Below are 72089 nucleotides of genomic sequence, written 5' to 3'. Positions count from 1 at the left end.
GGTTGATCTGGAGCCATGGTTCTGTCATCACCACCATTAGAGGATCCTTGTTGGTGAACTTCATCTTCTCCGGCCATCCTTGTTGGAGTTGTGTGGATTCCAGATCTCGTTGAGACCATTAACCAATCCGCCTCCCCAGCAGAGTCGCCAAAATGTAGGAGAGCGTTCAAGAAAGGAGTTGGAAAATTCGAAGATCTTCAAAGATCCTTGAAGAACAACTTCGAATTCTCTAGAAGAAATGTGAGAGGCTTAGATTCTTCAATGGTCTCAACTCAAGAACACAAGAGTAAAGGAGATGATGGAGATAAGAGATTGGGTGAAGAAGAAGGCAAAATGGCTAGAGAATAGAATAATGGCAAGGCTCTCCCATTGATCTCCCACTTTCACTCTCAAGGTTGATAATAGAGAAGGGAAATTAGTTCTTTCCCAAGAGTTAAAAATCTCCAAAATCCATCCCTTGTAAAGCTATGGGTGGGTGCTATTTATAGGCACCTCATGATGTAGGATGGAGCCCATGTGCAAGGCACATGGGGGATATTCTCTCTAACCACCTTGTCCGAGGAGGTGACCTCTCCGAGGAGGTGACTTCTCCGAGGATGAGAAAACCCCGAAGAGGAGATCAATCCCTCGGCGAACCCTTCTTCTTAGCCACACCTAACCAATGATCCCCAATCATCCCAAAGGGTCAGGGGTAGTCCCAGAGGACGTCCTACCGCAAAATATTGCCGAGTCTCATGGACCCCCCGGGGTCGTGCCACCTCGACCCGGGTATAGGCTAGTTTAACCGAAGAGTGAATTTGTCTCCACTCACCGTCCTCGGGATCGGGTCCTTTGTTCGAACTCCATTACGCCCATGGTTCTGGTGCGTAGATCCCGGAAAGCTCCGAGCCCGCAAGTGTTCTGGGACTCATTAACGGAGCGACTTCTAGATTGCGTCTGAATCCGTTCAAAGCCAAGTATTTCGGACCTCTAGGTTCGTGGATCCGAACCCTTTCGAGTCCGAATGCCTCGAATCTCTAGGCTTGCCTAATACCCTTTCGAGTCCGGGCCTGAGTAAGTCTCTAGGTTCGTGGATCCGAACCCTTTCGAGGCTTAGAGCGATTCAATCCGTTTGATGGCGATAAATCTGGGCCCACCGATTCTTGGACTTACGATAAATTCGGGCCCACTAATCTTGGGCTATTGGGCCTAAATAATTTAGTGGGCTCAAATTAGCCCCTCTTACAGTGCTAATTAAAAACAATCAACAACGGTGAGTAAAGTTTTAGATAAAAAATGATTGTGATAATTTCTAAAGGACAAAATTAACAATTCATAGTCTATTTTTTGCAACCCTAAATTTTCTCCACACCCAATTGTACCATATCACACCGTCTATCTTCAGAAAGAAAATTTGAGTATTGGTTTATATAATTAAGTTATTCAAATTTCAAAATTATCATTTTGTTTATCAATTTAAACTTTACTGTACAACAATCTCCAACTCAACCACATGAATTAAAATTAAAAAAATTAAAAATTAATGTTCTGTTTATTAGGATGAAAAATATTTTCTAATAGAAAAAGATTTTTTTATGTTTGGTTGTGGTTGTGGAGACAAAGGTAGAATGGAAGTGTGGGGTGGTGGCGGCAGTGATGGCGATAGAAATGGTAGATGTGGTGATGGTAGGGTGATGGTGGAGGTAATAGTGGTAATAGAAACGTGGTGCATAAAATTTTAGATCGAAGAGCATTTTTTGTCTTTTAAAAGCAGAAAACACATTTTGTCCGAATATGTTTATTTTTCGTTGACCATTAAAAATATGGAAAATAATATGCAAGTTTTACTTTTTAGACCCGATAATGCATCAAGAAAATAATTAATTACCAATTATCATCTTAACACATCACTAAATCTAGAAAATAGTCTATTTTTAACATACCAATTATCATCTTAACCATTAAAAAGATATTTTCTATCAATTTTCATTTTCCATTATATCAAACCTCAAAAAATATTTTCCCTTGTTCTCTTCCCTTTTGTCTTTTCCTTAAGCAAGATGGGTCCATGTGAGTCACGAAACACGTTCATGAGGAAGAAAAAGGAGATTTCAAATTATGTACAGCTTTTCTCATCATTCAATAATCAATCTGAGTAACGCGTACACACATCCCCAATTTTCAAACTCACTACTCACCTTTAATCATGAACTCAGTTCAGAGTTCAGAGCACCATATTATTTTCTCATCTTCCTCCTCCCTTCAAACCCAACCAACCAAAGGCGGCTACTCTGCAAAAAAACACATTTAAAAAAAAAAAATGGCTGAGAGTGCAGTGTTCCATCTACTAGCCAACTTCACACCCTTCCTCCAACAAGAGGCCAATTTGTTGACTGGAGTTCGAGAAGAGATACAATACATCAGAGATGAATTCGATCGCATGACAGCTTTCCTCAGAGTTGCCGATGCTATGGAAGAGAACAACCCCGAACTCAAAAGTATGGTTCAAGTAAGTCCAAGAAGCTGCGTACGACATTGGAGATGTTCTCGAGTTGTTCATGCTTCGCCTTGGACATCGTCATGGCACTGGATTTCGCAATTTTCTTCGTAAGGTTTCTTGCTTTATTAAGACTTTAAAAGCTCGTCACCAAATTGCTTCTGAAGTTCAAAGAATGTAGTCCAGAGTCATCGATATTTCGAAGGGACATCAGAGATACCATGAAAGATATGGTGTGTTAGAGCAAGGCTCAATCTCAAGGCCCACTGGTCTTAACACAACATGCCATGATTATCGTGGCGATGCCCTTCTACTCCATGAATCTGGGCTTGTGGGCATCGACAAGCCCAAATCACAACTAATTAGGTGGTTGGTGCATGAAGACCCCAGACTCAAGGTGTTTTCCGTATCAGGCATGGGCGGATTGGGCAAAACAACACTGGTTAAAAAGGTCTTTGATGATGCAGTTGTGAAGAATCATTTCCAGAGCCATGTTTGGATCACTGTTTCTGAATCCTTCAAGATTGAGGTGCTCCTAAAAGGCATCGTCGAACAACTAGTTGAAGAAATCAAGCAACCAATCCCACAAAGGATGGACAACATGGATACCAACAGCTTGAAAGGGATAATTAATGCTTTCCTGCAACAAAAGAGGTATGTGCTTGTTTTTGATGATGTATGGGATATTCATGCGTGGCAATCTTTTAGATGTGTTTCCCATTGGCAATTGTGGGAGTCGGGTAGTACAGAATATTATGGTGATGTCTATAATCTTCAGCCCTTGCCTCCCGAAGAATCCTGGACATTATTTTGCAGGAAAACATTTATGGAGAATTCTTGCCCTCCACACTTGGAAAGACTTTCAAAAGCCATCTTGAATAGATGTGAGGGATTGCCGCTTGCAGTTGTGGCAATTAGTGGTCTTTTATCAACAAAGGACAAGAGCAGTGTGGATGAGTGGGATAAGATCTACCACAGCCTTGGTGCAGAACTAGAAGGAAATGACAAATTTCAAAGCATGAAAAAAATATTGTCACTCAGTTACATTGATTTACCTTACCATCTAAAGTTTTGCTTTCTATATATAAGTGTTTTTCCAGAGGATTGTTTGATTGACCATGAGAGATTGATTCAGTTATGGGTAGCAGAAGGATTTGTAGAAATGAAAGCAGGACTGATGATAGAAGAAGTTGTTGACTGCTACCTCAATGAGCTAATCAATAGAAGCTTAATTCAAGTCGCAAAGAGGAGAGGAGATAGAAGGGTCAAAATGTATCGCATCCATGACCTTTGGCGTGGAATTATTTTTTCGAAGTCGGGAGATCAAAACATTGTGACAATAGTTGGTGAACGAAGAAGAGCGTGGCCTGAAAAGGTGCGGCGCTTATCAATCCACAATCATTTGGAAAATATACATCAAAGCAAGTGTTTCACTCGACTTCGTTCTTTACTCATGTTCAGTACAATAGATACAATGTCCAAGTTCCCCATGCTTGCATCGTCAAATGATGGTCTTCACATGCTAACCGTGCTAGACTCGAAAGGTGCCTTGTTGGAAACATTCCCAAATGAAGTTTCCAAACTAATTCAACTCATGTAACAACCCTCACTTCAACATAGTCATACTTGCATACATTTATGTATGATCTTGCTTTGTTATGTGCATTTACAAATCTTGTCTTGTTTTGCTCAAATGTTGCTTGCATGCTTTGTTCTTGCCTGGTGTGTTGCCGAGGTTATCTTGAGCCTAGACACCTTGGAACCTTTCCACACTTGGAACTATCTTGGAACCCCTTCGGTCGACCTCCATCTTCACCCTGGCATATTGGCCGAGATGTTACCGTCTAGGCCGAGGTGCGCGTCGCCTAGGCCGAGATGTGCATCATCTAGGCCGAGATGTTAATATCTAGGCGTTCTAGATCCTTGATCCTTGCATTAGTGATTTTGCTCCTGGAATGGTATGACATAGACCGAGGTGTGGCACATCTAGGCCAAGGTGTGGCACAGCTTAATCAAGTGTTGTCCTTCCAAGCCGATGTCCTTGCCCCTTGATTGCCGGAGTCTTGTTGATAGCCGATGTTGTTACTTGCCAGAGTGTTCTTGCTGTCTAGCTTGTTGAACACGCTTTGTCATGGTCTTGTCTTGTCAGTCAGTCACCTTTTTGGGTAGAGCCTATCAGCCGATGCCACGTGTCCCAGCAGAGGGATTAAGTCAGTGACTGTCGAGAGAAACATATCATTTTGTATCAAATCTTGCTTTTAGAGAGAGAAACTCTAGGAAGAAGGAGGAGAAGTTTTGAGTGAGAGAGTGAACTTCCAAGCTTGATCGTTGGAGCTTGAACCGTTAGATTCGAGTTTTGAGGTTAGAATCTTAATCTACTCTTGTTATTCTTATTGATCATCTAGCTGCATTGCACGATCGAACCTGTTCTGCACGTCATGCATTGATTTAAAGTTGGTTTTAGAAAGAGAAAATGGTTTTCATGTGTTCTTGAAGAAAAGCCTAGTTTGATCCGAAAGTTTGCATCTAGAACCATGTTTTTGTGTTTGTTCTCTCAAGATCTTTGAATATGGGTACCCAGGTCCATGATTTCGGATTCTTAGCATGAAATCTCAGATTTTGTAATAGCAAGTTATAATCTTTGCATTCATCTTCCTCATGTTCATGTTCGTCATGTTCGTCATCTTCGTCAAGAGAGGGAAACCCAGATTTTCCCGACTTCATTTCCTTGAATGTGGCCATCGAGGCCACACCTCGGCAAGGAGGTGTGGAGCCTTGGCCTAGACCTGGTAGTTACCCAGCATGTTTTCCAGAGATAAGAACCTGTGTTTTGATTTGATTTGACTTAGTTTTTTTTTGAAGAATGCCGAGGTCATTTGCATGCATGCAAGACTTGTTTTGAGAAGTGCATTCAATAGACTTTGCCATGTGTTTGTAGGACTTGGACTTGCCTTGACCCCGACGTTTGAAGAACTATGTGAGTGGTATTTTTAATAAAGCTATGTTATATGTTTTGATAAAGACTTTGCTTTGCTTTGTTTTGAAAGTATTTGTTAAGCATGAATGATTGTCCCTATTTTGTATATCAAATATTATCTGGCTTTGATGACCTCCTCGGAAAGTCCTTAGTGCCAAGGGACTATAATGCAACTGCACATCTTGTCTTGAAAGTCCTTAGTGCCAGGGGACTATAATGCAACTGCACATCTTGTTTTGAAAGTCCCTTGTGCTGGAGGACTCTAAACTTTCGCAGCACATCTTGTTTTGAAAGTCCCTTGTGCTAGAGGACTCTAAACTTTCGCAGTACTCTCGTGTTAAAGGGCTACGGGCCTTTGTAACATAGGTCCCTTGTGCTAGAGGACTCTAAACTTTTGTAGCACCCTTGTTTGAGATATCTCCCTTGCTTTGTCTTGTTTTGCCACTGACGGTTTACCGCGTGGATTTGTTGCCGAAATGTTATCATTTGTAATATGTTGATGCTAGTAAGCATCCCTTGGAGCTTTGAGGATTTGTCAGATGGACGAGGTCCATCCCTTGTTATATAAAGTTTTGACATGTATTGTTTTGAAAGGACTTCGGCTATTATTCATGCAAACCCTTCATTATTTGTACCATTCACTGAGTATCCAAGCTAACCCTCTCTATATATATGTAGGTGATGAGCAAGAAGGCGGTGACGCCTAGATGTGATTCGCGAGCTTGTTTTGGATTTTTGTCATGCCGGCTTGACTTGTAATTATGTCGGCAGTCTTGAAAATCATGCTTCTCGACTTGTAATATTTGTATTTCGTACACGTCGGCTTGAGAAGCCTTTTGATCAAGATGTGTGTTTTGTATATATGTTATGTCGGCAATCTGGCAGACTATGTTCCTTGACCTATAGTTCGTGCATTTTGTTTATGTCGGCTTGTGAAGCCCTTTGCTAGAATGTAATATGTATTTTTTGTACTTTATTTTATTTGTATTCAAGTTGTAAAGCTATGTAAAGATGTTTGCCATTTCATTTGAATTACGCACAACTCTCATGGACTATTCTGATTTGTACATATATTGTTTCCGCACTTGTAAGCCCCATATATTATACTCTGGTTGTGTGTGAATCTTGAAAGTTGGCCTTCGGTAATCTCGGATTACTGGTCATCACGGCACTAAACTACTAGGGGCGGTTTGGAGTCGTGACAACTCAGGTATTTAAGTTTGAGGGGGACCAATGTAAAAGTAATTCCGAAGTCGATTGGAAAGCTCCAAAACCTGGAAACATTGGACCTTAAAGATACGTATGTCACTGAGTTGCCTGATGATTTCCTGAAGCTCCAACGACTTCACCATATCTTGTTGTATCGATACCAACTAAGTCCTTATATTTCTTTTCAATGTCCTTATATTTTTTTTCAATGCCAATCCGGATTCAAAGCCCCAATGGAAATAGGAGCTCTGTCATCCTTACAAAAACTTCGTTGTATTGAAACAAACCATGGGAATAATGGTGGCATTTTCCTGGCAGAGATAGGGAAGTTGACTCAACTGAGGAGGTTACACATACAAAAGCTAAGAGGTGAAGATGGGAAGGGATTATGCTCGTCCCTTCAGAAGCTGAGTAACCTTCACTCATTGATTGTTCGTGCAACAGAGGAAGATGCGATCATTGATCTAGATTCTCTTTCTTCACCACCACAGCTTCTTCGAACACTCTTCCTAAAAGGAAGTTTACATAAGTTACCGCATTGGATACCTTCACTCCATAGCCTGGTAAGAGTAAGTTTAGCATGGAGTAAGTTAAGGGATGATCCACTAAAATCCCTTGAAGGTTTGCCCAATTTGGTTGAGGTTGAACTTCTTCAGACATATGAAGGGGAAGGATTGTGTTTCAAGGCTGGTGGATTTCAAAGGCTTGTGAGATTATACCTCAATAGATTAAAAGGATTGAGATGGGTGAGAGTGGAGGTTGGTTCGATGCCTCATCTTGAAGAGTTATATCTCCAGAATTGTGAACTGGTAGAGGACTTGCCCTCTGGCATTGAACATCTAACCAACCTTAAATTGCTAGAATTGGATGATATGTCTGATGAATTGATTTCAAGGCTGAACAGAGACTTAGAAGGTGGGAATTATTGGAAAATTGCACACATCCCAAAAGTTTGGATTGGAAATGGAATATGTGGTTATTGGAAAGGAAATTATCTATAGAGAGAGAGGAGAGAGCTCTAACCATATTGGATCGTCACCACAATTACAACGCTTATTATGCATTTATTTATTTTCATGTGCTCTTGGTACTTGATATGTTGTATTAATATTGGGATTGAAATTTTCTCCATTCTTTTTTTTTTTTTTCTCTCTTCCACTTTTGTTTTTTTAGTAGATCAAGAGCCTTTTATTTGACCTTCTACTTTTAATCCTAGGGAGTTGGTAACTTCACAAATTTTTGAATTGGGATTGTAAATCTTAGGGTTCGTTTGGTGCGATTTTTATGCTTTTATTTATTATTTTCATTTTTTGTTTTAGCTTTAAGAAATTTTGAAAATTAAAATAAAAAACATGTTTGGTAATTGTTTTCACTTTTTAAAAAAATGGTTACAATTTTATGAATTTGAGGAAACAACAAAAATGTGCTTTTACTTATTTTCAAAGTAAGTTTCTTTCCTTGTTGCCTCTCACACCCTTTTGTCATCTAGCCACCCTCTTTCAAAGTAAGTTTCTTTCCTTGTTGCCTCCCACACCCTTTTGTCATCTAGCCACCCTCTCTGCTCCGGCGACCACCTCCAACCACTCCTCCCTTTTGGTAACTAACCAAACTTGTCTCCTTGTTTCATTTTTCATTTTTTTTTTTTAAATGTTTGGAGAAGGGTTAGGCTTCTCTTAAATTCAAATTGGAACTTACGGGGCCTGTGGGATACAGTATGAGTCTTATTTCTATGATCTAAATTGTTTATTTTGTAGGGTCTTAATTGTATATCATCCACAGAAAAAATTAGGTCGATTTGATAATTGTATTCTATTCATCTTATCCCATTTGTCTCTATAAAAATGAACGACAAGTGTATTTTTAAAAATAGATCATCCATTTTTTTGGATGATATGTATGGTTTCCACAAAATGAACATTTTAGATTGATTCGTGGTAACACCATGGGCTCCTCAAGTTGTCTCAATTTCATATTTGAACTTGAAAGAAGTCCAACCCCTCAATTATATAGGGTCAAACTCCTTACTACATTATTATTGGTGAATTTGTATGTCTAAAATTGAACTTCTCTAATATTTCTTAACATAGTTTGGAGACTAAAAAAAACAAAGAGCATATTCTAAGAATCAAAATATAACAAAATGCATAGTTTGGGATCAATTGTATTCGATCATTTCATTTTTTAAGACTTAATGTGAAATTAAAAAATTACCCTGATTCTTGTTATTGATTTTACATGACACTTTGTCTCATAATAACCACTATTTTCTTTTTCTTTTTTTATTACAATTTTTCCCTAATCACAAAACATCTGAGCCTATTTTGTGAACCCACCCTTTCACTACCATCTCCACCGGCCACCACTACTACCACTACCAACGCCACCATCTACTACAATTGATGCCACCCCCCTAGCTTCTCTCTATCTTACCCCACCACTCTCCTCATCATCTTCGCCGTCGTCTTATTAAGGTTTAAAGTTGAGTGTATGTTTATTATTATGATAAGTGTAATAAATAAAATTGAATTTTTGTAGTGTGATTAGAAATTTTTGTTGGCAAACGCAAGAATTTGTGGAAACAAGTATATATGTCATATTACGTTTATATACGTATAAATATGTGCATCTATGTTTGTTTTTAGTGGTCCTGGAAAAAAAAAGGCCTGTTAATTTGAGTAGAATTGATAAAAAAAAATTAAGAAAAGAATGGAGGGAATTTTAATAACTTTTTACTCAAATTTAAGTTTAAGTATAGGGTTGGAGATGCCTAAGGCCATCTCCCTTGATTTGACTTGATAAAGCAATTACTTTAATGGAGGATAGGTCGGACTGATCCATGCATCTGACGAGTTTGCTGGCTTTCGTCTCCTTCAAGTGTGCCTACAAAAAGGTCCGAAGGGGAGATGCCGATGGTGGAATGGGTTCTCCCTGTGGACACTCCGATGATCAAGTTAGGTTTGGAGAAGATAAGATAGATAGACAAAGGAGAAGAGAGAGAGAGATAGATAGTTACTTGTTGTTAACCTTCTTCACCGGCTTCCTTATATCCCTTGCTCATCATTTCCTTATCCATTCCAAGCTGTCTTGTTGGCCGAAAGTCTATAACCTAGTTAACATCGTTCATGATGATTTTGCATACTAGGGCGTGAGGGGTCTTGCCGCATTTAATGCTATAGCGGCCTCATTGAATGGTTGATGTGTGGATGCAACAACTTTGCAGGATCTTTGTCTGCTTACGTGGCTAATTCCCTACCTGACAAGTGTTTGAATGCTATCGGTCCTGGCCCAGCATTGGCTTCTCAAAGTTACTGGGCTTTAATACTTGGGTCATGAGCTGGGCCCTAAGCCGTGGGCTAGGCCTTCTTGGGTGTCCATCAGTATCAATAGTCCCTCATTCCCAAGTGCAGCTTTAGTCCAACGAAAGGAATAAGAAAGAAGATAGTAGTCTCCCAAGACGCCAATCAGAGGACCAAAAGGGAAAGAGAGGAGGGATGATGGGCGTGACAGCTGACAACTGGAAGCGAGAGGGCGTGAATTAATGGCCGACTGAGGATGTGATCGACCAGGGTGGGGGTCGACCACTGAGGAAGGTGGCTGACCGACGAGGAAGGTGACCGACCAGTGTGGTGGCCGACCGCTGAGGAAGGTAGCCTACCGACGTAGTGGTCGACTGCTGAAGGGAGCGATCGTCGAAGGAGGTGACCGACTAATGTGGTGGCCGACCGACGAGGAGGGTGACCGACCAATGTGGTGGACGACTGCTGAAAAAGGTGGCCTATCGACGTAGAGACCGAACGCTGAAGGGAGCAACCGTTGAGGGAGGTGACCGACTGACGTGGTGACCAACAGCTGACAAAGGTGGCTGACCGACGAGGAGGCTGACCGACCGATGTAGTGGCCGACCGTTGAAGAAGGTAGCCCATCAATGTGGTGGCCGGCCGTTGAAGGGAGCGACCGTTGAAGGAGGTGACCAACCGACATGGTAGTCGACCATCGAAGGCATTTATGGTGCACGAGGCTCGAGGTACAGGAAAGCATGTGATGATGTGAAGTGAAATAGACGGAGGAGAGGAAAAAGAATTAGTGGGATGAAGGAGGGATCAATAAGTCACGCTAGAGCAGAGAGTTGATCAAGGCTTGGTTTTGTTCAGTCAGTTGATTGATACTGCTAGTGAGTTCTGCGAAACATGGAGGCTGGTTGTTGGGGTTGAAGGACTCAGCTTCAGGGTTACCAGCATTGTGTTGTGAAGCCATGGATCTCATTGTAACCATCCACCCTGGTGTAGAAAATAGGTGATATCGGAGCTTCCTCCAGTGACAATGAACACAATTGTCTACCAGAGATGCTTCCCACAGACGGAGCCAGCTGATAAAGCAGTTACTTTCATGGAGGATGGGTCAGACTGATCCACGCATCTGACAGGTTTGCTAGCTTTTGTCTCCTTCAAGTGTGCCTACAAAAAGGTCCAAAGGTGAGATGCCAATGGCGGAATGGGCTCTTCCCGTGGACGCTCTAACGATCAAGTTAGGTTTGGAAAAGATAAGATAGATAGACAAGGGAGGAGAGAGAGAGAGAGAGAGATAGATAGTTACTTGTCGTTAACCTTCTTTACCGGCTTCCATATAGCCCTTGCTCATCATTTCCTTGTCCATTCCAAGTTGTCTTGTTGCCCGAAAGTCTATAGCCTAGTTAACATCGTTCATGGTGATTCTGCATACTCTGGCGTGAGGGGTCTTATCGCATTTAATGCTATAGTGGCTTCATTAAATGACTGATGTGTAGGTGCAATAACTTTGCAGGATCTTTATCTGCTTACATAACTAATTCCCTGCCTGACAAATGTTTGAATGCTATTGGTCCTGGCCCAACATTGGCTTCTCAAAATTACTGGGCTTTAATACCGGGCCGTGAGCTGGGCCCTAAGCCGTGGGTTGGGCCTTCTTTGGTGCCCATCAGTATCATAACTAAAAAAAATAGTAAACCTTGTTTTGATATGCAATTGGAGGTGATGAAATGGAGGGATGATGTATTTTTCTTTGATACGAGCTTAAGTAGAGGAGTGAACTGGTTTATAGGCCCTTTTTTTTCATTTTTTATGAAATGGGTAATGATTACGGGCTTGAGATGCCCTAACATATCTGTGAATTCATATTTTTACATATTGGATGTCTTATTCTCAACTTGACATTTTAACAAACACCTCATACGCACACAATGAGATGAAGCATTCTTGCACTTAAAAGAGGGAAGGAAAGAGTGCTTGTTTGTCTGTGACTGTTCACAGAGAGAGAAGCCTAGAGGGGAAAATAGAACTATTCCAGCCAAGAAAATAACAATTACCTAATGCAGTGGCACAAGATTAAAGAATAAGAACAATTCACATCAGACTCAAAAGCGACAAATATAGGCCTCGTTTGGGAAGTGGCTATTTTAGAGGCTTTTTGATTTTTTGACTATTTTAGTAGGCTATTTTAGTTTTTGTGTTTGGGAAGATGAGATGAATTTTTAGTTGAGTTGTTGTATTGAAAAGTGTGTTGAAATGATGTTTGAATGTAAAATGACAAATTTGTCCCTAAAATTATAATTTTTTAAATTGATGTAAAGGGGCAAAATGGTAATTTAGCCGTTGATGTAACAAGTTGAGGCTGTGACAGTGTAGGCACAGCCTACACTGTCCGGCGCTGAGCCTATTTTTTTTTTTTTTTTTTTTTTGAAAAAATTTGATTTGGAGGCTTTTTGGCTAATAACTCAAACGAGGCTATAATAGCCTCAACCACCGTTCCCCAAATAGCGCCATAAGAAGAGGCCTAAACAGGCCATTATTATTCTTCTATATCTCTCTCCTAGCAAACACCCATTGCAATTATAATTCCCACATTGAAGAAGAATAGCATAAACCCAGTAAGTTAACTGAATGAGATAACAATTAACTAACTCCAAATCCAATTCATCCAGAATTAGAAGAAAAACAAGTAAATAAATAAAGATAGAGAACCTAAAACAGATAAGAGAGAAAATATCATTTCACCCCTCAAACGTTTACGCATTTTTGAATTTGACCCTCAAACTTTGATTAATATCAATTTTACATCCAAACTTTCGAAATTTTGATCAATTTGGCCCTTGCTATCACATTTCGTCTACTAGGAGTGCTTAATGGATATTCCAATTTGCCCAAACTGACCGAACCGAACTAATCTGCCGCATTTTTTACGGATGCATGATGACGAGCGGACGGCTGCGGATTGATTTTTTCCAATCCGCCTAGTTTTGGACGGATGGCAAATTTGAGGTTCTTTTAGCCTCAACCAAACTGCCAAACTGCGAGCACCCCTAATAATTTGTAAGACTTTGTGTTTTCAATTTGTTTAGATATTCTATTTGTGTTTTCAATTGAAAAAGAGTTTAGATATTTTGTTATATTTTCAATTTGTTTTCAATTTGGAAATCCTTTTATCAAATAACAAATGTTGAAATTTGGTATTTTTGTGTGAAAAATATAAGGCTTAATTTTGTCATTTTTTTAAAAAATCAAATTAAATATTTTTTGAATAAAAAAACAGTAATGAAATAGTTTTGATAATGTATGATTTTCTTATATGTATTTGTTATTGGTATTTGACAATTTACTTGATAATCTTTTGGTTATATTGAGTTGGATCGTTATCCAAAAAAAAATGTTGACAAGTTGTATTATGTTCAAAATTTGTAAAAGTTTAAACTACCAAACCGATTCGCATTCATCCGCTAATCCGCTCAACCCGCATTCGCCAATCCGGCAGACGGATGCGGATTAATTTTTTCCAATTTACCAATCCGGCAGACGGATGGCAGATTGGAGGTTTCCCAACCACAACTGAACGGCCAACACCCCTACTTTCTACAATTGGACGAAATGTGTTGACAGGGGGGGCAAATTGATTTTTAAGGTATAATTTGGGGCAAATTTATTTTTAATTTGGGAGGTAATTTAATTTTTAAGGTATAGTTTGAGGGGTAAAATGAAATTTCAAATGAACTTTGGTGTCACATTAGCACATTCCGTCCAATTGTAGATGAAATGTGACAGAAGGGACCAAATTAATCAAAATTTTGAAAGTTCTGGTGTAAAATTGATATTAATCGAAGTCTGGGGGGTCAAATTGAAAAACACATGAAAGTTTGGACGGTAAAATGATATTTTCTGTAAATAAGAACAACAAATAGAGAGAGAGAGAGAGAGAGAGAGAGAGAGAGAGAGAGAGAGGTGGGAGTTCTACAATCTGCCCTCGTTTGGCAATTGGACTTGTTTGGCTTTTTGGCTAAATTAGCCATTAAAAGACAAAATAAGCTAAAAAGTCAATAAAACAAAACGTCACATCCAAACTATAATTATTTTACTTTTTCTCTCAAAAAATTCAATTCAAACGAACTTTTTAGCCTGGACTAAAATAACTAAAAAGTTAAAAAGCCAACCCAACTTCCCAAACAAAGCCCAGGTTGGTTAAGATTTTTGTTTTCAATTTTGTTTTTATTTTATTTAAAAAAAAATGAAAACAAAGATTTATTCTATATAGTATTTTGGTTTTAAAAAAATATAATTAATTTCAAAATTTTTAAAAATGAAAAAAAAAAAATCAATTGTTTATAAAGTAAATCTTTACTCTCTTCTCTTTACCTTCAATCTTTACCCATCGGCCAATGTCAGAGTATTCTGTGTAATTTCTATTTATAATTTATGACGTAAAAATAATTTTCATAAGTTAAAAAAATCAATTATTTAGAAATTGGGGTAATACTGTTCTTGATTTTTGTTTTTTAATTATCAATTTTGAACTTAAGAAAAGTTAGGCTAAACAAGTCAAAGGTGTGGGGTAGTGCTAAATAAGTCACAATTTTATTTTATTTTTTATTATTATTTTTTTTTTTAACTTTAGGCTGTAGTAATCTTTTTCAAAGTTATATCAATCTTTTAATTTTTCGGTCCGTCTTAAGTAGAAGAATTTAAGATGTAAAAAAATTAACCTTTGGAATTAGGGGCTTCAAACAAAAAGTAATCTTCTAAGGCCCTTGGACAAAGGTTTATTATTGGTTTTTAGACCCAAAAAATAAATTGCATTTCCAGTATTTATGTGGTACCTTTGATTATGAGATTTTTTTTCTTTTTGGATAGGTAGACAGAGTTATTTTTTTAAAAATGTAGATGATTATAATTTTTTAGTCAAATTACTTGGTAATCTTTGTGGTTTGTCCTTTATATCATTTTGGTCGTTGTTATTTTAATTAATTAAATTTTGATCTTTCATTTTAAATTGTGTCAATTTGATAAAATTAATAACGCCAATTAGGGTTTTTAAAGGAAAATAGTCACTAAGTTAGTTGATATTAATTCACTAAGTTTAGCAAGTTACAATTTTACCTATAACAATATGACATATGACACGCAAAAATTTTTCATAAAAATACTTAAAAGTTGTAATCAATTAAATAGAGACAAAATCATAAATTTAAGGTAAAAATCAAACTAATTAAAATTACAGATACTAAAATAATACAAGAATCAAATTATAAGAACTACTAGTATCATTTCTTCTAATTTTGGTTTTTTTGAACTTCATACAAAGAGAAATAGAATTTGGGTCACTGAGTCATGTACATCATCGATTATGAAATAATTAAATTGATTTAATAATTGTAATACAATAATTTTATTATATTTGTCTTTAAAATCTAGACAATATACTTGCTGTCCATTTTTTAAAAATAAAAGCGAAAACCATTTAGGATTCATTTGTTTCAATGTAAAACATTTTACACTTAAAAATATTCTTCATGTAAATTGATTTTGTACACAGTAAAAAACTTTTTAATTTGTAGGATTTGGTTGACACTTAAACAAAAACTTTCTACCATATGCATTAGGTAGAAACCAAATGAAGAGTAACCCTTTCACCTTTGAAAAGATCAATGTGCTGAAAGAGCCAAGTTGAAAGTGAACTTCTTAAAAATTAACTTATAATTACTTTAGGAACTATGATAAATATATATATATATATATATATATTTTACTTATTTTTTATTCAACCAAACAATGTTAAATGCGTATTTTACATCTAAACATATGAAACTTTAATAATTATTAGATCAATATAATTTATTTCATGAAAAATTCACACATAAAATTCAATAAGATAAACAATTTAGAGCATCTCCAACCCTATTTGGCATTTGGCCTTTTTTCTTTTTCTTTTTCATATTTCTACTTCAATTTCATTATTTATTTTAGCTACTCATCCAAACAGTGCTCGCATTATGAAATGCCAGATAAGCAACAAAAATGAAAGGAATAATCACAAAGGTCAAATGTATTTTAGTTAACTTTTGAAGACTAACTATATTTAGCTAGTAAATTTGGATTGAGACAAAATGCCTATCATATATCTAACGAAAAGTCTACAATGTGCACCTTCTAAAAGGACATATGATATGCACTTGTTGTGTAGTCTATATTGTGCCACGTCATAAGAAGTAACCTGCTAAACAGGTCATTTAACAGGTTACATGAAAGAATCATAACTTTTTTTAAACATCATAACAGTTACTACAAAGAATCATAACAATGTCATAATATACACTACGGTGTCATAACAAAAACACTATCAATCATAACAATATGGCAACGACTCATAACAAATGTAGTTATTTCCAACAAATTATCGTAACATTTGAATCATAACATTTTTTATTATGATTCACCATAACAAATCATAACTTTTGGTAGTACAAATAATACCTTTTACTAATGAATCATAACCATAACACATTGAGTGTAACTTTTTTTCCCACAATCATAACGACATTAGCAAAATATCATAACTTTTGCCAATGAATCATAACATAGCAAGTTGATTGTAATTTTGTCCCGAAAAACATAACAACATTAACAAAACATCATAACTTTTAAAATTTCAAACACAATTAATTGTGTAATCAATTGGTATAGCATATTGGAGTGAATGGAAAATCATAATTGATTGCAAAATCGATTGGATTCAAAGACCACAATTGATTATACAATCGATTAGTAGCCAGGGTTATGAATAATCACAATTGATTGTACAATCCATTAGAACATAAGGAAGATTCAAATATCACAATTGATTGTAGGGATCCTTGATACAATAAACATAATTGATTCAATAATCAATTAGTTTTCATAAGCCACACTAAACCAATTAATTCCCAACTTATTCATAGTTCCCAATCAATTAGTAAAAGCCTAATCAATACTATCAATTTAGTCAATATTCGAATAGTAATTGATCGGTTGATCGGTCGCCATTTATATGTAATTATGTTGTTGTGTTCCCATTACCTCAAACATTATCACTAACAAAAACGCATGACACTCACGTTTCTCGCTTTACGATTCTCTCTCTCTCTCTCTCTCTCTCTCTCTCACATTATCGTCAATGTTAATGTTACCTGAAATGTTGTTGCTATGACTATTCTCATCGACTCTCACTCTTTCTTTCCTTGTCATTATTAGTGAATTAGACAACAATGTTATTGTTACCAACTTCAATTAATCATACCCTTTGATCCACTGAAACACAACCATCATCATCGACTTAGACCACTATAATAGCATTATTGCCGCTACTAGTGTCATGCTGTTATGTCCAAGTGATGACATCAGGTATAAATCACTTTGACACATTTATAACTCTAGCACATACCTGTATTAGTCCTTGCCTATTATTTCGTAGTCGGTCACTACCTTTTTACCGTCACTCCTTTTTAAAAATAATAAATTGTATTTTTATTCTTAGATATATATTGTTTGTCATTGTACCCACCTTAGTCCCTATATTATTTGTCTTTTCTTATTTTTGGTCCAATTTGCTAACTTCTGAGGGTAACTGTAGAATTTTAAAAATTAACTTTCCTACTTTGATCACTTATAAAACTTTGTTTTCCCACTTCAAAATAGATAGGTCACAGCAAGCGGTAAATGGAAATGTTCTACGATGGAGGATTGCATGTTGAGGTGGTCTATAGCATAGGTTTTCGTACAAATGAAGGTGAACTTGACCCTTGCTGCATTTTCCGTCACAACAGTATGACATATGTTACAATTTGGACCAAAGTGAAAAGAATATAATAGTTTGGTCATTTTCGTACAAATGAAGGTGAACTTGACCCATGCCGCATTTTCTGTCACAAAAGTATAACATTTGTTACAATTTGGACCAAAGTGAAAAGAATATAATAGTTTGAAGACCAAGTGAGAAAGTGTTCATAGGTAAGCGGGGTGAAGGTGTAATTTACCATTTTACAAAATGTAAACCATGCCCTAGTCTGTGAAGAAATTGTTGATGTAATTAATATCATAATAATTAATATTTATTATTAGAAAATATGCTAACATAATTTAATATGAAGATTTAATAATTTTAATAAAGGTAAAAGAGGAAATATCATTTTGCCTCTCATACTATCACCAAAAATTAAGTTAACCTTTGTTATTTTAATAATATTAATTTTACACTTAGTTTATTTGATTTTGGATTAATTTTACCCCCGCTGTTAGCCTCTATTTGTAATCCAACGAAAGTTGCTGACATGGCAATGAAATTTGAAATTTGAAATTTCATTTTACCCTCCAAACTATCTATAAAATATCAATTAGACCTCCAAACTTCATTTTATTCAGAGAACTAATTGATATTTTGGGTGCCACTTGAACAACTTCTATTTTATCATAGACTGTAATTGATGGTGGAGTAAAATTGATGCAAAATCAAATAGTTTAGATATAAAGTAGATATTATTAAGAGCAATGGTTGGATTGTTTTTTGAGTTTTAGTTTGAGAGAAAAATGATATTTTTTGAAAGTGAAATTTCAATAAAATTTCAATAAAAAAAAAATAGTTTTGAGGAAAATAAAAAATAAAAAAAAAGATTCATAAATTTGCATAATTATTTGACCTCACCAAATTAAAAAAGGTGGATTACCTTGAGCCCCCATAATTTGGATTTGAGGGCACTGTTTGGGCCCGTGGGGCCCATCACAGGTTCTATTTCGAATCAAAACCATTTATTTTGTTGGGTATTTTGTATATTTCATTAACACAAAAAGATAGAGGAATCTGATAATCATAACATATTCAATTTATGATGTTTGCCACCAAAACATGAACAAAATTGGTGTTTTTAAATGTAATCATCAATTTTTGTAATGACAAACGCGATAATTTGAAAAGATTATGATTATTTAATCGACCTAATTTTTTTGTGAATAAAATACACAAAAAATTACTGATTATCGAAACGGGATTAGTGGTGCCCCCCAAAAGGTCCAAACAATACAGTTCAATCCAGATTGTGGACTGGAGACAGTCCACCTCCATTAAAATAGTCATATATTTTGTTTTCAAAAAAATAATTTAAAACTTCCTAAAACTCCACACAGTCATAGAGTGTTTCCAAAAAAATAAATTAAAACTTGCCAAAAACTCAACACATGCTTAATTTGGCCACCCAAAAACTCCCACACAAACACATGTTTTGGAGTTTTGGCACAACAGTCTTGTCTCTCACGTTGCTGGTCTCATATTCTCTCACCTTGCCAGTCTCATATTCTCTTTGTATCGGCCACTGTTTGATCCCATGACAGAGCTACTGCTGCCACCACAACTATTAGCCAACACCTTCATGCTGTGGAGACCTAGGGTATGTTTGCTTTTATTGTTGATATTGTTTAAGTTTGTTTGAGTCTAGGGTTTGATGTATTTTTTTTTGGAGACTTAGTTGTTTTTGATGAGTTAAATATGATGAAATACTCATGTTTTTGTTCATATTGTATATACAATACCCATTCGAATAAGAAAATTTTGAACTTCAAAATCTTCTACTATCACTTTCTTTCTTTTCTCAATAATAGGTAGGTTAGAGTTTTAAATTTCTGTGTCATTGAGAAGTGAAAGGAATTTCAGATTGTGCAGTAAAAAAAAAACAGGGGAAGACAGAAAAAAAAAAAAAAAAAATCCACACAAAAGACGGGAATAACAGGGAAGCAAAATAAGCCTAATTTCTGCTACGATAGTCATTGATTATAGTCTTACCCCATCTTGTCAAATCTGTCATAGTATAACTACAAACTCTCAACTCAAGAAATAGTGAAACCACAATATTTTCCTAATTTTTAGCACCAAAATAGAAAAATTCTTGCGCTCCACTAATCAGTAGACTTTAAAAATAGAATAAAAAAATAAAAAATAAAAAATGCTACGAAGGGAGAGACTAGTTTACACCAAAACAAAACCAGAAATTGAGACCTCATTGTCGCTGGAATAGTTATTTTTTAAATTTTATTTATGATATTCATTAATCTGTACAATCCTTGAATTGGAAGAGAATGATTTGGGGTTCAAAAATGAGAGCAAGAGAGGACCTCAGTAAAGGGGGGTGATTGGGAAATTTGGTTAATTGCTTATTGTAATGGGGGTTGAAATGGATGACTCTTTGCTTCTGTGATTTCTCTCTGTCTCTGCAATATGTAAGTAATTAAATGAGTTAACTCAATATATTTCAATTCAAGGGTTATATATTCGAACAGTCTACATATTCAATCAGGAATAAAAATCCACACAATTTATTGATGTAATATCACCAAAAGAAAGACTAAAACCTAACAACAAACAACAAGAATTCAGCCAATAACATCATCGAGCTGACTCATCACATCATTCCGAAACAGAAGCAACCTATACAGCATCAACAACCAACCCTAGGATCGTAAACAGACCTTCAATCTATGGTTTTCTTGTTGCATTCTTTGGATTTTGTGTGTTTATTTGTTTGCCTCATTTTTAATTTTTTTTTTATAATCAATGTGTAGCTGAACGGTTTGTGTTTATTATTATTCTTCTTTTGGTATGTATACTTTTCTTGCACTTACTAACTTGATTTAATTTTGTCTCATGATTATTTCACCTTTGCTTATGTAGATAATATATAACAATACACAATGAGCGAAGGAAGCAACAAACCTTGCATACACAAACAATTTACACCGGCATTCTTCTTCTACAAGTATTATTTCTTCACGCTATTTAATGTATAATTTTAATTACATGTTTTATGTTGGCTTTAAATATTAGCCCTTTTTATCCATTTGGGAGAACCTGTAGCCAAGATGAAAACAAAATCATGCAAGAAGCACAAATAAAAGTTACCGACACAGTTTGCACATTGCCTACCTACCACATATTGATTTCATATTTTATGTTGTCTTTATCTTTTATGTTCTACTTGCATCACTTATATTTACTTTTGAGGCAATGTAGATGAAGAAGGACATAGGACATCAATGGAGAACCCGATAGAAGGAGGACAAGGAGTACAAAGAGATGGACAGGTGGACTGTTCATAAGCAAGCCAAGTTGAAAGGTCCCCTTCCCACAAAACCAAGAAAGATGAAATACAAAGAGAGCAACAATTTATTGTTTTAGTATGACATATTTCACACATTGTAATAACATGTTTGAATTTTCATTTTCTCACATAAATTGATTCACACACTATTGTTAAGTTATTATTGAAAGTGTCTTTCTTATATTATTCTAATACTCACTATATTCTTTTTCAGTGCATTTCCAAATGCGAATTTCCTTGAGATCAATTGTTAAAATAATAAAAAGATTGAGCATGGAACAACATGATGCCGTTACTAGTAGTGGGTTAGGGGGCTCTTGAATCTCAAATGTACAAAGCTTGATCATGACCTCTGTGAAAGGTTGGTTCAGAAATTTGATCCCAAAACTTGTTCCTTGAATGTTCATGGGCGACGACTCCTCTTTACGAAACTAGATGTTCACAAGTTATTGGGCATTCTTGCCGAATGCAAAACCATAGAACTAAAAAAAATTTCACAAGCATTTCCCAAGCTATTTGAAGAACTTGGAGTTGTCCAAGGAGCTATCAAATTGAATGCTTTGAAAGAGTATTTGACCAAAACAGAGGGAGGTGGAGAGGAATTTACGAGGATATTTGCCCTATACATATTAGGTGCCTTCTTATGCCCAACCACAAAGGATGTTGTTAAACAATCCTTCACTCACCTCGTTTGGAATGTGGATGGCATGAAGGATTATAATTGGGCGAAGTTCACTCTTCAATTCTTTGTTCGTGGTTTATGCAAGTACAATTCCAAAAGTCACTCACAACCAAATATGGATGCTTATTTCTTATAATGGTATACTTCTAACCAATTACAAATTGTTTTGATAGAAAGACTTGATTTCAATGCCTTTTTCATTACATAGTACATGTTAAATTCATACATTTTTGTGATGCAGTTGTTTTACTTTGATCGTGTTGCTCCTAGTGATTGTCATGTTGCTCGTGCTCGCTCGATCCCTTGCTTAGCTGCTTGGGGTGATGCAGAAATAGAGGAGACACTAAAACTATTCCAAAATTCAGGAGTTTACCAAAATGAGGAGGTCATCCTTAGCGTATCCTTTCATTTATGTTTGGTTTTTGTTTGTTATTTTTCATGTTGAAATGGAAAACTAAATTGTTTATGACGTGTCTGTAAATAGGTTGATGTTAATTTTGTTGTTGACGAGCAAATGCAACCATCAGTACAAAGCGAGGGAATGAAAAATATCAATGATATTTAGATTTCAAGAATTGAGACAAATGTTTGTGACACGAAAAGTGTTTTGGAAGAACTAGTTGTTATTGTTAAAAGTGGAATAGCTAATTCTTCCATTCTGAAGATCATGGAAAAATGTGAGCCACTACAAATGTCAAAACAACAAGAAGTGGAGCATGACCACTGTAAATGTAAAGCTGGCATAGTTGCACCTGGAGTTGTGGTAGAATCTACAATTATACCTATAGTTGAACATGTCACCCCTGTACTCATGCCAAAACCTAATGTTGTGGCTGAATCTACGGTTGCACCTACAGTTGAACATGTGACCCATATACTCCTACCAAAACCTAATGTTGTGGTAGCATCGGAAAACATGGAGGAAAATAGAATTCCGCTCACACCATCCGTCTAGAAATTGGATGCCCATCTTGATGAGCAAACCAAACAAGCAAAGAACAAAAGGAAGGTAAGATTGAACAACAACCAAAGAAAGAAAATCCCAAAACTCCAACTTATTGATGAATCTAGTTCATCCACTGGTCCATATGGCGGTCCTTGCACTCGACATTCGGATGAGGGGGTGAACATACAGTCACCTTTTACAGCCATTGCTGGTAAGAAGAGGAAAGTCAATCAGAAAGTAGCAACCAAGACAAAGCTTCGTTTAGATGAAGCAGATTCGTCTCTCGATACAAAGGAGGATAAGTTTGATCAGGTAAGTCATGTACATAATATATGTGTTATACAATGTTGCTCTTCTTATAAATACATTTCAGGATTTTTCATTATTTATTGTTCGTTGTAATTTGTTTGAGTTTGAACTTACTTGGAGAACAACTTGGCGTCAATTTTGATGCATCTGCTACTACCGTCTATGTTACACGGACTCTTCAATATAAATTAAATACCCGTGTCGGACACCCGACACTTGGACAAGAGTATGGGATATGTGTCGGATAATTTTAATTGGACACTTCTTATATAATTGTATTTAACACTATTATTATATGAACATCTTGTTGTATAATTGCTATAAATGCCTTTTTGACACTGTAAATTACTTATAGAACCATTTTATCTCGCATACTTGATTAAAAATATAAAAAAAATGACATTTTTTTGCCGAGTCCACGTATCCTTAAATTTGTGGTTTGATGAGTCTGACCTCTAGATACATACCCACACGACACCCATACCCGAGTCCATGTAACGTAGACTACCGTTGAGGTTATTACTAATTTCGTTATTGTTCTTGATCTCCAATCCCCTTATTTTAATGCATTCTACAAAGTTTGACAATTTGTTGTTTGTGTTCAGTTATATTCACAAGTCATCCACTACACGAATCGTGAGGCCATGTCCTTTATCTGCTGAGGAACAAATTGTGAAGGCTTAGGCCTTGTTTGGTTTGCTTTTGAGAAACAAATTTTGGGGAAAAATTTTCAAAATTTTGTTTGGTTTAGTGATTTTGGAAACACATTAATCAATCACTTTTTCTCTCTCCTCTCTCCTTCTCAATCACTTTTTCTCTCACACACATCCACTCAATTACAATAAAACATCAAATCATCCCAAACTCCCATACTACAAAACTATTCTCAAAATATACAACCAAACAAACTAAAAAAATTTCTAAACTTTCTCCCCAAAATCTTTTTTGAAAATTTATCTCCCAAAACCAAACCAAACACACCCTTATTGTTTCGATAAGGATTTGGAAAGAAGGTAATAGAGTAGGAACAAATTCTCCTTATCGACATTGTACTTGAAAAAAAAATAATGGATCTGCATCTAGTTTAATTGATAAGTATCCTACGGCACCCTCTGCATCCCCTTCTACGAGTTGTACTTTGTGCTCAGCTTGGAATTGATTGTGCAAATCTCTATGAATGAAGCCCACCTTCTCATAACCCCCTGATTGGTGGACCATAAAATCCATGATCTGACTCGTTTTCATACCCGCATTGCGCATGGCCATTGCTTGAGCATGGTCTGCACTTGTTACAAACCTATGCAACCAAAGAAAAGGGACGCAATGGGGTGCTACCAAGGGATGGTTGTGTTCCCCTACAAAGTGGGTCACAACATATTTTCTGTCTTGTCATAAAGCACACAAAATGTGGCACTACAAAAAAGTCTAGTTTCTGCCCTAGGAGTTCTTACCCATTCCACACATTGCAAGTATTTCTTTTCTCTTACACCTTCCTTGAACAAACCCATTTCCTACCCTCTACAAATTTGTTGTCTCCACTAATTATTTTTCTACTTCTTCGTACGCTAAAAGCGATGACCTTAGTGTATGCAAAGCATCATCCCCTGAATTGAATTTTATTTGCAAAACACCTTCCTTAGTAAGCATTCGTAAACTATCATAGGTTTGGGAAGCTAACCCTTCTTTCACATCGACAACATCATCCTTGCCATCCGGAGCAAATTGATCATCAATTTCACTATTGACCTCTTTATGCCTACTACTTTCAGGTTCATCCATCGTGTCTACACTCGTAAGTACCTTATTAGCAATTAAAACCAAACAAATCAACAAAAAAGCACACCTGCCATTGCCTTGCTATAAATTAAAATCAAACAAATAAATAAAAGAGCACACCCGCCAATATTGTGCTATCAATTATTAATTCTTAAAAGAAAATGAACAAATAAGCACAACCAATGCTCGACTATCAATTATATGCCAATAATAAAAAACAACGCCTGTAAGTACCCTACTATCAATTAAATTAAATAAATAAACAAAAAAGCACACCCGCCAGTGCCCTCTTATAAATTAAAATCAAACAAATAAATAAGCACACCCACCAGTGCCCTGCTATCAATTCAAAGCAAATAAATTCAAAAACACAGAAGCAAGTACCCTACTATCAATTAAAATGAAACAAACAAATAAAATAGCACACCCGCCAGTGCCCATATTCCAAAAAAAAAAAAAAAAAAAGACAGCACACCCACAAGTATCCTACTATCAATTAAAATAAACAAATAAATAAAAAAGCACACCCGCCAGTGCCCTACTATAAATTAAAATCAAACAAATAAATAAGCACACCCACCAATGTCCTGCTATCAATTCAAAGCAAATATATTCAAAAACACAGAAGCAAGTACCCTACTATCAATTAAAATGAAACAAATAAATAAAATAGCACACTCGCCAATGCCCTGCTATTAATTAAAATCAAACAAATAAATAAGCACACCCGCCAGTGCCCTGCTATCAATTCAAAGCAAATAAATTAAAAAACACAGAACCAATTACCCTACTATCAATTAAAATGAAACAAATAAATAAAATAGCACACCCGCCAATGCCCTGCTATCAATTCAAAGCAAATAAATTGAAAAACACAGAAGCAAGTACCCTACTATCAATTAAAATGAAACAAACAAATAAATAAAATAGCACACCCGCCAGTGCCCTGCTATTAATTAAAATCAAACAAATAAATAAGCACACTCGCCAGTGCCCTGTTATCAGTTCAAAGCAAATAAATTGAAAAACACAAAAGCAAGTACCCTACTATCAATTAAAATCAAACAAATAAATAAAATAGCACACCCGCCAGTACCCTACTATTAATTAAAATCCAACAAATAAATAAGCACACTCACCAGTGCCCTGCTATCAATTCAAAGTAAATAAATTGAAAAACACATATGCAAGTACCCTACTATCAATTAAAATGAAACAAATAAATAAAATAGCACACCCGCCAGTGCCCTGCTATTAATTAAAATCAAACAAATAAATAAGCACACCGGCCAGTGCCCTGCTATCAATTAAAATAAACAAATAAATAAAAAAGCACACCCGCCAGTGCCCTGCTATAAATTAAAATCAAACAAATAAATAAGCACACCCGCCAGTGTCCTGCTATCAATTCAAAGAAAATAAATTAAAAAACACAGAAGCAAGTACCCTACCATCAATTAAAATGAAACAAATAAATACTATCAATTAAAATAAACAAATAAAAAATTAATAAAAAAAACACACCCGCCAGTACCCTGCTATTAATTAAAAGCAAATGAATTAAAAAGCACACCTGCTAATGCAACCGCTAGGGAGGAAGAGATGGAAGAGGTATAGCTTTACTTTTACGTTAAGATGGAGAAATTGAGGACCTATGACAAACAAAAATAGAACATCGAAATAGAGTTAGTAAAGAAGACAATGCTCAAGGAAAGTAATGATTATGGGGAGAAAAGAAAGAATCTATGTACGAAAAATATTATTTTGCACATCTTATGACATTAACAAACTGCGTAAGCAATAACAGAGATGAAAGTCTACTACCTTTGTTCAAAGTATCAATACCCATTACATAAATAAACATGTAAACAAATGTACCACAACCAACCATTTGACCACTTGAAAAAAAATAAAAATAAAAATATCTACAAAAAAAAAAAATATATTTGATTGGATGAACTATTGGATTATTCGATAGATCATTTTTTGGTTAATTTCCTAGTAGTTTCCTGTGTCACAGGTGAAGCTGAGTAACTTCTAAATGGATGGACTATTGGATTGTTACTTTGAAAACTTCAAATCCGGCCTATTGAACTATTGGACTACTGGATTTGGATTATTGTTATTGGATTTTCTGATCTTGATAGAACCTTTATGTTGTGTCTGGATCATGGATATGAGTAGAGATTTGAAAAGGAAATGAAAAAATGTGGGTGAAATGTCAATGAACTATAATTACATTCAACACACCTTTTCACTTTCCTTTTCCAAATCCATAGCTAAATCCATAATTCAAACATAACATTAAGGAAATATGATGGTTTCATCATCATAGAAATCAAAGCACATTCACATAATTTTCTTCTTCTTTTGTGCTAGTTTACTATTTTCCAAAAAAAATTAAAAGAAAATAAAAATGTGGGAGTGTATTTTCCAAATAATTTGAGCCAACATCAGTCCATATGTCATAGTTACATGAAGTTATATATCATAAAGTGAGTAATTATAAATGATAGCAACTATGGATTTGGTTATAATTCTTGATTAATTATAAATGACAGCAACTAGGACTCACTTTGCTAATTTAGGCCTTGCTTGGAAACAAGCTTTTTTAGTAACTTTTTGACTTTTTTGCTAAAATATGATGTAAAAAAAACTAGTATATTTTGGATATTTTTTGGTTTTTTACGTGCAAAAAGTAGAGAGAGAAGAAAATCTTTGACTTTTAGTATAAGTTATTGGCTTTTTAATTTTTTTACTAACTTTTTAACTTTTAGACTAAAAAAGTCACTTGCCAAACAAGGCCTTCATAAAAGGATTTTTTTGGTTAAGTGGGGAAAGAAATTATTTTTCAAAAACACACTCGTTCGTGTGGTTGGTAGACAGCATTAAAGTGTGAACAAGAAAGTCACGTGTGTTTTGGTCTTTATGGTCTTCAAGTTCATATTCACTGTTTGGGGTGAATATTTATTTTCACTGACTTTCACCATCTAATATTGACAAACAAGAAAGAATAAGCTTTGTACATCTTGGAGATTTTGCATGATAGAAAATAAGTTGGAAGTCTTTGTCAAAGAACAAGGTAAACAGATATAACACAAATTGAATTGGAATTTGAATTTGAATATACAATCTTCACCACCATAGCAATTACAAGCTTGTTTTTCTAGCCAAGATGAACTATAAAAGCCGACACCAGTAGTTTAGCGGTATAGGGTTAGACCCTAAGATGAACTGTAAACCTAGACATCTTAGTTTGACTCTCATTAGTGTCTCTCGGGCTTAACCCATACCCGCGGTTTACCAGTGATTGCAGGTATCAAAAGTTCACTCCATAAGGGTGGGTCAAATGTGGCCTTGCCTTTAAATTGCGTTGTCTAAATCTTAGTGTTGAAAAAATGGACCATCATATCAGAAACCACCCTATGAATAAATGGAATATAACTCAAACTGCACCTGAAATACCTTAAAAATGGTTAAATAAGCAGCATGGATATAACAGCAGAACTAGCCCTGTTACAAAAGCTCAGACAAAACAAAATTTTCAAATGATAATTGGTTAAACATTACACGCTGAAGTTAAACTATGAAAAGAAGAGTGCATGAAGAAAAAAGCAAGAATTATAAACCCAAATTATACAATGCAGAACATGCTACAGTTTCTAGGATGTTAAGTTTATCATTGTAGCAAATTTATTATTATTTTATCAACATCCTAATGCTCTTTAAAGGGTTTTTCTATGAGGTAAATTTGGATTTAAGAGTCGCACTCGTCCAATCACTTAGTGGAAGAGGAAGTGATCAAGCGATGACAACCAGGAGATGGGCTTGGAAGCAGCCATCCTTTGAAGAAAGCGTAATAGCTCACTGGTCTAGCTTCATGGCACCAAAAATGTATCAGGGCTCAAGTGATTCACTGAAGGGGCGAGACCTAGAAAGCTATGTTTTCAAGTGTCAGTAGCGGGGATGTTCTGTCAATTGGGGAAGGTTATTGGTGACAACACCTGGAGATGAGGATGCTATTGTGCCTAAAACTAAAACAGATTCCGATTCCCTGCCCTTCCAATGGATATGGGATCACAAGTACAATTTTGGGAATCTCATCCGCAAATTGCAGAATGAGGAGCATCTTAGGCAACCTGCTCCTGAATAGGTGGAGCATATCGTGTCAATATTGGATTCACATCTGCTAATCCAAACACAAATTTACATTATACACAATCACAATCATTCACAATTATTTACCCTAATTCATGCCATTTTTGACAATACTAAATGGTGGAACAAGTGGATGATCTCATAAAAAAATGTTCATTTGCTATGTGATGTTGCTAGGCATGTTCTATTGCCTACCTTGCTAGCCATATCAGCAAAAGATGCATTACCTCCATGTTCACTGTTAATACATATTTTTGTATTTTCAAACAATGTCACAATCAATTTAAAAGGCTGTTGAGGCTTATGGATTAAGACTCACTTCGAAGATCAAGGAAAGCAGCTTACAACCAAACCTTGAGGCGTAAAAAACCAAATGATCGAGCCCAAGAAGCAAGGCTCTCATAAAAGACAAGCATCACATTTAGAATGATCTTATGCCTACAATGCATGCTTCTCAACCTAGCCCAATGCAAGCAACCTATACCGATCATCACAAACAAACTTTTACCTATCAGTCTTGCTAGTTTATTTCAACACATTAAGATACACAACTTCTACAAATCACACCACTAGTTACAGTTATCACTATTTTTTACTTCTTTGCACGGTCAGTTAGAAGTTCAAATCATAACAACTTGGTAGTTAAAATAAATTTCTATGAACTTTGCACAAATAATTTGCTCCTCAAACATAGAATCCCAAAAATAGTTGAAAGACATTGGTGTCCTCATATAGTTTTAAAAATCTCATCATTTCATAACTTTTATTCTATTGTTAATACCTTGTAGATTTTCTAATTTAGGCCTTAGTCCTATCAAATTTTGGCATTTCATCGTCTCCAAGGTAACTCATAAACCATTTTAGAGCATCTCCAACGTTTCACCAATTTTTTCCACTAATTTGATTTCAAATTTGAGTAAAAAAACTTGATTTTATATGAACTACTCAAATCCTTTCATTAAAATCTTTTTAAAAATCTTCCTCTTATCCAAAATTTCCTTTTCCATCAAATTTGATCAAGAAAACCCATCTCCAATGCTTCATTTTTTTTTTCATTTTCATCAAATTCAAATTTACTTGATTGGTTCTCAATTTGATGACAAAAATAACTCTCCCTTAATGAGATTTGATGAAAGAATTGGAGATAATTTTTTAACACTTTCGAAGAAAAAAAACAGAAATAACTAAATGGGTATTCAACTAAGTCACAGTCAAGGTTGTTAAAATAGGGATCCTACGTTGGATCGTTGGAGGTGTTTATAGGATCAGATCGAGAATCGTAAGATCCTACCGAAAGAGACAAATTACATAATAATTTAATTTGAATAAATATTTCTTAAAAAGTATACACAAAATAAGCCTATAATCTATTAAAAAGAAATGAAGATATTGTGAAAAATATAATACTGCATGTAAAATGTACATATAATAATATATAATAGAAAACTCAATGGTAAAAGTTTTGTATTTCATCAAAAAAGAAGGTGAAGAAGAAGAATTCTATAACAAAATCTTCACAATCTACAATAATGCATAAAAAGTGAAGAAAAAATATTTAACAAAGTTAGATATGAAAATAGATTAAGAACTCAAAAGAACAGCTTAATCGAATGATAAGGTTTGTCGTTAGCATCCCTAGTGGAGTGGATTCGAGTCACAAAAATAAGCTCTCCAAAAATTGGGATAAAGTTGCAATCATCTTACCTTCCTTAGACTCCACTAAAGCTAAGTTTGTTTTTTCAATTAGTTAATTTTCTTAAATTACCGCAATATTTGAATGTTTGTTTCCTAGTTTGTTTTTGTTAGTCTATTTGATTCAATACTACTTAATTTTTATTATTTATTTTGATCACATAAATTGGTATTTAAACAACAAACATAAAATTTAAAATAAAATATGTCATACAATACAAAACAAGGCTTGTAAATTGAATCGGATAGGATCGGATTCGGATCGGGATTCCACGATCCTATAAGATCCCATTACCAAAATCAAAGGATCCTACCTATAAGGAATTTTTTACACAATCCAGATCGATTGTACTCAAATGGATCGTAAGATCGTAGGATCGTAAGATCTGGATCGGGATTCTGATAATCATGGTCACAGTAACATCAAAATATCCATTCGTTTCTCACTTTCCACAATTCCTAGAAAATTGCTAAAGGTAATACATCCCAAACTACTGTAATTTCTTTCTCATAGGAAAATCAAGCCACCACAAGAGTAATTGTTAGAAACATAAACAGATTTCAAAAAACAAATAAAAAATTATAGTCTCATATCAGTTACATGAGTACAAAATTCAATTACCCACACATCAGATTTCACACACTCAAGCCAAATTTCAAGTATATATATAATATATATATATATGGAATCAAAACAACTACCAAAACAAACAAACATAAAAAACCTAAACCTATTCAAATCATATTTTCCTAATTTTATAAACCAACCTAGTGAGTTCACATAGGTGAAAGGTGCAGTTTCGAAGAAAGGGATTTCAGTCTAGGGTTTTATAGAATGGAGATGGAGAAAGGGAGAGAAACAAGTTGCAGAGAGAGAGAGAGAGAGAGATACCTTGAGGCAAAGTCGAGGGCACGTTGTGTTCGCAGGATAGTCTTCGAGGGTGAAGAAGAGCTTCGGAGTCGTATCTAAAGAGAGCTCCGGAGTCGTGTCTGAAGAGGGCAAAGAGGAGCTTCGGAGTCGCCTAAAAAAGAAGGGTTTGGGGAAAACAAAGTCAAGAGGGTTTGTGGAACATACAACAATCAGTAAAGAAAATTGTAACCAGTTGAAAAGGAATTCAATATTTCTAATCAAATTATTTAATGGTTGATATTAATTTGTAAATATCTAATGGTTTAAAATAAATGTGTACATGATGTGCACTATTTAATCAGGTGCACATCTTAACAGCTCCCTATATCTAATGTGTAAGAGTTAAAGAAAATGAGTTATTTGGTTCTCAAAAAAAAAAGAAAATGAGTTGCACAAGACATTTTAATTAATAAAAATTATGGGTGTTTGGTTTGTGTTTTAAGATAAATTTTCAAAAAAAAATTTGGAGAGAGTTTAGAAATATTTTTGATTTGTTTGGTTGTATATTTTGAAAATAGTTTTGGAGTTTGGGAGTTTAGGATGATTTGATATTTTGTTCAAGTTGAGTAAACGTGTGTGAGAGAAAAAGTGATTGAGAATGAGAAGAGAAAAAAATGATTGATTGATGTATAGGAGAGAGCAAGTGATCTTGGAAAATTTTTTAAAAAAATTTGAACCAAATAAAATTTTGAAAATTTTTCTCAAAAATTGTATCTTGCGATACAAACCAAACAAGCCCTATATGTCTACAGCCTCTTTTGGGAAGTGGGTTAAAAGTCACTTCCCAGTTTTTGTCATATCATCTCTCACATTTTTTATACATTTTTTCAAAAAAAAAATAAAAAAATAAAAAGGTCAACTTTTAACCATCTTCCCAAAACAACCCTACGTATATTGAAGATGCCTAATGTAGACCATGATGACTCCACAGGTTGAGACTAGCCAAAAAAAAGTTTTTTTTTTTTGCCGGCTAAAACGTGCGGGACACATCTTGGACCAATAGCATTCACATGAGCAAATATTTAAGTGGGGTATTTGCATTAAAATATATAAATTTCACTTATGTTCAATGAGAAAATTTAATAAAAAATAAGCTTATATAAAATATTTTCCTTAATCAATTTGTTTTCTTGTTGACAACTAAGAGATATTTTTCTTTTGTCTCTTTGTTTTTCTTTGGTCAAGCAAAACAACTCCAGAATTACAAATAAATAAATTCGTTCGTGAATAGATTCGAGTTTGGTAAGAGTTTGTTTAAACTCGATTTGTTAAATTATTTTTTTTGCATTCGAATTAGAGCTCGTTAAATTTTTAATAAACAAGCCCAAACATACTTAAACTTAGCTTGTAAACTCGGCTCATTAGCTGCTCATTTAACATTTATTATTTATACATTAAATAATGTAAAAGTATGTATAAAAAATAAGATAAATATGTTATTTATATATTTAAAAATATAAATGTAAATAATAATTAACTATAGATAGTACATTTATATAATAGTGGTGGTAGATATTATTATTTTGCTAAAATATTAACTTTTTTTTAGTATGTTTATATATATTGTATATATAATTGTATAATCAAAATTTTAATTGTAACTTTAGTCTCATACACAAGTATAAATTTATAAAAATTTTGACTCGTTAAGTCTCATGAACAAACTCGAGTTCGGTTCGTTGAATTTTTATTGAGTTCGAGTTCAAGCTCGAACTCGTTAAAATTTTAATAAACAAGCTCAAACATACAAAAACTCGGCTCGACTCGGCTCAGCTCATTGTAACCCTAACTCTAGGTGAACCAATCACGGATCGATGAAACGTAGTTGAATTTGAGCATTACACCAATTTTCAAACTCACTACTCACCTTTTAATCAAAACTCTAAAGTTCAGAGTTCATAGCAAGATGGCAGAGAGTGCAATGCTCCATCTACTAGCCAACTTCGCACCCTTCCTTCAACAAGAGGCCAATTTGTTGACCGGAGTTCGAGAAGAAATCCAATAATACATCAGAGATGAATTCAATTGCATGAGTGCATTCTTGAGAGTCGCTGATGCCATGAAAAAGAACGATCCTGCACTCAAAAGTATGGGTCACGCAAGTACGAGAAGCTGATAGAAATGTGGGATGTGTTACATCATGAAAGGAGAAAGAAGCCATGGAAAGACCTTTTACTAGCATCTGTTGAATCACACCAGAGGTCGAAACAGTTGGGCAGTTAACTATCACTTGAAATCTGAATGAAAAATATTTGGGGTTATCTACACAAAGACCTCTAAATTATTGAGAAATATCATTTTGATTCCATAAACTATAAAAGCATACAAATGGACCCTTAAACTATTAAAAAATATCACTTTACCTCTTAAACTATAAAAGTGTACAGATGGGCCTCCTAAACTATTGGTATGTTTTACTTTGACCCCTTCTGCTAGGGGATCTAATTGGTACATTTTTATAGTTTTAGCGGTCAATTTGTACGCTTTTATAGTTTAAGAGGCAAAATGATACTTCTCAATAGTTTAAGTATCTATTTGTATGCTTTTATAATTTAAAGGATCAAAATAATACTTTTTAATAATTGAAGAGGTCTTTATGTAATTAAAATATTTTTGTTATTAAAAGGTAATTAAAGTAACGACATTTTACATTTATTAAAGGTAAATTACAAAAGCCCCTTAAATTCTAACTCATTTGTAATTTGTCCATTTGCTTAACAGTTACTTTTTTCAAAAGTATTATCTTATTATAATTAATATTTTTTGTTAAAATTTTACCAAAAATTTACAGAAAATCAGATCATGAGTAAAGGACATGACATATTTATTAAATTTCTAGAACAATAATACCTATTATTGATTATTTTAGGATAATAATATTCTTACATGATGATTTCATTTGCACTTTGTCTCTCTTATCTTAGTAGTAAAGTGTAAACACGATCACCAAATAAGGGCGTTATTGTCCAGAAAATTTAGGGGTTGTTTGCGATATCCTAAATAAGTACACTTTTTGACTTTTTGGACTAAAAAGTTGAGAAAAAAAATATGATTGTTTGGGATAGCTTTTTGACTTTTTATCAAAAAATGTATATTAAAAAATTGTATAATTTAGTGTATAGGAGAAGGGAGAGAAGAATAGGCAGTACACTGGGGCAGAGCAATGGGCAGACCAGCATATAGGATATGCTTGCCTCCTTTTCGGGCATTGAATTGAACGGTAATTTTCGACCCATGAGGGCCTATCACGAGTCTCGTTTTGGTAATCAGAACCATTCAATATGTAAAACTCGTCGAGTACTATATATTTATAAAAAATCACGTTGAACGGATATCGATAGTTATCTGATCGGATTAGTTTTTTGTCAACCGTTAACTATAACACCATCCATTTTCTTATACAAAACTAATTTGATCATGTAATTAGCGATATCCAATCAACGTGATTTTTTACAAGCATATAGTACTCGACGAGTTCTACATATTGAACGGTTTAGATTATCAAAACGGGACCCGTGATGGGCCCCACGGGCTAAACAGCCCCTTCCTTAAGCTTGCCTCCGCCTATGTAATTTGTTCTCACCAAAGTCAGGTAAAGGCAACTCACGTCAGAGTGAGTTGTACCTTTTTTGTGTAAAAATAATTTTTTTATAATTTTTTTTTGTGAATAGTGATTACTTTTTAACTTTTTTAGTAACTTTTTGACTTTTTATCTTTTTTTCAAGATGTCAAACTAGGCCTTAATAAATGTGTTATGTGTTTTAAACATAATCTGATTTTCTATAAATTCCTAATAAAATCCTAACAATAATGGTAGTACATAGAAAAGTATAAACAAAAGCGTATGAAAAAAATGAATTTGTGTTGTGTTTTGTTCATTTTTAAGTGTGCATATTTGTGTGTGAGTCTTTTTCTCGTGCATGCAACATTGCTCTTATGTCTAACACTTTTACATAGAACCTTGTAAATGATTCAAGTTGAACTTACTAAACAGGTTGTGCAAGTTTGACTTGAAAACTTAATGAACTTCGTTTTTTTACATTTCGAGTTGATCTCAAACTAAATTTAATCAAATCAATCATGAGGCGAAAAACAAAAAATGATTTAATGCTATTGACACAGAATTTCAACAGTCCCATTCACCAGTAAGGCTAATACCAAGTTCCATTCCCATACTAAAATAGTTAATACAGTGATAACAATAAAATCAAAGTTCCTAAATTAACCACAATAATTGAATTAATCAAAACCAGCTACAGTATCAAGGACTCTGCACCAACTAGGTTGCTATCTATCTGATATAAATTCTCAAGTCTAAATTTTCCTTTTGAAATGTCATCTTCTATAAATTCTCAAGCATCATCTGAATTTGAGCACAGCTCAAGTGAATGTACTTCCAGGTTCTAGAGGGAGGTTTGGCATTCGAGCTTATGGAGAAGCATTGAATGCCCGGTTGAGCTAACCCTAACTTAATAACCCACTAACATCAAACTTAGTGCTCCAAAAAAAAGAAATCTAAGCATCATCTTGTAGCTGATTATCTAGATGTAAATAACATAAAATCAGAATTTCAATAGCTTTCTTTTCTCTCCTCTTATTTATCTATTTTATTCTGCACAACAAAAAGAACAATAGTAGAGTGTTAAGGCAATAGAAACCTTGATTTCGGATGTGGCTGTGACTTCAACATATGACATGGACTCCAAAAGCCTCAAGAACAATGAAATTTCCAAATTGTGCTATAAACAGCAATGAAATTAACATTACTCCCCATGTGTATTGTGGTAGCAAATTTACAGACAACATTAACCTACATCGACTGATCATGTTGGAATCTTTCAAACCTTCACATCAGAAAAGATATACAGAAAAATCAATAATACACAAACCTAGTATTATACAAAGCAGTGGCATAAAAACTCCAAAACAGGACAACCAAATCAGAAGATGTTTTAGCAACTCTTAGGCCTGGAGTATTTTGGGGGAAGAGATGGGCACCTTTCATTCATATGCAGGTATGGATCCATTGTATTGTATCCTTGTAGTTCGATCCGATACTTCCCTCAAATTTGGCAGAAAGGGAGCTTCACGATGTCCGCGCCATTGCACCACTTTGGCAGGCGGTTTGAATTGTTTTCAAAGAACTTGAGAGTGTTATAAGCATATCTTTTATCTGCAGTTTGGACAAGATAAATTAACAAAGCAATAATATGTAAAATTCCTGACCTGGGTTTTACATCCACACAACAATCAATTTCAGTTGAACATCCATATATTACTTACCCATACAGTTCAAGATTATTTGGGTGATAGTAAAATGAAGATAAATTACATAAATAGTCCCTAAAGTATACCATTGATTTCATTTTGGTCTATAATCTTCAATTTGTATCGATTGCATCCCTGAGAGAGAGAGAGAGAGAGAGAGCCCAAATTAATCGGGCGAGAACAATCGTTGCCACTTCTTCTTCTTCAATGGAAAACCCAAGACTTTCTTCGATTTCGATGAAGCTTCATTCTGACTATTCCCTTGATTTCGTCATTGGGGTTTAGGGTTTTGGAGGTGAAAGAAAATGGAGGGTCGTAGGTATCTTCGTTTGGGGATTGAGATTGGGTTAAAAAACTAGAGATAGAGAGAGAGGAATGTGGGATAGGTTACACGATGAAAGGAGATGAATGAGTGTTTAGGGTTTGATGTTTTGAAAGATGCCATGGAAAGACCTTTTTACTAGCATCTGTGTGAATCACACCATGGCGCAAAACAGTTCTGCAGTTAACTATTAACTATCGCTTGAAATCTGAATCAAAAATATTTTTGTATTAAAAGGTCATTAGAGTAACGACATTTTGCGTTCATTTCTTGATGCTGCGTTTAGTAGGGAATGTGAGCAAGAATTTGAAAAGGAAAAATAATATAAGTGGAAGGAAAATTTACCCATAAGTATTAGTTTCTGAAAAGTTGAACCATTTAGTCTTAAAAGTTTTTTTATGCTCCATTTAGTCCCATTTGCACATTATGCTCCATTTAGTCCTATTTGCACATCAATCTAATGTTCGAAACATTAATCTGATGTTTGGAATCTAATGTTCGAAATATTAATTTGATGTTCGAAATCTAATGTTCGAAACATTAATCTGATATTTGAAACATTGTAATGGGACCTTTCAATCTATAAGAAAACTTTTAGAACTAAACAGTGTATAAGTTATTAATTTGGGATTTTTTGGTGCATCCCCCTAAGTGGAATTGGATAGAATATATTTATATTTTATTTATTTTTATAATTCTTTTTTTAAAATTATTTTTTTAATTTTTTAACCAAACACAACATAACGGTAAATTACTAAAACCCTTCAAATTCTAACTCTTTTGTAATTTCTCCATTTGAACTTTAAAATTTAATAGTTAATCTTTTTAAAGTATTATTTTATTGTAATTAATATTTTTAAATTTATAAAAAATCATATCATGTGTAAATGACATGACATATTTATTGAATTTTTAAAATAATAATATCTATGACACAAAGAGTTCTTTTAATAAATAAATAAATAAATTTAGATTATTATATTTTTTTGAGTTTTGTACAATGATAATTAGAATTTGGGACAGTAAGTTCCTCCATGTAGATTATTAATTTTAAAAATAAATAATTTTTTTTAATAAGTGTAATAAGATAGCAAAAGTATGATTTATATAAAAAAAAAATTACCCCCAAGATAATTTTATCATATTTTGTCCATTTTTTAAAAAATAGATGAAAAAAACATATAGATTTCATTTGTTTTAATGTATTTATACCTACGCTTGATTTTGCATTAAAATAATCTTTTTATTTTCTTGTCTTTGGTTAACACTTCAAACTAAAACAAAAAACTTTGTACAGTAAGCAATGGGTAGAAACAAATAAGAAAATGAAAATGAGTTAATTAGATATTTTAACTAGTAACAAATATTATATAAATAGTATATTGAAGACGTCTAGTGTATTAGAGCATCTCCAATGATATATCAATTTTTTTACTAAATTTGAGTAAATTTGAATAAAAGCTTCCTTTGATATTAAGTGCTCCAACAGAGGTTTTTGGAGTTTTATCATAACACCGGTCGACCGAGCAGACAACCGAGTGGATGTCCGGCTGGTCGACCAACCAGTGTAAATTTTTCACTAATTTTTGCCTTCAGGTGGTCATTCGGAGGGTCGATCAGGCAGTCGACCGGCCAGTGTAATTGTTTCACAAATTTTTGCCTTGAAGTGGTCATCCGGAGGGACATCCAGCGACGACAATAAATAGTGACTTGATGAAAGGCACATTCGTCCTCAGTTTGATGAAAGAAAAGTGAAATAATCCTCGATTTGATACCTATTTGATGCAACCGTTGGAGTAGGAAAAGGACTCATTTTTCATCAAATTCAAATTTAATAAATGGTTTGATTGAAGATGGTCTTAGGGATGCTATTAAATCCACCAGGATAAGACCGCAATGACTTCATGGATTGAGACAAGTCAAGACATTTTTTTTGAGGCCTAAATCCGACCAATTTATATATATATATATATATATATATTTACATATGTATATATTTTTTAAATTTTTATTCCTATTGACATATTTTTATCTTGTTGTTATGTTACAATGAATTTTGATTACATTTTATATACAAAATTATTAGGTAAACGAAAGAAGTATTAGAAACTTGAGTTAGATTGATTTAATTTGTATTAGGGCATCTCCAACGGTGTGTCAAATATTTCACCAAATCTGAGCAAAAATTTGAGGAATTCCTCTATTTGATATCTAGCTCTCCAACGGTATATTTTTGGCTATCAGCAAAATGCCGATCAACCGACAAGGTAATCTGAAAAATCTTTTTTCTTTGTTTGCTCATTCATAGCCTCAAACAATGGCTTCACAAACATCGAAACCACCGACCCAAGACCCTTCCATTCTCTCATTTATCCTTCAAATACTGTGACGAAAGCGCCCCAATTGCATCGCGACATGAGTCCCTAACCCCGAATCAGAGTCCTTAAGCCTCTTCACAATGTGGGCAATGATTTTCGTCAAATGGGTCGTCGTAGAATCGCCATGGGAAGCGCAGAGGACGATGAGGAGGCAGGGAGACTCTTTCTTCATGGCGGGTTTTGGGTCATTGGTGGATTCGTAGAGGCAATTGAGGAGCATCGAAATGCCATCAGGAGAGAGGTTTTGGATGATCTTTTTGAGGTCTTCAATGGCGATCTGGTGGGTGTCTTTGTCGAAGAGCTTAGAGAGAGAAGTGAGGATTCTTTGCTTCAGCTCAACCATGAAGAGGAAGGTGATCTGGAAGGTTGGTTCTAGGTTTTTGAAGATCTTGAAGATTTGGGTGCTTGTGAACTCATTGTTGTTTGATTTTTTTGTTAATGAAGAATCAGAAATGGGTAGGGGGGTTGTGAAGATTGAATTTGGGAATGTGAGTTCATTGTTGATGAAGATTGATCTTGAAGATTTGGGTGCTTGTGAACTCATTGTTGATGAAGAAACTAGAGACGAATTCAATTTGAATCCGTTCAACTACCGTGTTGTCGAAGCCTCTTTCGGAGTCAATTTTGCATTCACTCGAAAAATGGTTTGAACAACCAAATATCCGAAGTGAATCACCACCCGGCAAAGAACGCGTTTCCACCTGGACACACCTCAATCGTTGTCTGGAGTCCATCTCAATTTAGGCTCAAAGTTAGCCAAAAGTCATGGTTGCACAAACCATTTTTCTAACACTCTGTGTTACCTATTTTTGTGGGAATTGTTCAAGGAAGAGGATGACCAGGAGGACATCTGGCTGGTCGTCCAATGGTCCCACCTCAACGGTCATACACAGTAAAATGGTGAAAGGTGGCCCAAATCCTCAATTTGGTGAAATATTTTTTAGATACTCAAAGGGTTAGCAAGAAAGTTAGTTGAGAATTCATCGAGGGAAACGGGACTTAAGCCTATTAAATAAGAGTTACCACAGCGGCAACCCAACCTAGTTGACTGGAGATCCCAAGATCTAGATTCAAAGGCACAACCGAGTTGTGTATGACTCAGAAGGATCACTGGAGAGTCAAACTCCTGCCCATTTCTATGATGAAATAGTGATGTTTGCAGCATTTTAGGTTAAGTAATACTTTTAATAATTCTTATATCTAGGTATACCTAGTGGAGTATGGCAGGATATTCTTCATAAGAATCATCTATATAGTGTGAATTGGGCTGGTTCTATGAGATTTGTGAAGGGCTACAATTCTCTAAAGCACTCATGAAAGACCAGGTTGTTTAGGGCCAAAATGAACACAATAGTGAGAACTAAACTGTGTCTGGTGATATACTGTGTGAGTTCTATTGTCTTGGTTTACACAAACGGCTGAACAGTTCAAGACATCATGTTCACTGGTTAGCTAGTAAATCCAATAGTGTTTCACAAGGGAAAGTTCAAAGCTAAAAGCTACCTATCCTTTGCAGAATATTTCCAATTTCTGTACTCTCTGTAATTAGATTATATTGTTGCATTTTCTCTCCGTCAAATTCCATTCATATGGGGGATTGTTAGAAAATTGGTTATTATAGGCTTATTTTGGGCCAACTTTGAGCCCAAATTTGAGTGGGTCCCAAACATCTTTTGGGGTGGATCCAAAGAGGTGACGTGTTCTTTGTCGCATGGCAAGTCACACGATAAAGATGGTTCGTCAAAACCATTTATGAGTGAATGGAAACTTGACGTCGTTTTCGGGTTCGTGGAATGGACAATTAAAGAATTTAATGTAGGTTTCCCTGTAAGGCTTGACCTACATTGAAACTTAAAGAGAACTTATTTATGTATATAAGTTCTAGGTGGCAACACTTGGGTTAGGCCCCAAGGGGCACCCCAAGTTTGTAGAATGAAGGAGTTATGGACAAGTTGAACCTTGGCTCAAACCACCACACACACGCGCCTGCGTCGCCACCGCCATCCGGCCGACCGAGCCGAGCCATGCCAGGCACGGGTGTGGGTTGTGGGTCGGGTCAGTTCTAAAAAATACAGGGTCAATTTTCGTTCTAAATTTTCAGCCTATAATGGCACTAAGTTACAACACTTAGTCTTAGCCAATTATCAATAGACACCCACACAAAGTGTTAGAACAAGTAAGAGAGTAGGCAGTAAGAGATTACAGGAAATTCCCAACCTTTATTAGTTACACCAACAATACAAATGAGTGCCTATGGAAACTCTTACAATACTTAGTTATTTTCGAGTTCCATGGCTATGCCTTATATAGGTTTACAATCAGTTACAAAGATACAACCTGCATTACTAGGAAAGCATGCCAAGTGGCATAGCAGTTGACACCCCCAACTGCCTAGGGATTTAGGAACAACTCTGGGACTTAACTACCAATAACTGCTCTTGTCTTCCAGCTTTGGTTCCTGATTTCCAGGCTTGCCTTGTCTTTGCCCAACATAAGTAACTGCTGATAACCGCCATGTTGTCTGCCTTATCAAGCCAGCCACGAATTTGGTTGTCTTGGCCACCAGACCAAGTCTTGCATACTGATTGCCTTCAATCCCCAAGTATGCTGCAGCCCACATTCAGGTCATATTGATGCCTTGCATCTGTGCAAATGTTGTCCATACTTTGGCCAAGGGTTATGTGCTGCTGTCTCAGCACTTTGTCACCTTTTCGCCTTGATGTCTTGGCATGCCACCATCATGCCATGGCCTTGGTTGGACATGGGCACAAGGTGTTGCTAATGCCAACCATGTAACCTTCAAGTAGAAGGTGCAAATTGGTTATTATAGGCTTATTTTGGGCCAACTTTGAGCCCAAATTTGAGTAGGTCCCAAACGTCTTTGGGGGTGGGTCTGAAGAGGTGCCGTGTACCTTGTCGCATGGTAAGTCACACAGTGAAGACGGTTCGTCAAAACCATTTATGAGTGAATGGGAACTTGACGTCGTTTTCAGGTTTGTGGAATGGACAATTAAAGAATTTAATGTGGGTTTCCTTGTAAGGCGTGTCCCACATTAAAACTTAAAGAGAACTTATGTGTGTATATAAGTTCTATGTGGCAGCACTTGGGTTGGGCCCCAAGGGGCACCCCAAGTTTGTAAAATGAAGGAGTTATGGACAAATTGAACCTTGGCTCAAACCACCACACACTTGCTTGCCGCCGCCGCCGTCCGTCTGTCTGTCCGACCGGGCGGCCGTACCGAGCGTGAGTGTGGGTTGTAGATCGGGTCAGTTCTAACATTAATTTTTTGGACAAAATTTATTTGATTTTTTTCAAATTCTTGCGGGAACATCATTTGAATTTCTAAACAAAATTAAATTAATTTTTTGTAGTCTAAATAGTCCCTTATTCAGTTCATTTCCAGCAGTTTTAAAACTGTCCAGACAAATTGAAACTGCTGTGCAGTTATCTGTTGAAACTACCACCAGATCTGTTTGAATTCAAACTGTATCTGTTCATTCAAATCTACACCTATTTGGTTCATATCTGCTCCTGTTCGGGCAGATCTGTTGGTCACCGTTTTGCCTATAAATACCAGTGTATTCCAGTAGTTTGGGGATCCGAAAAAAAAAATCCAAAAAAAATCTGTTCTTTTCCCATTTTGCTTTTTCTTTGCATAATTCTTTATACTAGTTTTTAGGTAATACTTTGAGAGTATAGAACACAGGTTTGGTTCGCTGTACAAATTGTTTGGAGTGCTACTACAATTTGTGAAGATCATTGTATCCTGGAAGATAGACACCATTTATCTGTAAGCATCGTAGCGGGGCGAATTTGTTTTAAGGATAGAGTGTCACACACTCGACTTGATCTTTTAAATATTTATTGGGTTCGGTAAAATAAATTCGGTAAGTAATTTATTTTATTTGTTTGATTTGTTTCAAGTTTTTTTATTTTTATTTTGCACAGAAGATTGTTCCAACAATATGTGGGTATGGATCCATTTTATTGTATCTCGGTAGTTTCATTTGATACTTCCCTCGAATTTAGCAGTAAGGGAGCTTCATGGTGTCCGCACCATTACACCAATTTGGCAGGCAGCTTGAATTGTTTTCAAAGAACTTGAGAGTGTAAGCATCTTTTATCTGCAATTTGGACAAGACAAATTAACAAAACAAAATAATATGTAAAATACCTGACCTGGGTTTTACATCCACACAACAATCAATTTCAGTTGAACATCCATATTTATCTATACAGTTCAAGTTTATTTTCATGATAGTAAAAATAAAGGGTAAATTACATAAACAGCTCCTAAGGTGTACCATTGATTTCATTTTGGTCCATAGTTTTTAATTTGTATAAATTACATTCCTAAACTTTACACATTGATTTAATGTAGTCCCCTATCCTAACTATCATCTAAAAAAAGTACGAAAAATGCTTATGTCAGCTTCCATAGTTTTTAATTTGTATCAATTACATTCCTAAACTTTACACATTGATTTAATGTAGTCCCCTATCCTAACTATCGTCTAAAAAAAGTACGAAAAATGCTTATGCCAGCTTCACATAAGGAATTTGGAGAGCATTACGAGGAATTTCTCATTTTTCACCTAAATGAATCACGAGACATGTAAAATGAACATTATTTACAAAATAAAACGCATCCAAGACTTTCATTTCATTATTCAAAGTCAAATACATAGGGTGTTTGGCTCTTTGAATAATAGTATTTGTTAAAAATAGGTGTCAAAATGTTGCTTTATGCCCTTAAAATGCTTGACATGAGATTGACATAAGCATTTTTAGTATGTTTTTCAAACAACAATTAAGAAAGGGACTACATTGGATTAGTATGTGAAGTTTAGGGATGTAATTGAATCAAATTAAAGATTAGGGACCAAAATGAAATCAAGGGTATACTTTAGGGACCATTTGTATAATTTACTCTTAAATAAACTAACATTCTTTTATTTTTTTGTGCGTAAATAAGTACAAAGCAGTGCACATGCAGACAATAATAGTTTTATTGAGGAAAAATTTGCCAATAATCATTCAATGCAAACTTTGGTGAAATGTGAGGGTGCAGTCATGAGATTTTCCAACCTCGTGCAAATACAATAACATAGTTTAAACCATCTAAATACTGGATTTAATATAAGCCAATTCAATAATTAATATTATAAATAAATAAATAAACCATTGTGTTGATCGTGAAACATTAATTGGAAGCAAAGTTGAGACTTTGTTATTTAAATTAATGAAATTGAATATTCACAACAAACTCACCATAAACCTTATAACTTGAATGGAGTTTGCAATTGGATCAAACAATCCTGCTTCCTTGTACATTTCCAGAATGGAAACAACACATGATGTGGACTTCCTCGGGAATTGTCAACAATTCATCAAAAGATAACCCACGCCTTTCGGCTTCTACAAGAATTTCAGGAAGGTCAAGGCCCTACACAGAAGTCCAATGTCAAATAAAAAATTTAAACAAATAAAGTCTGTTTGGTAATGTTTACGTTTTCAGTTTATATTTACAAAAATTTTATAAACTGGTTTTTGTTTATTTTTAGAAAAACATAAACTACAAACGTGTTTGGTAATTGACAAAATGTTTAAAAAATTTTAAAAATATAAAAAAGAGTGTGAAATGGCAAGTGGCGGCGGAAGATGGTGGTGGAAAGTGGTGACGGTGGGTAGCGGGTGGTGGTGGGTGGGTGGTGGTGGTGGGTGGGTGACGGTGCCGGGTGGTGGGTGGTGGTGGTGGTGGCGGCGGCAGGTGGTAGGTGGTGGTGGCAAGTGGGTGGCGGATGGCGGGTGGTGGTGGGTGGTGGCGGGTGGGTAGTGGTGGGTGGGTGGGTGACGGTGGTGGGTGGTGGGTGGTAGTGAGTGGATAGTGGTGGTGGTGGTGGTGGTGGTAGCGGGTGGTGGTGGCAGGTGGGTGGCGGATGGCGGGTGGTGGTGGATGGGTGGTGGTGGCGAGTAGTGATGGTGGGTGGGTGGGTGACGGTGGCGGGTGGTGGTGGTGGTGGTGGCGAGTAGTGATGACAGGTGGATGGCGATGGCGGGTGGTGGTGGGTGGTGGCAAGTAGTGGTGGTGGTGGCTGGGTGGGCGACGGTGGCGGGTGGTGGGTGGTGGCAAGTGGTGGTGGTAGTGGTAGTGGTGGTGGGTGGTAGTGGTAGGTGGTGGCAAGTGGTAGTGGTGGTAGGTGGGTGGCGGGTGGCTGGTGGTGGCTGGTGGGTGGCGGGTGGGTGGTAGTGGCGGGTGATGGGTGGTGGATGGTTGGTGGTGGTGGCGGAAGACGGTGGTGGAAAATGGTGGCGGGTGGTGGCTAGTGTTGGGAGGTAAAAAAAAAAAAAACTCAAAACTCAAAACGAAAATACATTTTTTGAGTTTACATTTTTTGGCCAAATTTATAAACTGAGACCACTGATTTATAAATTAAAAATTTATCAAACAAGTTTTTATTTGAGTTTTTAAAATTTTTGTAAATATAAACAGAAAACTGAAAACGTAAGTGTTACCAAACAACACCTAAACATTTCATCTATTTTAAGTATTACACTAGAATTTAATGATGATATTGGTTGTTGTATATCACTCCATCCAGACCAACGTCTAAATTCAATGGCTTGCTGGTTAGGATCAAACTATCTGGTCTAGGTTTAGTCCAAAAGATTGTCGGTTAATCTCAAGAGCTACCGGTACCAATACATTTCCCAAGTGGTCTTTGATGACAAAACAAACCAAACCAAATTAAGCCCAACGTCCTAATCAATTGAGGTAAGCTACACGAATCTTAACTGAATTAGAAAATACCCATTGTAATTAAAATTCCCATATTGCAGAATATCCTAAAACCCACAATCTTAACTAAATTAGATAAAAATAACAACTCCAATTCGCAGTGGCGAAGCTAGAAAAATAGTTTGGAAGGGGCACTTGTTAATTAAAATTTTGAAATTTTTTTCCTCATAATCAATAACGATAGATAATAATTTTTAAATTAATATTACGTACAAAATCTTAAATATTTAATAATTTTTTTTTTAAAAATTTTGTTTTTATAAATGACCTTGTGAAAAATCAAAATTGAAAATATATGGTGTTACTTGTAACTAGTATATTATAGACAACGCAAAAGAGTATTGTATGTCTTATAATAGATTATCTAATAATATATAAATAATAGTGATATCACATTATCATCGATATATGATATCACTAATCAATAGTAAAATAACGCATGGAAGGTCAATCACACTTATTAAATATAATTAACAATTCAATAATTTATCATTTTCGTAGTGGGGTTAACTATGTTTATATAAGCTATGAAGCACTGACACGTTCCTAGGGCTGGCGTACGAGTGTCGGACACGGACATGGACACGCGTTAGACATGGTATGGACACATGTCCGACACTCTCTCTAACGTGTCCTCTCTTTTTTTTTTTGAATTTTTTCAGTTGGATATGCGGTGGACACGCGATGACACTTTCTGGACACGGATCGAAGAACCCTAAGCTGTTGGAGACAAAGAGGGAAAGAGATCGAGGGATAGATTGATTGAACGAAAAAGCCCTAATCTGTTCAAAAGAGATGAATCGAAGAAGCCCAAAACTGAGGTAATCTTCTTCGTCTTTTATGTCCTTCATCTTCTCTACTCTGCTTCCTTCTCTTCATCTTCTCTATTCGTCTTCTTCTCTGGTTCGTCTCTCTTTTCTTCTTCTATTATCTCTTTCTGATTTCACTCTATTCTTTTCACTTCTCTCTTTTTTTCTCCACTCGTTTCTGTCCTTCCTTTTATTTCCTGATTTCATCTCTCTCTTTCTCTCTCTCCTCTCTTTTTTTTCTTTTTTTTAATCTTTATTTTTATTAAACCTAAAATTTATAGAATAAATTATTTTTATTTACAAAAAAAATTAATTTTTATTAAAAAAATTTAAGAAATATGTTTATTAATTTTATTATTATTATAATTGTATAGGAACTAATAAATGTTTTTTTTTTCATTTTAGACATATAATAAATAAATAAAATTATATATATATTAAACGTGTCCCCAGAGTGTCGTGTCCCCCATTTTTTGAAAATTTGCATATCCGCGTGTCCGTGTCGTGTCCCGTGTCCGTGTCCGTGCAACATAGTATATAAGTGATGATTTGATATCATTGTTGCACTAAATTTTTTTAATAATGTGGTTTGTTGTAATTTTTTCATTTTCAATCAAAACAACCAACATTATTTCGTAATTTGAAAAATGTCATTAAGAAATCATTTTAAATGTTATTTTTATATTAATATTTTATGGATTAATTATTTTCCTTATATGCAAAAATAAAAATAAAAATAAAAATAATTGCAAAACCTAAGAGGGCTCACGTGCCCCCTGTAGACACTCCATTTTTGATGGCCCTTAAGACTTGGGCGCCACTGATTGATCACTCGATGATGAAAGTTATACTGTGCAAATGTTCGATTTCTTCAATAAGAAGAGCTTCTAAATCCCAACCTTACACCCTATTTTGGACCAAAATTATTTTGACCAAAATTATTTTAGACCTCAAAACCCTCTCTTTCAAAATATTTTTGAAAATGTTTCTACGATGTTTTGAGGCTCGCATTTCGTTAAAAATTGCACTTTTCGGTAAGCCGAGTAAGGACAAAGTGGAAATAAATGGAAGAGAGGTGAAATCTTTCAAAAATATTTTAAAACATCTTATTTAAAGGTTTGTAGTTGAAGAAAATAGGAGGGGAGAGAAGAAAACTGGTTGGGGAAGAAGTTGGGCATTAATCCGTTAGGACAAAACTGAGCAACCTTCACTAAAATAGGCGTATCTCTTTGCACACTTAGAATTTATATGTGATGCTACCACCGTTGGAAATTAGACTTCTAGGGCTTCAATTTAAACTCAAAAATGACCTAAAACCGAGTCCGGATGAGGAATATATACCCATTTGAAATCGGGCCTAAAAACAGATTTTTGTGGCCGGCCACTAATGGTGGCCTGCCGACCAGTTGTGCAAAATTTGGCCATTTTGAGTGTTTTGGCCTTCCAAGTGTCCCCCATTAGTGGCCTACTGGCCACTTGTGTCAAAAGCCAGATTTTTGCAGATATTTGTGCCAGCTATTCCCACACTGCACCAGCTGTTTGTATATAGATATTTTCGACTGAGGCTCATGTTTTCTATATATAGAGGACCTCCCCTCTTGCTTTCAAGGTTAGAAAAATTTAGGAGTGAGAAAACATTTTTGAAGGGCAAATTTTGGAAAATTCTTCTTTCTCTACAATTCTCTCTCTCTCTTGTAACTTGCATAGCCTTTGCCTTAACACTCTAAACCAAACCTAGAGAGTTTCTTGCTGAGGTGATTTGAGCTTGAATTTGAGATCTTAAGGCACTTGAAAGTGTGAAATTGGTGGTTTGTAACTCAAAGAAGCATTCCTCTTCAAGAGGTATACCTTCTAGTATTTTTGTACCATCTCTACACTACTTGTTTTCCTATCTTTCCATACTGTTTTTGGGCTGTTTTTACACTATTTTTATAGGTTGAAACTTGTGGTTTAAAGCTACCAAAGGTGGAGGGGTTAACCACCCTTCTTTAAACCTTGTTCTCTAAGCTTTTACCCTTTTGTTTCCCATTCTTTTCTCAACTTTTTTTTGAGCTTTTTACCACTGAATTTCAGAGTTTTTCAGAGGCTAAAAATCATGTTTTGAGGTTCCAAAAATGGATGGGTTAGCCACCCTCCTTTGGCTTGCTTACTAGCTTAAATTTCTCATTATTTTAGCTTACTCTTTTAGTTATTTTTACTTTAATTCTAGCACTGTCTTAGTGTATCTTCGGACTGTTTTTATGTGTAAGTTTCATTTATGCTTTGTATAGTGTGCTTGTAGTGTAATGGTCCCCATAGGTTTGGTGGTTTAAGCCTTAGCCACCAACCTATTTGAGTTGATAGCATTTTTTTCTTGTTTTCCATACTTGTGATCACCTCTAATCACCTCTGCAACCTCTCTCCTTTCTTGGCTTTTTCTTTGTTTTGAAAGTTATTTCAAACTAGTTGTTTGTTTAAGCTTGAGATTGAGGTTGTTGTGCTTAATGGTTTAATCCCTTTGCGGGTTCATTACCAACGGCATGACACTTCTCTCATGCCTAAAACAACACTTGGTTTGGTGCTCCTTTCCATTAGAGGACTTAAAGCTCACTTTTTGCCTCAATTGGTTAAAGAATGGTTGGTAACTAAAATGGATTAATAAAATTGGGATTAAAAGTAATGCAAGATAATAAAATCAACTTGGGTTTAATCAGACGTTAATTGAACCCATTGAGTCTTGAGTCGTTTCATACTTGCTAGTGATGTAAACGGTTCAAAAGTCATTGTCAACCACTTCCCTTGATCAATCCATGAAAGGGAGGAGGTTTGAGAGTCTTTTATGTTGCATTTATTGAAATTGTATACCCTGGTTCATAGGCCATCATGCAACGAAATTCCATCAATTGATGGCTTGTGAATTGAGCTTACCACTCCTTTGAGCTGTTTTGATCATAAGGAGGGGTGAGGTGTACAAACATACCTTGAGAATACCCTGTTTTGTGCTCTGTATGCTTTCTGTTGTAGCAGGAGGAACCACGCTTTAGTAGCCTACAGGCCACTACTTCTAGACGGCAGGCTACCATTTATGGCCGGCCGGCCACCACTTCTAGCCTGCCGGCCACTTTTGTCAAATTGAGCAGCAACTTTTTGGAACAGAACAGACTAGAGGCTGAGGTGCAAAGATGTTCTAACTGTGCAACAGAGGCATTCTGGCAGCAAAACAGTGGAATTTTCGGGTGGAAATCTGCGCATACATGAGCATTCCTCGCTTCCCAGGGCTAATTAATTAGTTTAGCTATTTATTTCATGTTGTAATTAATTAGTTAGTGTTATTGGTTTTGTAATAACTAGCTAGAATAGTTAGTTTATTCAGTTTGTAATAATTAGTTAATTTGTTGTTATAATAGCTAGTTAATTAGCTTAGCTAGTTAGTTTATTCGGATCCTCCTGTGCGAGGGCAAGCAATTGTAATAACGTGTATGTCATCTAACCCCACGTCTTTCTCTCTTTTATTTACCGGCTTACGACGGTTAGTATAGGGCATCATGTTTTGCTTAGCATCTCTCATGCCTTGCATCCATTGTCTTACATGCATTGAGCTCGATACATCATTCTAATTTGCATTGTTATTGCTTAATACTTCTTTGAATTTGTGCTTAGACCGCATGCTATCAAATTGATTCATATGCCACATTAGTAGCCAAGTCTAGTAATTGCATATCATATGCGTTGCATTAGTCATATTGGATAGTTAGGATCATGCATTTTTCTAACTCTTTTATCTTTTTTGGCTGGGAGTACTAGGTGAGCTTTTACTTGTTTTAGCATATTGCATTGTATGTCAGTGTTGCTATATCAAAGCATGTTCACCATGAGGCTAAATGCTTAAGTGATAAACTGTTTGAATGCCTATGGATGAAGGCTAGTTGCTTGAATTGGGATAATTTGATTAATGTATATTTGAGCCCACTTTTTCAAGTGGCATATTCACAAAACTCTTTTCAAAAACAAACATAAAATCAAAATGTTCCAATTTTAGAAAAATAGTCTATACTTGTGTGCGCATCACATAGTAAGTTAGCCTAATAACTGGAACAAGAGCATATGATGTAAATAAGAATCACATCATGATTAGTAGAGGCCGATCTTTGATCGGGCGAGCGGGGGTGTTCAATTCATGACCTTCCCCTCTCGTTCCTAAGTTCCCGAGCTAAGACAATCTTGGTGATGACGGACACGTGGTCTTTGGCACGAGTCATGGGTTTCCTAAATTTCTCAAAAATATTTAGATGGTGACTCTGTATTTGGCAAAGCAGTCAATTTTTGGAATTTTTGATTCAAAATCAATTTTCCAAAAGATTTATCGGATTTGGACTCTTTAGTGTTTATCTATTTCACAATGCACTTGTGAGATCAGATTTAGAACCGCATGTGTGATAACTCTATTCCGTGTTATGCTAATTGATCTTAATTATGATCATGATTATATGCTTGATATGGTTTTGAGTGATAATTACATGATATATGTGTTTTTGTATTTCTATCTGTTTACCGTAGGAAAATATGTTTGATTTTCTGCTTTAGAATTTAAATTGAAAGCCGTAGAGGCATCAAAAATTGAAATTGACTACGCCATTGTGATTAGCGTAATTTTTAAAGCCTACGGTGAAATTTAATTGAAAATTGATTTGGATCGAAATAATTAGATTAAATTGATTAATTTAGACTCAACTAATTAGCCTTAATCAAAATTGATTAGGCAAACATGTATAAGTGGCCTATTTATATTATGAACATTGTTTTTTAGCTCATTTTCTCTCCTTTGGCTGAGATTACTCTAGAGAGAGAGGGGGGTCGGTTAGAGAGAAAGAGTGAGGGAAATTGGAGAATTGAACAAGAAACTTGAAGATTGTGAAGGCTAACTTAAGCAGTAGCTAGAATTTGGAGGATTAGAGCTCATAAGTGAGTAATTGGGTATGAATTCATGAGTTTGAGTTTGTAATTTTGTGAATTCAAAATTAAATGGTAATCAAGAGCATGAATTGAATTGATTATGATGAGATTGAAATCTATAAGCAAATGCATGTTTAGAATTGCCATAAATTTGCATAATCTAGCATGAGGCATGATAAACATGAAGAATTGAGCACCAAATTCCACATGCATGCATAATTTTCATGAGTTTCATGATTATAAGTATCATTTGTACCATTTGAGATAAAATTAGAGTCAAAAATTAAAATGCATGCATGATTGATGTAGATATGGAGTTTGTATGGGGTTGAATGCATGAGTTTTGAAATTTATGAAGAGAATTCAAGATAATTTATGAGGTGGACCATGATTTTAGTCAATTGGTCCCAATTACTTATGTTCTTGTGTTATATGATGTCCTTCCATGCTATTGTACCAGAAACATGAGTTTTGGGCCTTTGAACATCAAGTTTGAGCTTCAAATTCAATTCTGGAAATTCCAGAATTCGTCGGGTTTGCTCAAGCGGGGAAAGAGCCGCTCGAGCGTGAAATTCTAGCTCTCAGAACTTTTGCAGACATTGATGTCCGCTCGAGCGGGGGAAGAGTCACGCTCGAGCACCCAGTCACATATTTTGACTCTCAGCTTGAGCGTCCGAAGTCGCGCTCGAGCACGAAATCGAGGCAACCAGTACTTTTGCAGACCCAAGGGGTCCGCTCGAGTGACCAAAGACACACTCGAGTGGAGAGCCCTGTTTCAGAAATTTTAAAAAGTTGTTTTGTGTTTCATTTTCCATTCTCTTCCATTTCTAAGCGCTCTTAGGCATGCATTGAGCTTTGTATATGACCTAAAAGGATAAGAAAGGGGCCTAAGAGAAAGAAATAAATTAAGAACAGATTGAATCATTTGTGACCTAGTATGTGTTATGAATTGTGTAGGGTTGAACACAAGGACGAATCCACCGGCAGAATATTGTGATTAATATCTTAGTAAAGATATTTTGAAGTATGCTATTTGTCCAATTGCTTACTCCTATTTGAGTTTCATAAGTTTGTTAATTTGAATTGTGGACAAATAGCCGTTTGATATGAATGATTAGGCCAAAGGCCGTTTGACATGAATGATTGAGCCTAAGGCCGTTGGACATGAATGATTGGGCCAAAGGCTGTTGGATGTGAATGATTGGACCAAAGGCCGTTTGACGTAAATGAATTGGGCCCAAGGCCGTCTGTTAAAGACGAAGTGGGCCAGAGGCCGTTTGATACGTTTTAGTTTGTAGCCGTTTAATGTACTAAATAGCACTATGAATGGGCCCAAGGCCGTCTGATACATTTGTTTCAAATTTCATTCATGTATCCTCTTTGTTTGATATTATTCACTGGGCTTTCAATCACTCTCTCATTCATGTGTATGTAGGTGAGCAAAGAGATGTCCAAACCCAACCTCAGTGAAGTATGTGAGAAAAGTCAAGGTTCTGAGGAGTCAGCCTAAACATCTCACGCACGAGACTTGTTTGTTTCTTTTGACTTGCTTTTTGTTGCTTTGGTGAAAATGTTAGATCACCATGTACATAAGCTTTTGGTTTGGCTGGCTATCATTTGAATGATCCTGTATGTTTAAAATTCCATGTTATGTTCCCTGGTGGTGGTTATTAACGAGTATGTGCGAGATATTGTGATGTGCCATGTAAGCACAGCTCTATGAACAAAATTTTTAAGTTTGCTTCTGTTTTGGCTCCTTGACTCTGTTGTAATATGTTTCATTGGGTTTGAGATCGTAGGTAATCCCTTGATTACTGGCCGGTTATGACCTTAACCCATAGGGGCGGGTTCGGGTCATGACAGAGTGGTATCAGAGCACAAGTTAATAATTCACACACTTGTCCAAAAGAGCAATAAGCATCTAGAAAAGATCTAGGATGCATTCATGTGATAAGTATGAATATGAAAGCATCGAGAACATGCTTAAATACTTCAAGATGAATGATTATGTGCTATATGTCTGTGATTTACTTGCATTGCGAATTATTTGAATGTGTAGGCTCTTTGGTATATGCATACTTGTGAACCTTTTGTATAAAGAATAATGCAAGTCTAATCAGATGGTGAGAACAAGAGGTGATGAAATACATGAGTCTTCTACTGCCAGAATGGATAGGATGGATAGATTGATTCAAGAAATGGCAGAAACATTGAGGCAACAACAACAGTGGCAATAACAGCGGCAACAACCACATCCTTCGCCTCCTCCTCCAGTACCACATGTCTAAGACCTTCAGAATGATGACCGAATAATAGCTTTCACCAAAGAGTTTAAAAAAATGAAACCGCCATAGTTTCATGGGGGATTGGATCCGTTAAAGGCAGAAGCATGGGTCCTTGGAATAGAAAAGTTATTTGAAGTGTTTCCTTGCCTAGAGACACAAAAAAGTATTGCTAGCCTCTTTTACTCTTGAGGATGAGGCAAAAAGATGGTGGATATTGATGCGTGAAAACAATAAGGATATTGGTTGGGCACGATTTTTGGAGATTTTCTACGACAAATATTTTCCACAATGTGTCCGTGATAGGAAAGTGTTGGAATTCATGGAACTTAAACAGAACAGCATGACAGTAGCTGAGTATGAGGCCAAGTTCACTAAATTGGCCAGATTTGCATCACATGTGGTCGACACCGACTACAAGAAAGCGAGGCATTTTGAAGGAGGGCTTCAAGATGACATCTTAGAGAAAGTGAATGTGCTCAAGCTGGAAACCTACATTGAGGTGCTAGACCGAGCCATAATATCAGAAGCTAACATAGCCAGACAAGCCAAATCAATAACTGACTGGAAAGGTAGTAAAAGACAAGGCTTCTTTTCGAAGAAGAAATTTTCAAAGAAGCAGAATACGAGCTCCTCAAGTACTTCGAATTTTTCCTGAGACACATCCCCAATGTGCAACCAGTGTGGAAAAAAGCACCATGGGGTTTGTTACCATATATCAGGAGCCTGTTTTAAGTGTGGTAAGACGGGGCACATGGCTAGGGATTGTAAACAAAACAGTGGAAGGTTAGCTGCTAGCTCAACTGCATCAATTCCAAAATCGGGAAATACCACGAGGCCTACTATCACCGGAGACACCGTAAGGCAAGGAAGAGTTTTTGTGCTTGTTCCGGGCGATACACGGAATGCTGAAGTCGTTGTCTCAGGTACTATCTCTATATGCAATCAGGATGCTTTTGTGTTAATTGACTTCAGATCAACACACTCTTCTTTAACTTGTGCATTTGCATCTAGACTGAGTAGACCTCTAGAATCATTGCCATATTTACTATATGTATCTACTCCATCCAGGGAATCTGTATTGTGTGCATCTGTATATCGATTTTGTGACATGTGTATTGCGAATGCTATTCTGTATGTAGATTTGTTGCCCTTGGACTTTAGACATTTTGATGTAATTCTGGGCATGGATTGGTTAACTAAATATTGTGCCACCATTGATTGTGTAACAAAATAGGTTGTATTTAAACCACTAGAACAAGAAGAAATTATGTTTGTGGGTAACGGGGTAGTGCCTCCACCTTATTTGATATTTGCAATGAAAGCATGTAAATTGATCAAGAAAGGGTGCCAGGGTTACTTGTGTTGTGTGTTATCTGAACAAAATGTGAATGTAGAATTGAGTAGTATCCCTATTGTTAGCGAATTTCCAGATGTATTTCCAGACGAATTGCCAGGGGAATTAGTGGACAGGGAGATGGAGTTTACTATTGAAGTTATGCCGGGCACTCAGCCTATTTCTAAAACTCCCTACAAAATGGCTACTGCTGAAATGAAAGAATTGAAAGAACAATTGCAAGACTTACTTGACAAAGGGTTTATTCGACCTAGTACTTCACTATGGGATGCACCGGTGTTATTTGTGAAGAAGAAAGATGGAACCTTGCGCCTATGTATTGACTATCGAGAATTGAACAAGGTGACAATAAAGAATAAATATCCCTTACCTCATATTGATGACTTGTTTGACCAATTGCAGGGATCACAAGTGTTCTCCAAAATTGATTTGAGATCCGGATATCACCAGTTGAAGGTAAAGGCAGAAGATGTTGAGAAAATAGCATTCAAAACGAGGTATGGTCATTATGAATTTCTTGTTATGCCATTTGAGGTGACTAATGCTCCTGCAGCATTTATGGACCTAATGAATCAAATTTTTAACACTTACCTTGATGAATTTGTTGTGGTTTTTATTGATGACATCTTGATATATTCAAAGAACAAACTCGAACATGAACACCACTTGAGAACCGTCTTGCAAACACTTAGAGAAAAGAAATTAATTGCCAAAGTAAAGAAACGTGAATTTTGGTTGGATGAAGTTATTTTCTTAAGGCATGTTATCAACAAGGAGGGGATTTCAGTGGATCCACAGAAGATAGAGGCAATTGTGAATTGGCCTACACCGACGAATGTAACAGAAGTCCGCAGTTTCATGGGCTTAGCTGGGTACTACAGAAGGTTTGTGAAAGACTTTTTGAAAATAGCTGTACCACTCACTCATCTGACACGTAAGGGGCAACCATTTGAATGGAATGGCGAAAGAGAATCTTCCTTTCATGAACTGAAAACGAGATTGACCACTGCACCAGTGTTGACATTGCCCACAGGTACAAAAAATTTTGTAATTTTCAGTGATGCGTCTTATAAAGGTTTGGGTTGTGTATTAATGCAGAATGGAAGGGTGATTGCCTACGCCTCTCGGCAGTTGAGGCCACACAAGAAGAACTACCCGCGCATGACTTAGAACTGGCCGCAGTTGTATTTGCTTTAAAAATCTGGCGACATTATTTGTATGGGGCAAAATGCGAAGTCTACACAGATCACAAAAGTCTAAAGTACTTCTTTATACAGAAAAAGTTAAATATGCGACAGAGAAGATGGATTGAATTGATAAAAGACTATGATCTTCAGATTCAGTATCACCCCGGGAAAGCCAATACAATTGCTGATGCTTGAGCAGAAAATTGACAGGGAATTTAGCATGTTTACTTATTGAACAGAAAGAAATTTTGCTAGATTTTGAGAGGACCGAGACTGAAGTTGTGTTACACAAACAAACCGGGTTGATCGTTGTCATTTCAGCTGAACCAGCAATAATTACTGAAATTAAGCAAAGACAAAAAGATGACGAGTTCCTCAAGAAAGTGATTGATGAATTTGAGGCAAGTCCGAAAACAGAGTTCAGCATTGAAGGTGAAGTGTTGAGATTTCAAAACTGAATGTGTGTCCCAAATGTTCCGGAACTAAAGAAAAGGATTTTAGATGAAGCTCATAAGTCAATATTTGCTATGCATCCGGGTAATAACAAAATGTATCGGGACTTGAAGCAAGGCTATTGGTGGCCCAAAATGAATAAAGAAATTGCAGAGTATGTGTCCAAGTGCCTTTAATGTCAGCAAGTTAAAGTTGAACATCAGAAACTGGGAGGTCTACTTCAACCTCTCCCTATTCCGGAATGGAAGTGGGAGCATGTGACTATGGACTTTGTTGTTGGTCTACCTCGAACTTCTTGAGGTATGGACTCTATTTGGGTTATAGTTGATAGACTGACTAAGTCTATACAATTTCTACCTGTTAGAACTATATTTGATGCTTATAGACTGGTTACTATATACATTGATGAGATTGTTTGTTTACACGGAGTTCCGGTGTCCATTGTCTCGAATAGAGATCCGATATTTGTGTCTAGATTGTGAAAAAGTTTGCAAAGAGCAATGGGAACAAAACTGAGATTCAGTACCGCGTTCCATCCACAAACAGACGGGCAATCAGAACGGACCATACAAACTTTGTAAGACATGCTACGAATATATGCCTTAGATTTCCAAGGGAGTTGGGAAGATTATTTGCCACTAGCAGAGTTTGCATACAATAATAACTCCCACTCCAGCATTGGTATGGCACCATACGAAGCCTTGTATGGCAAGAAGTGTAGATCGCCAATTTGTTAGACAGAAGTTGGGGATAGGGCTCTACTTGGGCCTGAAATTGTGCAAGACATTTCTAAGAAGATCAAAATTATTCAACAAAGGCTCAAAACAGCTCAGAGTCGACAAAAGAATTATCCAAACGTTCGAAGAAGACCTCTTGAGTACGAGGTTGGTGATCATGTATTTATTCAGGTAATTCCGATGAAGGGCCAAGTAAGGTTCCAAAAAAAAGGATAAATTATCACCCCGCTACATCGGGCCGTTCCAAATTCTAGAAAGGCTTGGTCCAGTTGCTTATCGAGTCGCTTTGCCACCGGGATTCGAACAAATGCACAATGTATTCCATGTATCGATGTTGATGGGTTATCTTCGAGATCCGTTTTATGTGACTGATTACCACCGGATAGCCCTTGATGAAAATATGGAATACGCGGAATGGCCGGAACGAATCATTGACTGGCAAGTGAAATAGTTGCGAAGCAAGTCCATCCCGATGGCGAAAGTAGAATGGAAAGAACACTATGGGACGGATGCTACATGGGAAAAAGAGGATGAGATGCGACTACGCTATCCATATTTGTTTCCAGACGAAGGTAAAATAAGTTTAGAGGACCAAACTTCCTAAAAGGGAGAAGATTGTGAAAACCATATTCCTTGTTATGCTAATTGATTGTAATTATGATCATGATTATATGTTTGACATGGTTTTGAGTGATAATTACATGATATATGTGTTTTTGTATTTCTATCTGTTCACCGTAGGAAAATCTGTTTGATTTTCTGCTTTAGAATTTAAATTGAAGGCCGTAGAGGTATCAGAAACTGAAATTGACTACGCCATTGTGATTAGCGTAATTTTTAGAGCCTACGGTGAAATTTAATTGAAAATTGATTCGGATCGAAATAATTAGATTAAATTGATTAATTTAGGCTCAACTAATTAGCCTTAATCAAAATTGATTAGGCAAACATGTATAAGTGGCCTATTTATATTATGAACATTGTTTTTGAGCTCATTTTCTCGCCTTTGGCTGAGATTACTCTAGAGAGAGAGAGAGAGAGGGTCGGTTAGAGAGAGAGAGAGTGAGGGCAATTGGAGAATTGAGCAAGAAACTTGAAGAGTGTGAAGATTAACTCAAGCATTAGCTAGAATTTGGAGGATTAGAGCTCATAGGTGAGTAATTGGGTATGAATTCATGAGTTTGAGTTTGTAATTTTGTGAATTCAAAATTAAATAGTAATCAAGAGCATGAATTGAATTGATTATGATGAGATTGAAGTCTATATGCACATGCATGTTTAGAATTGCCATAAATTTGCATAATCTACCATTAGGCATGATGAACATGAAGAATTGAGCACCAAATTCCACATGCATGCATAATTTTCATGAGTTTCATGATTATAAGTATCATTTGTACCATTTGAGATAGAATTGGAGTTAAAAATTAACATGCATCCATGATTGATGTAGATATGGAGTTTGTATGGGGTTGAATGCATGAGTTTTGAAATTTATGAAGAGAATTCAAGATAATTTATGAGGTGGACCATGATTTTAGTCAACTGGTCCCAATTACTTATGTTCTTGTGTTATATGATGTCCTTACAAGCTATTGTACCAGAAACATGAGTTTTGGGCCTTTGAACATCAAGTTTGAGCTTCAAATTCAATTTTGGAAATTCCAGAATTCGTCGGGTCCGCTCGAGCGGGGAAAGAGCCGCTCAAGCGTGAAATTCTAACTCTCAGAACTTTTACAGACATTGATGTCCGCTCGAGCGGGGGAAGAGTCACGCTCGAGCGCCCAGTCATATGTTTTGACTCTCAGCTTGAGCGTCCGAAGTCGCGCTTGAGCGCGAAATCGAGGCAACCAGTACTTTTGCAGACCCAAGAGGTTCGCTCAAGTGGCCAAAGACACACTCGAGCGGAGAGCCCTGTTTCAGAAATTTTAAAAAGTTATTTTGTGTTTCATTTTCCGTTCTTTTCCATTTCTAAGCACTCTTAGGCATGCATTGAGCTTTGTATATGACCTAAAAGGATAAGAAAGGGGCCTAAGAGAAAGAAATAAATTAAGAATGGATTGAATCGTTTATGACCCAATATGTGTTATGAATTGTGTAGGGTCAAACACAAGGACGTATCCACCGGCAAAACACTGTGAGTAATATCTTAGTAAAGATATTTTGAAGTATGCTATTTGTCCAATTGCTTACTCCTATTTGAGTTTCATAAGTTTGTTAATTTGAATTGTGAACAAATAGCCGTTTGATATGAATGATTGGGCCAAAGGCCGTTTGACATGAATGATTGGGCCAAAGGCCGTTGGACATGAATGATTGGGCCAAAGGCCGTTTGACGTAAATGAATTGGGCCTAAGGCCGTTTGTTAAAGACAAAGTGGGCCAGAGGTCGTTTGATACGTTTTAGTTTGTAGCCGTTTAATGTACTAAATAGCGCTATGAATGGGCCCAAGGCCGTCTGATACATTTGTTTTAAATTTCATTCATGTATCCTCTTTATTTGATATTATTCACTGGGCTTTCGCTCACTCTCTCATTCATGTGTATGTAGGTGAGCAAAAAGATGTCCAAACCCAGCCTCAGTGAAGTATGTGAGAAAAGTCAAAGTTTTGAGGAGTCAGCCTAAACGTCTCACGCACGAGACTTGTTTGTTTCTTTTGACTTGCTTTTTGTTGCTTTGGTGAAAATGTTAGATCACCATGTACATAAGCTTTTGGTTTGGCTGGCTATAATTTGAATGGTCCTGTATGTTTAAAATTCCATGTTATGTTCCCTGGTGTGGGTTATTAACGAGTATGTGCGAGATATTATGATGTGCCATGTAAGCACAGCTCTATGGACAAAATTTTTAAGTTTGCTTCTGTTTTGGCCCCTTGACTCTGTTGTAATATGTTTCATTGGGTTTGAGGCCGTAGGTAATCCCTTGATTACTAGCCGGTTATGACCTTAACCCACAGGGGCAGCTTTGGGTCATGACAGCAGGAGTCCGAACAGTAGGGCCAGTCATCCTCCAAAAGAAGCACGAAAAGTCGAGTTACACCCCCTAGTCCCTTTATAGCTCCGCCACTGCCAATTCCCAATCATTGCAAACTTAGAAAAAAAAATTGAAAAAATAAAATAAAAATAAAGATAGAGAAGCCTAAACAAATAAGAACCTAAAAATAATGAAAGAACAGAAAAGAACAAAAGTCAGCGAGTAGAAAACTAACCTATGATCCTCATGGAAGTTCTCCAAGAGCAAAAGACAATTCACAGTAGAGAGAGAGAGAGAGAGAGAGAGAGAGTTGGATTTGTCTAGTTTTTTGGATTTGGCCCAGGCCCAATGATAGGCCCAACTGATATGGCCCTTAAAATATATGGGTTGGACTCATGAGCTGGCCCATGACCTATGTCGGAAGTTCAAATTAACCTCATATATATATCTATTAAATAAAATATTCTCTCCCTCTCATTTTTATTTTTATTTTTTGTGTACAAATACAGTTTTAGTAAAATAATGAAATTAAAATTGATAAAACTAAGGGGAATTTTTTTTAGGATTCTTGATATTAAGATTTTATAAAATAAAGGGCATACAATATTTTCATAGTAGTTAAGGTCCCTCAACATTTCTACAGAGAAATTTTGCTTGGCTCAGAGAAATTTTAATTTTCACAGAGAAATTTCTCTGTGATTATACCAAGTCGGATGAAATTTCTCTGAGTCGAATTTTCTCTGTAAAAATATTGAGGGACCTTAGCTAATAAAAAAAATTATCTTGGACCTCTCATACTACACAAAGTTGGAGAGAAATGTTTCACTAATTTTCTCTAAAACTAAATGAGTAACACTCTAACTGTGAAAGTAATAACTATATTTTTATGAAATTAAAGATGCATAGAATTTAATAACATAATCATAATGAATGTAATTATGTATTTCAAGAAATAAAGTTTATTTTTTGTTTTCTTGATTCAATATTCTATTCTAATTATGGTAACGCATTTTAAGATTTTGTGTTATATAAGTAACTTTTTTTCTTAATTTATTTTGAATTTAATAAAAAAAGGATTGAACTAAGTGAAATTCTATTGTACACACTATATGCATCTTTTGTTATGAATTTTGAATCAATGGTTATGACGTATATCACATATTGTAATGTTCGTTATGATAAGACTTTGGTTATAATTCAAGAACTATTTTGTTATATTTCATATGATATTTAGTTCTAAATTATTATTTTTTTAATTATAATCCCCATAATATTTAGTTATGTCATTTGTAATAATCAAACTTGCAAATGCCATCATTTGTATATGATACACATCTTGAAAGTATTTCTCTTGCATTTAATGCCTAGATTAGGCTCGTATGGCCAAGACCGACTTGAATCCTACAAACTCATATTTTTAAGTCCATAGAGATGGCCTGGCTCGAACTCAAATTGTTGACTAGTCAAAACCCATGGACATAGGCCTTAAATTTTAGGTCCGGGCTAGCCCATTGCCATGGCTTTTTTTTAAAATGACCCATTGCCATGTTCCTTGGCTAAAATTAAAAGGTCAAGTTTATCTTTTCAATTTATTTTTTATTTAAAAACATCAATTTTATTTTTAGATTTGTCTCATCTAAATGATTCTAATTTAAAACCAAAAATAAATAAATAAATAAATAAAGATAAAATAAGCCGAACTAAAAAAGTTAAAAAAAAAAAAAAAAAAAAACACGAACTCCCAAAGAAAGCTGTGGTGTAGTTGGGCCTATTATAGTGATTTAAATTGTTTATCTTGATCAGTGGCGGAGCCAGAAATTTGATATAAGGGTACCTATTAATTATAATTTCAAAATTTTTCTTTCCCAATCAATAACAACTCACTGTTTGATTTAGTGAAATTAGCATTTAATTCTTAAATTTGCATATCCAAAATAGTATAGAATAATTCAGCACGATAGTGATGTAGGTTTGTAATTTCTTGAGCATTGTGCCTTTTTCTCCCTCGAACTACAAACATATCATTCATTTGGAGAACATCAATTTCATACTTTTATGTATATTAATATTAATAAATTTAAAATAAGAGCAAAATAAAAAAAATTCATGTTATTTTAATTTTTTATTTTTTTAAAAAATAATTAATATTTTAAGATAATAAAAAATAAAATAAGGAATTAATATTTTAAAATGGAAAGGAATAAAATTTATAATCTTCATAATTAACAACAGATCCATCGAGGGTACATATACCACTATATAGGTTTATTTTAGAAAATTAATTAAAAGTTAATTTTTTTACTTTTTAATTTTTTTTAATCATATTATTTCTCTATTTTTTTATAAAAAATTTAAAAATTAATTTTTAACCTATTTGTGCTGTAATCAGCCTGCAAAGAGAAGAATCCTATTAAATATTAATTTCTCTCTCTCTATATATATATCCATTAAAAACAAAATGGGAGAGGCATTGGTGATTGCGTCGCCAAGTAGCAAATTTTTCGAATCTTTTAACACACACTTCACACAGTGCAACTGGTGATTATGTCACCGAGTAACAAATTTTTCGAATCTTTAACATACTCCACATAGCACAAATTAAAAAAAAAAAAAAAATTAAAAGTCAGGGGGCACGGGACCCCTTGCCCCTACATGGCTCCACCCCTGATCTTGGTTATCGTGTGTAAATTATACATTAAAAAATAAACAAATTTAATCATTATAACCAGATAATTTTGTTATATTTATTTATCAAAGATAAATGGTGTACTTATCATCCAATTTGTGAAGACAGGTAAAAAGCATGTAATCATGATTATTAAATAATTTATACAAAAAATTAACAAATCAAAAAAATTAGATCTCCAAAGACACATGTTAAATTCCATAAACCCAAACAACTATACTGTTAGGAATGATAATTTTCTACCGCCCCTACATCCCTGCTTGCTCTGCATGGATTTTATCTTCCGGTCCAGACTATATTTATTAAATATATTTATATAATATATAATCTTTACTTTTTTTTTTTTTCCAATATAATAAGATTACAACTATGCTGCAGACCCCCAGTGAGGTGGCGAGCCCCCACTGGCTGAAACTCAAAAAAAAAATAAATAAAAAATAAAACAGTTTTTTTTTTTGTCCAATCACAGCGCGCTACCTCACTGGGGGTTGACCCCCAATGGGGGTCCGAAGCATTTTTCATAAGATTAAAACACTAAAATATGATACTTAACATTTATTTCTTTTTCTTACATCTTTTAACTTTCATTAATATTTACAATTTTTTTAAGTTATGAAATTAATCAGTCCTGCTTTGTTCTCAGACCACCCTACCCTAGCCATTGACCTTATTTCCCCCACCCTCAATACAATTCAAAACAGGGACTACAAACTTGGGTAAATTATTCAATAATCTCAAAATATCCTTGTTTGGTTTGTGCTTCTCAAAAAATTTTGAGAAAAATTCTTTACAAATAAGTTTTCAAAAGTAGTCAAACCAAACAAATTTTTCCAAATTTTTTTTCCAAAACTTGTTTGGTTTACAAATTTTTCAAACAAATCTCTCTCTCATACACATCAAATCAATCACTTTTTTCAAAACTCTTTCTCAAAATAATTTTTCAAAACATCTTTTAAAAAAAAATCAAACCAAACAAATTTTCGTACTTTTTATCTCAAAACTTGTTTTTCAAATACAAACCAAACAAGCCCATGTATCTATATTTCTTATCAATCCTTATTTAATATACTCCCTCACGTTTCTCAATCACCCGATACAATATCTTATCTATCCATATTTTTTATCAATCACAATACTATAAAAAATCATATGTTCATACTCTAAAATTACTGAATAATTACTCATTAACTTGATATGTTATCATTTCTATGTACAATTAGTCAAATCCTTTTTTGTCCACTAAAACACGTGGGGCTAAAACGTGTGGGATACATCGGACTTTCGGTACCAAAACATGGAACTTTCATACTTCCAGTTTGAGCAATTATTTAGAGGTTCGTTCAAAAAGAAAAAAATTTATTTAGAGGTTGCCTAAATACACAAATGTGTTGGTAAAAATAAAAATTAATTTGACGAAAATCAAGATAAAATATTTTGGGTAATTGAGTTTTCAGAATATGTTTACTATTTTTTTTAAAATAAAAATTAATTTGACAAAAATCAATATAAAAAAAATTATCTTAAAAAAGAGAACCATTAAATGATGAGAATGTTTTATTTTTCGTTTTTTTACCAAAAAGTTTTATTTTGTTTTTTTGTTTTTTTTTTTAAAACTCAACCAAACAAGGTACATCATTAATTTTTTTTTCCCAAAAAAAAAAGCAAAAACTAATTTAACTTTTTTTTTAGTATTTACTTTCATCAAAACTAGTTTGCATATTAATAGGTGTCAGTAGTTTAGATTAAATGCATTGCGGATTATTTATGGATTATGTCAATTTGGTTAATGTCATTTCGACCGAAATATATTTAATCTAAAATTTTACAATTTGTGCCAATTAAAGAAAATAAAAAATAATAATTAAAGTTTTGGATGAAAAATGATTATGATAATTTCCAAAATTCACAATTCATAGTCTTATTTTGAAATCCCAATTTTCCTATGCACCTAATTGCACCATATCACAGAGTCTATCTTTGGAAAGAAAAATGAGTATTGGGTTACATAATTTAAGTTGTTCAAAATTTTAAAATAATCTTTTGTTTATCAAATCAAATTTTACTGTGAAATTGTTACCAACTGAACTACATGAATTAAAATTAAAAATTATGAAAACTAAATAGACGAAATTGCTAATATATAATTATTATTATTATTTTTTTTTGGATCATAAAAATTGCTAATATATAATTAAAACAGAAAAGAGAGTGACCAAATTTTGATAGATGCTTCCACACGTGTGAGGGACGTCCTCCACCCCTTATTTTATACCCTTTTATCATCTTCAGTTTAGAGTTGTCATCAACATTGCAAAATTGTCATCAACATTGCAAAATGGCCGAGAGCGCAGTGTTCCATCTACTAGCCAACTTCGCACCCTTCCTCCAACAAGAGGCCAATTTGTTGACTGGAGTTCGAGATGAGATCCAATACATCAGAGATGAATTCGATCGCATGACTGCTTTCCTCAGAGTTGCCGATGCTATGGAAGAAAACAATCCCGAACTCAAAGTATGGGTCAAGCAAGTCCGAGAAGGTGCGTACGACATTGGAGATGTTCTCGAGTTGTTCATGCTTCGCCTCGGACATTGTCATGGCTCTGGATTTCGCGGTTTTCTTCGTAAGGTTTCTTGCTTTATTAAAACTTTAAAAGCCCATCACCAAATTGCTTCTGAAGTTCAAAGAATGAAAGCTAGTGTCATCGATATTTCGAAGGGACATCAGAGGTACCATGAAAGATAGGGTATGTTAGAGGCAGGCTCAAGCTCAAGGTCCACTGGTTTTAACAAAGCATGGCATGATTGTCGCGGCGATGCCCTTCTACTCGATGAAGCAGAGCTTGTGGGCATCGATGAACCCAAATCGGAACTGATTTGGTGGTTGGTGCACGAAGATCCCAAACTCAAGGTGCTCTCCGTATCAGGAATGGGCGGATTGGGCAAAACAACACTCATTAAAAAGGTCTTCAATGATGCAGTTGTGAAGAAGCATTTCCAGAACTATGCTTGGATCACTGTTTCTGAATCCTTTAACATCAAGGAGCTCCTAAAAGGCATGATCAAACAACTTTTTGAAGAAGTCAACCAACCAGTCCCACAAGGGGTGGAGTACATGGATATGAATAGCTTGAAAGGGATAATTCATGCTTTCCTGCAACAAAAGAGGTATCTGCTTGTTTTCGATGATGTATGGGATATTCATGCATGGCAATCATTTAGATATGTGTTTCCCATTGGCAATTGTGGCAGTCGAGTAGTGCTCACAACCAGAAATGCAGATTTAGCTTCTTTCTCTAGTAAAGAAGATCATGGGGATGTCTATAACCTTCAGCCCTTGCCTCCCAAAGAGTCTTGGACATTGTTTTGTAGGAAAACATTTATGGAGAATTCTTGCCCTTCACATTTGGAAGGACTTTCAAGAGCCATCTTGAATAGATGTGAGGGATTGCCGCTTGCAATTGTGACAGCTAGTGGTCTTTTATCAACGAAGGATAAGAGCAATGTGGATGAGTGGGATAAGATCTACCGCAGCCTTGGATCAGAACTACAAGGAAATGACAAACTGTTGAGCATGAAAAAAATATTGTCACTTAGTTACATTGATTTACCTTACTATCTAAAGTTTTGCTTTCTATATCTAAGCATTTATCCAGAGGATTATTTGATTGAACACTCGAGATTGATTCGGTTATGGGTGGCAGAAGGCTTCGTAGAAATGAAAGCAGGAATGACTATAGAAGAAGTTGCCGAGGGCTACCTCAATGAGCTAATCAATAGAAGCTTAGTTCAAGTGGCGGAGATGAGATCAGATGGAAGGTTCGAAACGTATCGCATCCATGACCTCTGGCATGAAATTATTGTTTTGAAGTCGGAAGAGCAAAACATTGTGACAATAGCTGGTGAACAAAGAAGAGTGTGGCCTGAAAAGGTGCGGTGCTTGTCAATCCACAATCATTTGGAAAATACACAACAAAGCAAGTGTTTCACTCGACTTCGTTCTTTGCTTATGTTCAATGCAACAAATTCACTGTCCATGTTGTCCATGTTTGCATTGTCAAATGATGGTCTACGATTGCTAACCGTGTTGGAATTGAGAGGTGCCTCATTGGAGACATTCCCAAATGAAGTTTTGAAACTATTTCAACTTAGGTATTTAAGTTTGAGGGGAACCAATGTAAAAATAATACCCAAGTCGATTGGAAAGCTCCAAAACCTGGAAACATTGGACCTTAAACATACGTATGTCACTGAGTTGCCTGATGATATCCTGAAGCTCCAATGACTTCGCCATATCTTGTTGTATCACTACATACAAAATCCTGTTCCTTCAATTTGTTTTCATGATCACTGCAGATTCAAAGCCCCTACGGAAATAGGAAGTTTGTCATCCTTACAACAACTTTGTTCTATTGAAACAAACCATGACAATGGGACCATTTTACTAGGAGTGGTAGGGAAGTTGGTTCAACTGAAGAAATTACGCATTGAAAAACTGAGAAATGAAGATGGGAGGGTGTTATGCTCGTCCCTTGAGAAGCTTAGTAACCTTCGCTCATTAGTTGTTCGTGCAACAGGAGAAGACGAGATCATTGATCTAGATTCTCTTTCTTCACCTCCTCAACTTCTTCGAACGCTCTACCTTGTAGGAAGTTTACATAAGGTACCGCATTGGATACCGTCACTGCTTAGCTTGGTAAGAGTAGTTTTAGCATGGAGTAAGTTAAGGGATGTTGATCCATTGGAATCCCTTCAAGATTTTCCCAATTTGGTTGAACTTCAACTTCTTCAGACATATGAAGGGGCAAAATTGTGTTTCAAGGCTACTGGATTCCAAAGACTTGTGAGATTAGCACTTTCTGTATTAAAAGGATTGAGATGGGTGAAAGTGGAGGCTGGCTCCATGCCTCATCTTGAAGAGTTACTTATCCGGAAATGTGAATTGGTAGAAGAGTTACCCTCTGGCATTGAACATCTAACCAACCTTCTCTTTATTTGGTTGATATGTCTAATGGATTGAGTTCGAGTCTGGACAGAGACTTAAAAGATGGGAATTATTGGAAAATTGCACACATACCAGAGGTTGGGATTGTGAATACAAAACGTGGCTATATGGAAGAAAATTATCTTTAGTGCGAGAGGAGAGAGCTCTAACCATATTGGATCACCACCACATTTAAAATACTTGTTATGTATTTATTTCATGTGCTCTTGGTACTTGATTTGTTGTATTTATATTGGGATCCAAATTTTCTTTCTTTATTTATTTTTTCTCTATGACAGTTTTGTTTTTTTAGTAGATCAGGAGCCTGTTATTTGACCTCCTGACTCTGAGTTGGTAACTTCACAAATTTTTTAATTGAGATTGTTAATCTTAGGACTCGTTTGGTGAGGTTTTTATTTTTATGATTATTACAATTTTTTGTTTTAGATTTAAAAATTTTGAAAATTTGAATAAAAAAAACGTTTGGTAATTGTTTTCACTCTAAAAAAAAAAGGGCTACAATTTCATAATTCGCGGAAACAAAAAAAAAAAAAAGTGCTTTTACTTAAGTTTCATTCCCTCTTGCCTCCCTCTATCCTCTGGCCACCCTCTTTGTTTCACTAACCATCTTCGACCACTCCCCTTTTTGGTTAGGGGTGATAAATGAACCAAACAGTTTGAGCTCGACTCGTGTTGGCTCATTAAAAGCTCGTTTGAGCTCAGTTTATTAAGTAAACATGTTATGATTGAACACATTTTGAAACTCTTTAAAGTTTTCAAATCAAGCTTGAACAGGCAATTCTCATTTGGCTCAGTTCGATAAGCCTAAAACTATATAAAAATACGAAACTATTCGAGTTTGGTTCAAGAAAATCTCGTTTGAGATCAACTCAAAAAGTAAAGGAACCAAGTTTGAACAAATTTTAAAACTCATTAAAGTTATTAAACCAAGCTTGAAGAGTATACTAATCGGCTCCTTTTTTTTTCTTTTTCTTTTTTTGAACAAGGAAATTAATTGTTTGGCTCATTTATCACCCCAACTTTTGATAACTTACCAAACTTTTTTTTTTTCCATAGTTTTTATATGTTTTGAGAATTAAGTATACCAAATATGCTATTTATTTTATTTTAGTTTTTACAACTACAACAACAACAAAAAAAAAAAAAAAAAGGAGAGGGAAGAAGAAGAATAAAAGAATAAATGTATTTTAGGTTCTCTGTACGGAGAAAACAAAAAAATTAACCACATGTCAAGTTTGAGCAAAATTGCCAAGCGTCAAGTTTGAGTGAAAGTTATGGGTTGAATTGAAGTAGAAGAGATTAGTGGAAAGTTTAGGTGAAAGTGCCCAATTGTTAAGTTTAGATTGGATAGAAATTTGAGTAAAGAATATAGGCCTCCCTTGTTTTGAGTAAAATTGATAAAAATTTGAGTAAAAGAGTGAAGGGAATTCATTTTGATATGAGCTTTTTCAAGTAAAGGAGTGAAGAGGGTTTTGGGAGTTTTTTACTCAAATTAGAATTTGATATATTGAGGATGTACATATCCGGTATTCTTGCGCTTGAGAGAGAGAAAGAGGGTTTGTTTGTGTTTGAAAAAATCGAGCTATTCCAACCAAGAAGATAACAATTACCTAAAGCAGCAGATATAAGAAGACACCCAAACAGGCCATTATTATTCTTTTATATATATATATATATATATCTCCTATCCAACACCCATTGCAATTATAATTCCCATAAACCAGCAATGTCTACTGAATCAGATACCCATTCATGCAGAATTACAAATAAAATAAATAAATAAAGATAGAAAAACTAACCTACGATACAATCGTCGTCGGGGAAGTTCTTTGGCTACCGTTGCTAGACAGAAGTACCACTCAACTCCAAGGGAGAAGAAGAAATAAATCGAAGGGGCGAGAGACAGAAAGTGTGAAACAGAGAGATTTTTATTCATACACAGATACAGAGAGAGAGAGAGAGAGAGTGTTGAAGATTTCTGTTTCTGTTTTTATTTTATTCAAAAAAAAAATATGAAAACTAAAATTTATATGACACATTGCTCTTTTTTTTCTTTTTTTTTTCAAAGAAATAATTCAAAAAAAAATTAAAAATGAAACTTGTTTTCGGAGAGTGTTTTTACAATGTCGTTTTGTACCCAAAACGATATCATTTTAACAATTTTAAATTATTTGAGTCACAAAAATTATGACCCTCAAATATTTTTCTTTTACTATATCCACCTCTCCTCCTTCACATTCGATTGCCATCCATAGTGACAGAGTATTTTGTTCAATTTCTACTTATAGCATGTATAATTAATTTTAAAAGTTGAATCTTTTACTTAGAGTTTTTTATTAATAAATGTCATTTAGGGTTGTTCTAAGAGCATCTCCAATGGTTATTGCTATATTATGGTTGCTATTGCTATAATTTGACAATGAATAGTGTTATTTTGTCAAATTATAGCAATGGTGCTCCAATGGTCATTTGCTATTTTTGGCAAATCTCAACCAATTTCCATCCAAGTTTGTAGGTGTTGTTTGTATATAAATTTTTTGTGATTTTATTTTTATTTATTTTTTGTCTTTTGTGACATTTTTTTACCTGTTTGTTAAAAAAATTATATATTTATATTATTCTCATCTTGACAAATATTGAGGCATCACTATTTTTTGTATTTATATTTATTTATATTTATATTATATAATTTATATAAATATATATAATTTTTATATATTTATATATTTATATTCATTTAAACCATTCCCGAACAAACCCAAAATTATATATTTATATTTATATTATATAATTTTTTGTTGAACAAACCAAACAGAGCCGAACGGCTCTTTATTTACACTGAGGCATCACTACTTTGCTATACATCTGTCTACAATTTCTCACTCTCCTCACTCTCCTCACTCTCATCTCCTCCACGGTTCATTCTCACTCTTTCTCCTCCTCCATGGCCAAAATCAAACAGAGCACAAACCAAATAGAGCACAAGATCGGAACCCGATCTCCCTTTCTCCTCCAAGATCGGAACCCCCTCCTCCATGATGTCCTCCGAGATCGAAACCCTTCTCCTCCATGATCTCCTCCATGATCGGACTCGATCTCCCTCTTCTCCTCCAAGATCTGTGTACTCTCCGTCTCTGGTATGATCTTCATCTATTTACATATATGTTTTGATCTGTGTTGATCTCCATCAAAAAAATCAGTGTTCATGTGTTTTGATCTCCATCAAAAATCTGTGCATGTGTTTTGGGTTTGATTTTGATCATATATATATATATATACGGTCTGCCATGGCTTCATGGGTTTGATCATATATATATATATATATTTATATGTTTTGGGTTTGATTTTG

General features: G+C 35.3%; 2 protein-coding genes and 1 long non-coding RNA gene across 11 annotated transcripts; 2 read left to right on the top strand and 1 right to left on the bottom strand.

Moving 5' to 3' along the window:
• Positions 1-2125: 2125 nt before the first annotated feature.
• On the top strand, positions 2126-7920 carry LOC145795507 (disease resistance protein RPM1-like). 2 transcript variants are annotated; one of them, XM_082880106.1, is made up of 2 exons: positions 2126-4072; positions 6132-7920. In XM_082880106.1, the coding sequence occupies exons 1-2, from the start codon at positions 2892-2894 to the stop codon at positions 6133-6135; spliced, it is 1185 nt and encodes a 394-aa protein (XP_082736232.1). In that variant the 5' UTR covers positions 2126-2891; the 3' UTR covers positions 6136-7920. The 2 variants fall into 2 exon arrangements, with proteins under 2 accessions (XP_082736232.1, XP_082736231.1); XM_082880105.1 differs by lacking the exon at positions 6132-7920 and adding an exon at positions 5415-6118.
• An 11063-nt stretch (positions 7921-18983) lies between these two features.
• Positions 18984-37510, bottom strand: LOC145795506 (uncharacterized). 8 transcript variants are annotated; one of them, XR_014336559.1, is made up of 9 exons: positions 36909-37426; positions 36553-36727; positions 36213-36398; positions 33724-33791; positions 33422-33629; positions 31537-31666; positions 28260-28307; positions 26368-26446; positions 18984-20194 (listed from the first exon to the last, which is right to left on the bottom strand). It is a non-coding gene; the product is annotated as an uncharacterized LOC145795506 (long non-coding RNA). The 8 variants fall into 8 exon arrangements; XR_014336563.1 differs by having other exon boundaries at positions 36213-36293; positions 36909-37423; XR_014336561.1 differs by lacking the exon at positions 28260-28307 and having other exon boundaries at positions 18985-20194; positions 36909-37425.
• A 28974-nt stretch (positions 37511-66484) lies between these two features.
• On the top strand, positions 66485-68755 carry LOC145796375 (disease resistance protein RPM1-like). Its single transcript, XM_082881466.1, has 2 exons — positions 66485-67977; positions 68092-68755. The coding sequence occupies exons 1-2, from the start codon at positions 66485-66487 to the stop codon at positions 68753-68755; spliced, it is 2157 nt and encodes a 718-aa protein (XP_082737592.1).
• The last annotated feature ends 3334 nt before the right edge of the window (positions 68756-72089 follow it).

The sequence above is a fragment of the Camellia sinensis genome, chromosome 7, assembly GCF_055761805.1.
Source record: "Camellia sinensis isolate YWXY chromosome 7, ASM5576180v1, whole genome shotgun sequence".
Taxonomy (NCBI): domain Eukaryota; kingdom Viridiplantae; phylum Streptophyta; class Magnoliopsida; order Ericales; family Theaceae; genus Camellia; species Camellia sinensis.
Note: the sequence above shows the minus strand (reverse complement) of the source record. Positions and strands in the feature narration are given on the sequence as shown.

What these genes read in the sequence shown, in the direction of transcription:
- LOC145795507 (XM_082880105.1), top strand. Translation starts at nt 2,892, where the DNA reads ATGGGCGGATTGGGCAAAACAACACTGGTTAAAAAGGTCTTTGATGAT. An exon ending in TCCAAACTAATTCAACTCAT is followed by an intron (nt 4,073 to 5,414) that starts GTAACAACCCTC and finishes ATGTGTTTGTAG; the next exon opens with GACTTGGACTTGCCTTGACC.
- LOC145796375 (XM_082881466.1), top strand. Translation starts at nt 66,485, where the DNA reads ATGTTAGAGGCAGGCTCAAGCTCAAGGTCCACTGGTTTTAACAAAGCA. An exon ending in ACATTGGACCTTAAACATAC is followed by an intron (nt 67,978 to 68,091) that starts GTATGTCACTGA and finishes TGATCACTGCAG; the next exon opens with ATTCAAAGCCCCTACGGAAA.